Consider the following 64,441-nt stretch of genomic DNA (forward strand, 5'->3'; position numbering starts at 1 on the left):
CTATTCCTTTCTTCTCCTCACAGAGATGGGAGGAAAGGCCGTGTCAAACGGCCTTTAGGGACCCTGTAGGAGGCCACAGCACTGGCCGTGTGCAAGTTAGCCAGTTTATTTTAGCAGTTGTTATTAATTATCACTCGGGGCACTGACCAGTTTGGTTGAGATGTGGTACTATCATTCAAGCTGGTTTTGAGAATGCGGGGAAAGGCATGTTCTTGCTTCGTGGTATAGTGGTATATTGCATGTATAGTGCAAAGCGTTTATAGGAGTAACAAAAAACATGATGAATTTTCATTTCTTTTCATCTTGCCTGATGGCATAAAACAATCTTCTGCGCTTGCTTAAACTGCCTATGCTACATGGAGTAGAAAGGGTCTGATAGTCACGGTATAGCGTCGTACGAACGCCGAACGATTTTCGCCCTCATATGGCCAGAGTTATTCGCGGGAACTTAAATTCGCGATTTAGGAGGTGTGCGCGAAAAACGCGAAAAACAATTCCGCGCGAAAAAAAAAAACGCTTCTACATATTCCAAGTATATTTTTATTTTGGAGGAAATAAGGGTGCCCCGTAGGAGGCGGGGAGCGTGATGCCCATATCTGCTGCTGTTGTGGTGTTTTTGGCCATTGTGGTCGGTATAGTTTAGGGGTGTTAGAGGGGTGCGCGGATAACCCCTGCTTGTAGCTGTCTCCAGTACCTCACACAAGAGCGGCTCCATTTCACGTACTTTTGGTTTTATTTTCGCGCCCTACTCAGTTCTTTTTCTATGCAAGCTATTCTGCTGCTCTGAATGGAATGCTTCTTCGGCAATATTCTATTCAATACGCTGTGCAAGTGCGTCTCTGCGCACTATAATCATGTTACAGCGGCGGTTGTTAACAGGAAGGTTCCAGGAGATCGCCATGTCCGTGTGCCAAAATCCTTCTCGCCTCTGCCCATCGAGAGAGGAGGAAAACGGAGTGACAGGTGCGTGCGCGCAGGTGTGGAAAGGGAAAGCGACGCTACAGAGCGACATCTGCTTGCAGGGCAGGGAAATCAATAGGGTGCACACATTAGGTGGTTTTAACATTTCGGAACCGTTCCACGAAAAAGAAAAAGAAAGATAAATGTCAGATATGATACAAGTTATGGTGGCATCAAATCAACGACAACGACAGAGCTGTTTATATGAGCTCGCCTGTCGCTATACGTACAGGCGACGCCACCTTTAACCGTAGCGCGGGAGCGCGTGGCCTGCTTAGGGAGCCTCCATGGGTTGCTGCGGCTGGAGCTATGGTTGCCACCTTTCGTAGTGAAAAATACCGGCTGAGGGAGAGGAGGTAAAATATAGGGAAAGGATGAAATGTTCGCGGGAAAGGGACGTGGGTGAGGGGTGGAGAGTATACAGAGAGAGAGAAAGAAAGAACGAGAGTACTCGCTCAAGACAACAAAGATAATATAATGAATAACCAAGAAAACGACTTGTGACTACGGAGTTGGGTCTGTGCTCCAGATTTAGTGGAATGTTGAATGGAAAACCCCGTAAAAGACCATACGAAAGGTGTTGAGCCACAAATACCGGCAAAAGGCTGCCGGTATCATCTTCTTACCGGGAACCGGCAGAGCGAGCAAATAACCGGCCGTGCCGGTACAATACCGGCCTGGTGACAACCCTAGCTGGAGCACATGGAGGCTCCCTGGGCCTGCTTGCATGCCAGCGCCGCCTTGTGTCGATGATGGGGTCGTGCTGGGGTGGAGACTCTGGGGCCCTGGTGCGCAAGCGCCCCCTCTCGACGGGGGCATGGCAAGCGCGCACGGATCACCTGCTCCGTTAGCTATCTGCAGACACTTGAGCGATAAGAAAATCGGTATACGAGGAGAAATATCAGTGTTTCTTTGGCGTATTTGCATCCACACAAACACGTTACCAAATCTTTCCTCAGCGCCATGAAACAAACAAAGAAACAAGATTATCTGATAACACATATCATAGTGAACAGAACGCTCCGAGCAAACATATGGTTGAGCCTACAGTGTTTGCATATGTCTCAAACTTATTTCAGGATATTGTGCCCCTCAAGCTCGCCCTTCCGCAAACCGGCATTTAGATAATGCGCGGTAGATAACGCACACGCGCGGTTATTGTGCCTGTTTTGCGAGGGCGTAAGGTGATACCATACAGCAGGTGATCCATTCGTGCCATGCCGATTACCCTGAGCTCAACCGACCGAGAGGAGGCGCTCGTGTACCATGGTCTTAGAGCCTCCACCCCAGCATCGGCGCAAGGCGGCGCTGGCATACAAGCCGGCCACGCGCTACGGTTAAGGGTGGCAACGCCTGTACATGGTTCGTAGTCCGTAGCATGACCATCTTCCGTAGGTGTGCCTTATAGGACGGCCCATAATGCCGCTGTTCACCTCCGCATGATTAGAGAAAGCGTTACTTATGAAAACTTAGCGCTATCACCACAAGTGGCGCTGACGTCGGTAAACACGAGCGCCCCCTGGCCGAGCCGAACAGACCTGTACCATCTCAGTTGCTGCTGCGGGCGACGAGAGGTCTGTACGTGCGCGCGCGCTGCACAACTTTTCACATCCCACGACATGTGAACCGGTAACTGCCGCTGCACTTTCTCGCTGAGGCACGTGACGCCAACGTCACAGCAAACGTGACTCTCCGACATCACCAATCTGCGTCGCGCGCCATTTTCTCGTTTCTTCGCTTCATCTCCCGCCAAGGGGGGGAAGGGTTTTCGACGATGCGACGTACGGGACAGATATCTTCACGAAATTGTGTCGCTATATAAAAGCTTTCTAATCCAAGACCAGCAACGTGATGTCAGCCACTGCAAAGGAATCGGGTGCTTGGCGTACCTTGTTTACGGAACTGTTATCGGAAGGACGTTCTCATCTGCTAAATCTCGTAATGCTTCAAAACACCCTAGTGAACAGGGGCCGCGATAGTTAAACAAACCAGGGCGTGCAGTGTGACGTAACGTCAACTGTGAATTGGACGCCGATAGATTGTACCCTCATGCATGGTGGAGGCCAATACGGCATTAAGGAACGAGATAGATGATATGCAGGCTAGCTGGTTGTACGTACACAACCAGCTGGACAAGGAAAAGACTTACGAAGGGACGTTGTTGTCCTATGTACGTCTTTTCCTTGCTTCGGAGTTCCCTTCCAGTAATTAAAAACAAAGAAAAACTGTACTCTTTGGTGCGCTGCCAAACGCGTACAAAATGCGATAGCATGGCAGAGGACGAAGGGCGGTCCCTGCGCTGTGACCTATGACACTGATTTGCTTGCAGCGCCACCGCAAACCCGACCATAGGTCGACCTGGGCCTCGTCCAGACGACGTGGGCAACATCATGTGAGATGCTCGTTGCAGCCACACTGAGCGATCAGTGGCATGGCCGAATGGGTAAAAGCGCCTATTTATTACTATTATTTATTACGCCTATTTATTATGGCCGAATGGGTAAAAGCACCTACTCTTTGGTGGTAGCCAGGGCCGTGCGGAAGATTTGGTTTGAATCTATACCACCGGCTGTACCGTGTACGGTATTCCCTGGATTTTGTGGCTGACTTCCCAGGCGAATGAAGGCATATAGTTCCCCCTGAAGTCAGCCCAGGACGCACACGAAACCACTCTCTTCCCACTCCTTCCTGCTGTCCTCTCTACATCTGTTCATGTCTGTACGGTTGTTCGCTAACACGGCGCTAAAGGCTGGGTTAAGGCGCAGATATAGTCCGACGTAACTGTGCTGCGCGTACGCGCGCTGCACAGTTGCGCTACGCCGGGGGAAATCACACCCTCTATAGTCTAGTGGCTAGCGCGGCCGGCGGCATTCAACGCGCTAGGACGTCGTCCGCGCAGAATAGAACATGTTCTATTTTTCGCCGACCGCGCTCGCGCAGTCAGGTCAGCGCAGTCGCAGTCGCGCTGCTGCAGTCACAGCGACTTTGCGCATGCGCAACGGTCGCAGGCCACTGCTAACGCGCGTCTGACTATAAACGCATATTTCCCGGATCGCTTTGCTTGGCGTGTCTGACTTCGGCTGTCGCTGACTGCGACGCCAAAAATGTTGGACTATATCTGCGCCTTAAGAGTCCGACGGAGCGGGGCGTAACGACGCGCGGCGCAGCGCAGCGCATCGCGAGCCGCCGCCGGTGAGTTCATAGTTCGACGACTCTCGGCGAAGCGCGGCGCGGCCTCAACGCGCGACTACGCCAGCCGCCGTCGGGGGAGTAGAACAATGCTCTGCATCTGGCGGTGGCCGGCGAGCTCCGCACGGCGTGGGCTCCGGTGGACTCGGATTTCCCAACATGGCGTCGCCCATTGCGCTGTCGATCGAAACTGGAAAGGAACATCCGTGCCTATATAATAAACGAAGAGCCCAGAAGGGCCACGGGCATTTTTAAAAGTCCGCTCACTTTCCGGGGTGCAGCTTAAGCACCGATCAGCTTTATTCGCAGAGAAATTGTTTTATATATCGAGTTCATTTTCAGAACTTTTCCACACCATTTGCATTCCGCGTTGTCGGAATCATATCGGCATTTGTTAGAGCCCGATAAGCATACGTCGATATTTTTCATCGGCATTTACATTATGCCCAGCCGTGTTGACACTAAATAACATCCCATCGCCATCACAGCCCATCACATCATAATCCATCATATGGACATCAACATCACAGTTCATTACATCATAACCCATCATTCATCATCCACATGGGTTGTTGACTACGACCAAAATGAAGCAGCGAAGACGGTGTTCAACACGAAAGGCGTATAATCCTGTGCCCGAGAGCTTGGGTGTGGTCAGACGAAGCAACAATGACCAAGTATATCACTCGCAAACTGGATGGCAAAAGAAATGCTCCGTAATTATTTATTATGCCGGCTAAATTATGTCGCTCTCAAACATATCCTACGTTAGTATTGCTTTACGAAAAAAAAAAAAAAAAAAGAGAAAGTCAGAAAAAGTCACGTCCCTCATTGTTACTACTTGTTCTGTTGTGTTAAAAACTTCCAGGATAAACTTCCATGATAAAATTCCAAGCAACGTTATATTGGTACTGCTTTTACGTAATCGTTTAAAAGGAAGCGAACGATACCGTATCACTCAAGAATCAAATGACGAGTGTGCTCGAGATTATAATTTATCGCAACAACGCCTCGGAACAATTAAACTTTAATTGATCTGCAACAGCACGCAAGAAGTCCTTCATGTCCACTGCATGACAGTTTCTTTGCAAGGCCTGTGTCTTTCATCATTAACCCGGACCATTTCGGTACTGGTGGGGTCGCTGGTAATGCAGCATCGCTTCCATCTCGTGTCTCATATTCTTTGGAGTGCCCCACTTAAACTCACTCATGAGCCGAGTATGAGTAAGCTAAACGGAGAGCTGAGCATGAATGAGCAAAGAGAGAGCTGAGATGAGTGGGTGACGAAAGATTCGGATAGTTGGACGAGGGTCACCGCACTGCCATCCTGACCATCATAATAGCCCATCAAGTCTTGATATCCTGAACGATTACAACGGCAGCATAAGACCATGGAGCCAGAGTTGTACACGTTACTCGAAAAAAGTAATTGATTACAATTACTGTTACTACTGCGCGAAAAGTAATTCTTTACCGTTACAAATTACTTCATCAAAAATGTAATACGTTACCGATTGAAAATGTAACGCGTTACTTTTCCAGTTACTTTTAAATTGTGGGACATAGCAAAGCCAACACGCCTGCAGTAAATGCAACCATGCAGCTCTGGTTGCAAATTCTAATATGAAACGCCAACACACATGATAAGTGAAATTCGCAAATACATTTGAAAGCAACATACAAAACCCATACACGCGTTTATTACAGATTTATATGCACATTTAAAACAACATCGAAACATCCGCTTAGTTTTGTTACTGTTGTTCAGTTCAGCCCGCACAATTTATCAATACAGTCACCTACTTTACTGTTGCTCCAGTAGGTCGCGGTTGTAAGGTATTATCATATTACTGTGGTGTGCATGGAACACGTGTGGACTAGAGACGGCTGTCACAGTGACCTCTGCGTCATTGCTTCAGTCGAACTCGTCGTGGAACAAAAGAACAGATTGGCTTGCTGGGAAGTGTTGCCATTGTTGACAGAAGGTTAAAAAATAATCGATTACTCAGTAATTGATTACCGAAAATTGTAATCAAATTACTTGGAAAATTACTTGCTCACAAAATTAATTGATTACGTTAAAAAATTACTGGAAAAAGTAATTGATTACTGTAACGCAATTACTAGTAACGCGTTAGGTAAAACTCTGCCATGGACAAAGGGCAGACTCATGACCAAAAGGACTTGCAGCTGCTTCACGGAGGAATTTGGCATTCCCGGCGAATATGTCCCAACTACTGATCTGGCAACACTGACTCATGAGCATATTCACCCATGTTCAGTTTAGTGAATGAGCTGGGCAGCGAATGAGTGAGCATGAGTGAGCTCTGTTTGAACCGCGCGACTTTTGTCGTCCGCCGCCAGGGACTTGGTCTGCTTTCTCATCGAAGCATCGATCTTTTCATGAGTTGTTCGTCCATCTGCATTTGTAATGTCAGTCTGTTGTTGCGAGCCCTTCTGCAGCCAGCGTGGCATGAGAGACGCCGAAGGGAACAAGGCGTGTGCACAAACTGTTTGGCGGCTAAAGTTCACATGATACATAACTTTCCAAATAACTATCGTCAGAAGTGTTCTGTTGCCATTCTAAATGGGCGAACTATAAATACCTCGCAGGCGAAAGCATATAACATATAGTAGGATATAGTAGGAAGCATCGGCGAAAGCATGCAACACAGTAAGGTCCCACATTCAAAATACACGACTGGTCTTGAAATGAACATAAGAAACACAATACAGCATGCAAAACTATGATGTACCGTATCTGAAAGTCGACAAAGCAACGTGGATGGAAGTTGAATCCGTGTATGACACGCCAGACGTGCCAGATAACTCATATGCTTACAAAAAGGGTCCACACGTCTTTGGGAAAACCCATCTGGTATGTTCGTCAAGTCTCTCGACCACTGATTTCTCGTTCGCCATCGCGCGCTCGCTTACCATACACATAACCACATGTACGGCGTGCCCAAGATATGGCCGAATGCCGTCTGCTAGAAGGTGGCCAGACTGACTTTTGAAAAGGTTCTAGTGCCGACCCTTCTGTTCCGCATGTATATTGTACAAGCCACACGCTGATGCTTTCAGTGAAGCGGCGTTCGACGAAAGGACTACCGAAGGAATGGCGTTCGATGAAACGACGTTCGACGAAACGGAATTCGATTAAATGGGCGGACACCCGCTAGTTCTCCGATTGATTTGGCCTAGAAAGAATGACCGTGGTCAGCGTGACTGTTGACCGCATGCAGAGGTCAAGGGCTGAGGAGCCTCGACGCACTGAGTCATAGAATGAGATAACCTTGAGCGAAGCTCTTGTTAAGACAAAGATTTCCCTTTTCTGTTGTACAATGGTTGTCGCCCAGTTCACTTTCACCCAAATGAAGTGTTGGCGGGAGTAGCGGATAAACTATATCGCGTCACTTTCTATGACGGTCATGGTATCGCGTTACTTTAAAAACGTGTATCGATGTCTATACTTGGCAACTTTTCGTATCGGTGTCCCGTTATGTTATTTTGGTAACGGGCACAACAGTGGATTTAGTCGTAAGTCTCGTATCCTTCTTGCAGTTGCCTCGTGAGTTCATAAACAATTATAAAGCCATATTACATTGGGAATTCATTGGCTACACGATGTCTGAAGGCAGGCGTCCCACACTGGAAGGATTAAGAGGGCATACCAGCTCTCCGTCCCAATGCATTTCCTACGGAACGTATTTAATGCTTTCTTTCGGTAACCACCGCGCAGATTTTAACGCGGGTGGTTTCACTATAAAGAGGAAGACGAGATGAATCGGATAACATTGATACATTTCTGATACATGTCGTATGTATTTTACGGCGACGTCACGAATGTGAAAAAATATACAATTTTTCTCTTCCCTCTTTGAACAGGTTTTTATTAAACTTCCGTAACCATTTCGAAAAAAAAAAAAAAACTTCCCATTTACTTTATCTCGAAATATTTCAGGAATCGATAGACACCAAATTTATATGTCTACCACTTTTCGTTTTTATAAAAAAGCATGAAATATGAGTATACATACACACCGACTGAAAGCACGCGTTTTGGAGTAGCCAGTTCTGACTGGGTCGGGACTAACCTCTCCATATTTTTCTTTCTTTTCCAATCCAATCCATGTCAGTCTGTGGCTTCGTGCCACAGGCTAACAATTGGGAATTGTTCGTTAGGGCCTTTTGGGGACGACTAAGTGATGATGATTGCCTAAAAGGCCCATGACGGTACAAATTTCTGAAGCATTGTTCAGCCATTTTTCTAAACCATTGCCAGTTCAAGGCTCAAGGTGCAGCGCGTTAAAGGCAGACTGCCGAGAGACTGCCCATATAGCTGTTGGCTACTGGTTACGAACAAGGATATCGGCTAATTTACGAGTATCAAGGATAATGAAACTTGGAGGACGTAGACTAACTATATTTTTAACTACCTCGGCGTTTTGTGCGCGTTGCTATATACATGGTGTCCAGCCTATAACAACTGCTGGATAGTCTTCGGAGAACCGTGCTTTAGTCGCCTTTTATTTAGTTTTTATTCTTTACTTTTTTCTTAATTATTCGAGCATTTTTATTGCCTCATATCATTAGATTGTCGGCTCGTTTTATACTGACTTTAGACCGGAGGTGTAAATTCAAAATTTGTGGAGCGTGCACGTTTTCACAAATGAAATTGCGCCGGAGTGAAAAAAAAAAAAAAAGAACTTTGTTAAGAAATATTTTATGCGAATGCTTTTCTTACACTGCTTTACAAGATGACAGCAGCTTTTGGTCGTATCTCTTTAATGATTCCTTTAAGGCAAATGACGGTACAGTTCCCTGTGAAGTCGGCCCAGGACGCACTATCTCCCCTGCGATAGCCGTGACGCTGCCCGCTTGAGTGCACTCTTAAAAAAAAGGGGTGTACTTTAACTCCTTTCTCTTGTCACATATAAAGAAACCTCAAACCTCAAAAAACCTCAAACCTCAAACCCGAAAGAGGACACACAACCCGAAACAAGAAAACGGCACCAAACCAGTTGAATTATCACCCCCCTCTCTCTCTCTGTCTCTCTCTCTCTCTCTCTCTCACACACACACACACACACGCAAACAAGAGCTCAGAGCATGCTTGTGTAGCATGTAGAAGCTCAGAGCTTTTACATATCGTACCAGCTAGATGCATGTGAGCACGTAGAAGCTCAAAGCTTCTACACTCTAAGGGGAAAAAAAGGAGTAAAATGGGGAGTAATTGCAGCTTCTAGTCCCCTAGACTGCAATTACTCCCCATTTTGGTCCCCTAACCCTGGCATTTAATCCCCAGGACTACAAATTGTCACTGAACTGAACACAAATGGTCTTCCGAATGCAACAGTCTATGTAAATATGTACTCTTGGACAATTTGATGGCACAAGGCTGTATTACTCAGCCAACTTAGCAATTTCTCCCCCCCCCCCCCCCCAACAGGGTAAGAAACAGTTAGCGCTTCTTTCTTCGCAAATTGTGCCCTATGGATGTCGTAAGATTTTATATCGCTCGACATATCACTGCTGACTGTTTGATTCAAAGTATTTTCGTGCATGCACACGAATTTGGTCTCCGCGACTCTTAGAATAGAGTGTGAAATGCGCACACTCCAGTCTGTGACATTCATTTACTCCCGAAAGGGACTACTTTTTTGTGGCAATGCATTTACTCCCCAAAAGGAGTAAAATTACTCTCTTTTTTTCTTAGAGTGTGCGTGTCGTACCAGCACGGCCAAACATGAACGTTACCCAAGGATGTAGTTGACCGCATTACAGGGATGCTTCGCGAAAGACAGCTGCACGGTGGCCAGCCTTCCTTGTTGCAGGGTTTGGTAAGCCGCGATGCAAGCATGGCTTTTCGTGTTCAGTTCTACTGGAAGCCACAAATACGGATGCATAATGTAAAACCCCGAGACTGGGGAACACGAAGTCTCAAACACAGCTATATGCATCATTTTCACCAGCTCGCTTGCTTCCTAGCCATTTTTTCATTGACAAATACGGAGTTTTTCGATTGAATCAGAATGGACCTCTCCCTGTTTGTAAACAAATGACGTCATAGTGTTCGACAGCGCCACCAATTTGGTAGAATTGAACTACGCTCGAAGCTAGAGGCGAACAGGGTCGCGTCCGAAAGCCACAGTCTCGAGGGGGTTACGATGGTCCCTGAAATGGACGTGACCTTCGGTCCTACTTTTCTCTCAATAAGAGGCAGCGAACAAGTGTCCATTCGTCGAACCCAGCTCTCCCCTTCCGATTTGTTTCTGTTTCAGTCTGTGTACCAACGTCATGATGACGTTTCCCTGGTTGAGGAATTTTTTTTCGCATAAATTTGAAAACCCGGAACCCTAACTATAATTTAAGGAAAGTACCAGAATGTCATTGTTTTAACAGGTGCGATTTTGTAAAAAAGAAAGTCTGTCTTCAAATTTGTTGATACTTTGCGTAAGCGCACTTCAATAATCCCTCTTTCATAATATACGGTATAAAAAAATGTTTGAGCTGTTGTGGTGCGTTGTTTCTTCGTGTTTGCCCATGCTCAAGCCTGTCTACCATGAAATAAAAACTTTGTTTATTTCATTCCTACCGGTGATGGTGGCAAATGTGCATTGCAGCATCTATTCACAAACCACCTAGACCGAAACGGAATGTTGCAAAGACCTGTAGTGCTTCTCTTTATGCACCTAATAGTATGTGTTTTTCCTGCGTAAATAATAATAATAAAAATTAAAAAAAAAAGACCGGCAGCCATTTGTCGATTAGACTTGAAACTACCCTAAATTTATGTATTTTGTGACTTCCAGTTTTGCCTGTTGAGGCAGAAAAGAAGAGTTAGCACAAGGACTATTCAGAAGACGAAACCTGCTGAGGATTAAACGTCTCAAACTTTTTTTAATGAGCGACGGAGTCTTCATCATGTACCTGATGAAGCGCAGTCTCTCTCCACCAAAGCTTGTGGCACGTTTTTGTGACATTTACCGTCGCATAATTTTTGAAATTTATGGACAACATTGTAAAATTTATTGCGAGGGATAATTTTTCTCAATTAGCATTTATGTACGTGAACGAAACTTCTTAGTTTTGCGTCGCCCGTGGCTTCGGGACAACCTCGTACTTTGATTTCATCAGCCGGTCAAGTTATTCATTTCATCCAGGGCCAGATGCATGATTTTTCCGAAGGGATGTCCGGCTGCATGCCGCATACACTAGCTAAAGCAAGATAAATAAATTTGTTATAACTTCCGCGTCTCGTATTGAAACATCGTTTTTGGGAGAATACGATGTAAACCAGTACATTTCAATTACACAAATTACGGAGTATTGCGAAGAGACAATAATTAGGCATTACTCGTTTGTTTTGGCTACAAGAAAAAAAAAAATCTCAGCAAACGGACGCTTCTTTACGAAACCGAAACCGAAACGTTCTGGCGCATTGAAAACAAATTATTGTATGGTTCTCGTGAAGGACAGCAAAAAGTCATATGAAGCTGCATCCAGTAACACATCGACGATCATCCGAGATAAAATCATATCGTATTAACCTCTGTTGTGTTCGACGATGGTTGAAACATTAGAAGTTGAAAAGCCGCCAAAACCGATTTCTTCCGCATCGCCTTTTCGTTCTCTCCGCAGTTCCGTGTGCGGTGTTCCGGAGGTTTCTTCCTTCTGTAGCGGGTGGAAAAATATTACCTTTTTCATTTCATGTATCTACGGCAGAGCACACTGAAAGAAATTTTGAGCCACGAACAGAAACTGCGTGCCAGATTGTCCTTTTGCCTTGCTCATGAACAGCCGTTACCTTGCCGTTTTGGCTTTTTTTGCGTCATGGTAGTATCAGCTGGTAGAGGGAAGGCTCTTCTCTGTTATATTTTCTCAGTATTGTGGCGAACGAGGTGATCACATCAGCTTACCAGCTGGAACGTGTGAGACATCCACTGAGATAATCTTTGCAGAACTCCTCGCAAACTCCATCGATGAAACGGCGAAGGTATGACAGATTTTTGAACCGTTTCTCCCATGTTTGTGTACATACCGCAAATCATTCGGGAGTGTGATTTCGTTGGCTGTCGTATGAGTTGGAAAAGTTCGCATGCAGGGGCAGCGAAATATAATGAACTTTCGTCGGCAGTCGGGCGGAAAAAGTTAGAATTCGAGGTCGTCGCAACGGTTTCAGAGATGATACACCCAGACAGATAGGGCATCAGGTTGCATCTGTGGCTTGTACACAACTTTGTTTACGCATGTGTATGTACTAACCAATCAAAGTGTCACGATCTAAGGCCATGGCTAAATGCGACCTGCGTCGAGTTTCAACGCCGCTTTCAGACGGATGCGGCAAAGCAGGTCACACGGGTCGTGTCGCTGTATTAATGAGGCGGACGACACCAGGCAACAATACATACCGGATCTAACATGTGCAGCTCATAATTTCTCGCTCGCGTTCGCTCATTAACCATTTTGTTACATCGATCATTCGATTATTTCAACTGGCTCCTCGGATGACCCGCCTGGAATTTCTGCGGAAACCTGCACCTATCATAGCAGACGATGCATCTTTTCTTGCAGGTGATATGAGGTGGAAGCCGTTGTGAGCACTGGATACAACCTGTAGCTCGTATGTAACTTTATCTCTCTGTGTGTTGTGTTTTTGCTGTTAATTCGTTTTTGGAACAGATTTTTTTGTAATAATGTGTCTTTCTTTGAAACTTGCAGCTAGCTTTGGAATGACATCTGTGAGCCACTGGCAAATAGACGATATTGACGATGCTTTGGCTGCTGATTTCGATGGCAGCCTTTCTGGCTTGGGCATGGAACTGGGAACAGCCTCTTTTAACATGAGGTATGGGCAGTGCAGTTCATTGTTAGTTACTTACAGTGTATAAATGCTGCGTACATCACCCTTCTAGTGATGCTCTTCTGGCTCTCCCGAGCTTGTCGTCAGTCAAACAAGAAATGCCCAGAGACAATGGCTACAGTTTGTCTGATACACTGCGCATCATATCCAACAGGTTTGTTGCGGGAAGGTTTCATATTTGGATTTTTTTGAATTCTGAGTCAAATATGGAATTGTATTCAAATCGGGTGATGTCCTTTCCGAACCAAATATACTAGAATAATTCCGAAGCTGCACTTGTAAGTCCAGAAACATTAGAAGAGAGTATGTGCTGCTTTCAAAAGCCTGCTCGTGCCGCCCTATCTTATACACATTAGGGAGCAAAAAGACCTGACGCGGGAAATGTACTCTTACAAGTTCTCGTTGGACGTGGAAACTAGTTTTGGGAATTGTATGCCAATGCCTCATGCTCGCTCATGAGCGCGCTCGCTCACGCCCAATTCAGCCGACTTACTGAGCGAGCAAATGAATGAATGAGTAAGCGAGCCGAGAGCTTAGCGGACGGTGAGTGAGTGTGAACGAGCGAGCTGAGAACTGGGCTAGGGATGAGTGAAACTTGAAACAGCACAAATGATGACACAGCGTTGAGTGGGTGAGCGAGTCAAGAGCTGAATGGCCGGTGAGTGAGCGAGCCAAGGACTGGGCGGGCGGTTAGTGAACTTCGGTGAGCGAGGGTCAAAACTGCAGAGATCTGGCTGTGTTGCACGCAAAGCTTGGACATCCCTTCTTGTAAATTAAAGTGTGCTCTACACTGCAGCCTGGTTTTAACACTACCGTTCTACCAGGGCTGGCATCTACAGGGAGGGCGACTTCCCAACCTCAGCCCATCGAGAAAGACACCCCCCAGCAAGAAAGTTCCCACTTTAGCAAGATTTCCTCTGAGGCTTTGGATGTGTGCCCAATCACCCTTCTTCTTCTTTTTTTTTTTTTAAATAGAGCCCAGGAAATTGCAGACACCTGCAACATCTGCTATACCACTATAGGATTCTAAAACTCCAAAGCTATTGCCTCTGTCTTCACGAACACATAACCGCATGTGATGCGAAGCAACAATGTTGCCAGCCAGAAGTTAGATGGTTTTTCCGGAGCACCCTTTTACACCGTAGCTTCTCGATATTGAAGATCGCTTTTGCTTCCATGTCGTAGAGGAAACGTGCATGGTTAATATACAACACGAGCTGCATAAACCTTGTTGATGCAAATGTAGGAATTGAGTGCTGGTGTTAAGTTTACCCAGAGTTGTATTTAAAATTTTTGCTTTTATTCTTCCAAAATGGAGGACACCGTGTGTCCTGGTCCAACAAATCATATTACCGCATATCTTTCTGTAGAGAGAGTAAATTGTAAGATCTGTAATGCTTGCACAAAACTGATCCTTGTTGTTTTGCTTCATAGGCAGTCGGTTCAAATTTTTGCAGTGCGTCTCTTCATCAATGTGCTGCAGATAATTATTTCATGCTCCGATTATTGCTTTCTTATCCCTCGTCATCTATGTGGAGTCCTGGTCATTTTAACCCCTACTTTTGACAAAGTCCTGCAGCACACCTGCATTACTGTGGGCGTGTCCCTGAAATTGATTACATCATGATTTGTTTTGATACCTGCGATCTGCAGTCTATCTTTAGATAGAATAGTAGATCTTAGTAGTAGTAGATCTTTGATCTACAATCGCAGCCATTTGTATCAGTGCAAAAATGAAATTGTGTTAGTAGACTTTACGTGTGGAGTTTGGTTCCCGTTCCCACCACTCCCATCGACGACATGAAAACATAAATTGGCGTCTTATCCGCAGTGAAAGCGGCAGCACGTTGCTGAACAGTGAGAATTCACGTTCCCTGGTTCACGGTAAGAAGAACCGTCTGCCGCACAGTGGAGATGACGATGTCAGTGGTGCCATCAAGCGCTTTTGTGTCAGCACAGGGCGGGAGCCCCATGACACTAGTCCCAGGTAAGCTCGCAATGCCTCTCATACTCCTGTTACACTGGCCATCTTCAATGATGATTGAACCCAATGTCCATTGAGCATGTGCATAGCGCAACCAAGCCTGTAACGCGTCAGCATCTCAAAGAGCATTAGATCCAGTGCTCTGACAGGTTGACACACTACGTACTTGGTAACGCTATGTCCACGTTCAGTGGTCATTGGGTTCGATGATCATTGAGGGACGCCTGTGTGACAGGGATGTTACAGTGTACAAGAGAACTCTGCTTTTAGCACTGCAATACTGCGGTTTGTGCTTGAGCTGTCGTACTACTACAAAGCCACAGGGCTAGTAGTGTTACTGTGCTTTTTAACTTTTATTGTACTCACATGAACAACGTCAAAACGGAAAAATTACAACAAGTGCTCAAAATATTTCTCCTTTGGCCCCAATACATTTACAGACCCGCTTTCTTAAATCGATGACGACGACGCTCGCGCATTGTTCCACCGTCATTTCGTCCCAGGCACGCATCAACGCTCTTTTCACGTTGTTGTATCGTCTTCCCGAGATCTTGTCCTCCAATACTGAGTAGTCCAGTGGATTGAGATCTGGCAAGTTTGGAGGCCAGACGTCCTTGCCCCAAAAGCCGGGAAGCAGTTCCTCCCAGATGGTGATTGCCGATCTTTCAGAGCGCGCCGGTGCCCAGTCTTGCTGAAGGGTGAATGCGTCTTGGCCAAAGTGCTACATTGCCCATTGCTCCAGTACATCACGGAGAATGCGCTACTGGTATCCAGCGGCGTTGATTTCGGCAAGACCAATGAACCAACCAGAAGTTGATTTTGATGAAGACCAACGGCACGTTCCCAGTTGCGCAAATGCCTGCCCAAACCATTACCGAAGCCGGAAAATGACAGCGTCAGTCTTTGCGTTGTCCCTTCTTGAGCAGTTGGAAGCGATTCTGGTGGATGTGATGTGGCTCGGCTGTGAAAAATCTTCTCATGAGCGAGCGAGCGAGCATGAGCGAGCAGCCGAAGCATTCGACGTGATTTCTCCAGCCGTTTCACCTTCATTGCATCACTGAGGAAGCGGAGGCGAGCTATCTTGTAACTTTGACGGTTTAGCTTCCTCTTGACAATGCTATCTTTGCCGATCTTAAGCACTTTCAGGGTGTCTACCAACCTGGGAAACCTGGAAAACAGGGAATTGTCAGGGAATTTTGATGTGACTGGAAAAGTCAGGGGATTGTCAGGGAATTTGGCCAAAAAGCAGGTGAAGTCAGGGAAAATCGCGGACAAGTACCCTGATGATGCACGGCGGATTCGCGAGTGCCAACCGGTGGTTGAGCGGCGATGCCGCGGCAACGTTACCGTGAGTAGCAGTTTGCCAGTACGACAAGTTCTGAGGCCAGAAAAGTAGAATAGCCTCACTAATACTTAATAAATGGTCTTTTTTATGAGGGATCTGTGTCAAAACGTAGGAGCAGGAACCAAGTTTCCTTTTAAATTTGTCAGGGAATTCGCTTGAAATGATCAGGGAAAACCTGGAAAAGTCGGGGAATCTGAAGGCTGCAGTTTGGTAGACACCCTGACTTTGGCCATTTTTCGCATCAAGCACTCTGGGTTGTGCCGAGCGCGACAGCGGACCTTCTGCACGTTCTTAGGCGGTGGTGGTCGGACAACCTCTTCGAGGACGGTCCTTGTTCGCACCTGTCGCCTTGAAACGTTTCACGGCATCATAGACAGTTGTTCTTTGTTGAAACCCGTCGTTCGAACGATGTTGGCTGTCTTCATTTCTGCCTCGTGTATCTCCATGATAGCAAAGCGTTCGTTCTCTAGCTGCATATTTTTGCTCGTTCACCCTTAACTTGCCACTCCAGGTATAACGAGGTTGAGGAGGTATGATGTCACGTCACCGATAACGTTATAACGAGAACTCGTTTTGGTTCGCCGGTCAGTGGGGGTCAGCGCCTTGTCCCTTTGCCGCCGTAAACCAGTCTTGCCAGTTCTCCCGGAGAATTGGGGATAGAAGGAGCAGCGGAATCATTACCGAGCTAGGAGAAAGGCTTTTTCAGAACCCCGAACAGCTCACTGGCAGACATCATTTCTCTAGGCCAATCAGCGAGCGTTCTCCTTGTAGCGTCAGCGCAAGGTTCCAGGCAGATCACAGGCTGGTACTGCTCTTCACCACCGTTGCGCACGGTCGCTTTCTGAGACGTATTTTAAATTCAATTTCTGAGATAATTACTATGACTCTGTGGTGTGAATTACTTCGCATGGTGCATCTTACTGGCCTACTTTACAGTTTCATAGGAAGAAAACCGGGTGTTAAAAATTACTTCTGTGCTATTTTAAGACCCGGATTTTTCTACAGACCTTGAAAACCCTTGATTTCGCATCTCTTTCTTGTTCTCACGAAGCTGCTTGCGCAAATTACCCTTGTGCGAATCACAGGAGTTAGCACTCTTTGCAGTAGGAATCAGCAACAAGAAATGAACAGCACCCTCTATTTTATTCATACATTTCTGTACTATGATCTCTAAAATTCGGTTATTGTCGGTCACATCTGTAAACTGATATTGTGCAGTGTCTATGTATTCTCTCATGTGATACCTGTAACTCATAACTATTACTGCAAAACATTGAAGCCCTGGCCATAAACTGTCCCTATATCCCAGACAAAATGATGTCTGAACTTCATAAGATCATTGAAAAGTCCTTGAATTGTTGTTAAAAAAATTCAGTGGGAACCATGAGGTCACGGGGAGTCTCTGATCGACTCTTGTAAAGTCGCTTCTGGGTCAGCGTCAAGCGTGTTCGTACAGCCAGGAGTGTTACACACGATTAGAACTGGCACTGGTAAGTGAGAGTCAGAGTATTTACCAAGGACTTTTCACTTAGTATATTTTGGTGTGAACGCGACGCAGACTGGATCAGAGCCAATCGCCAGCGCTGCGCTCCCATTGGTGTGTCCGGTTTACATCATCGTGGTGTTAGCTGCGGAGGGTTATTTACGCTTTCATTTAATATGTAAGCTCTTTTCGGAAGAAAAACTTAGCCAAGTGGACCGTGAAGCGGTGCCAAACATTACCGTATCGGCAGCGGCGAAGCGTAGGTCCCCAGCGCCCGGGGCGAAACGAGTATCGCACCCCCAAACACACGGCCAGATTTCTGTGTTCTAGAGTCATGATCCAGCAGCGAAACACATCATGAAAAGCACGAAGGTTCACGTCGGAGCTCACGTTTTCAACCAAAGAATTTGTTCTAACTGTCATCTTCGCTTCCAATTGAGTGCGCAGCTCATTTCTGTAGCTTGTGTTCGAGCGAGCAGGGACGTGTACATCATTATGGGAAATAATACTTAAGCCAGCTCCTTGAATGCCCGCACATTGCTCTCGCTCTTACTGTCCATTATAGCCTTAGTTGCTCATGCGCCAGTAAAACCTCAATCCAATCCAATCCAATCCAATGCTGTTACTGTCAATGTATGAGGACCATAGCTCACACCGGACGTGCCCGGTCTGCCGGGTCAAGTATGACAGCACGGAAATAAGGTTGGTGTTGGTTGTCAGACAGCCGAACAAGAATGCGTCAGGTACTGTAGCTCCTCCATCCAGTAGAAAGCGTTTGATGGATTTTGCGTTTGAGTTGCTTCACTTTGAGAATATACGCTGCTGTCTCAACGCGCACAGTCTACTGCCGAAGCACACATGACGCAATTTTACACCAGCGTAGTATATCGAACTTTGCTTCAATCGCCTCCATCTTTTGGGGCGCCCGTCAGATCGTTCCAAAAGCGCCCAATGTTAAAAAAATTTAGGTTTTTTAAAGTGATAAACAGTATCACTGTTTCTATTTCGAATTTTGTTTTCTCTCTGTCTGTAATTTGAGCCCCCAAAAAATCTTCTACCCAGGGCGACCACCCCTACGGCCCCCCAACGCTACGTCACTGGATATCGGTCTCATAAACATGTTTCTTCCGGGTGTGATAGTTAATGAAGCAATGATGAGGACGGTGCCCGGAAGAAGAACGGTCTCTATTCGGAATATCCGAGGCTCCTCCCTTTGTAGGGAGTACTAACTCTATCAGAGGAGTACTAACTCTATCCAGGCTTTCATTTTTCGGAGACGTCTAAAGCATCTGGTTTCCTTAAATATTGCTCACAGGTCATCGGATCTTTGGAAAAGGGGTTCTGCCTCCTTTACTCCTCCACCAGATGGCTCTGTAGAATGTTTACGAATCGGCAGACACCTGTATTACTAAGAATGTGTCGACAACGGATCACTTTCACTGGACTGTGTGCACTTCACGCCAGGGTTGTTTGGATTTAATCCACACGGATTTTATCCGGTGGATTTTTAAAAATTTTATCCACACAATTTAATCTGGATTTTTTTAGAGATTTTGTCCAGATGCGGCGTGAAAGACAATCTTAATACGACGTCACACGGGAAAACTCCCTCTTTACTGTTTGAAACTTTATTGTAGTGTTGACTGTTAACAAAGCCCAGGTTAATTACATAAACTTCTAACTTTTTGTTAACTTTATAACTTTTTAACTCTACTTTTTGAGCTTTTCACATTTAACTCTTTCCCGTTTTCTTTTACTTCTGCCCATTCAGGGAGAGGCTTTCTTCTGCTTCCTGAAGGCATGTTAACTGAACCTAGGCATGTAGCGTCTACCCGTTCACCCACGCGTGCATGGGACCCTCCACCTTTCGGAAAACAATGGAAACTCATTCAATGTTACTGGGACAGGCAGTTTCATAAACGGAAACTATGACAGGTTACCCGAAATCAAGAAGAACAGCAAAACACATTTGTTTTTACTCTGTGTCACATTTCTAGGCTGGTCTATATTCTCCAAAAATATCCAAAAACATCCGGGTTTTATCCAAAAAAGGCCATTGGAGAGGATCTTTTTAAAAATATCCAAATTTTTTTCAACCCTACGTCACGCCCTCAGATGCCCTTCCTTCTCATGTGTACTCTAGTCCACAAACCAACTATTTTGTTTAGCGTCTGCATTTTGGGTTTGTTGTTGATGACAATGGCATTATGGCATTTACATGGAGCTCCAAAGTTTTTTTGCAGAACTCGATATTTAACAGATCGGCACTCTACGGAAAAACCGTAGAAAATGCTGCGTGTTTGAAATGACGGAACAAAATGTGTCTACTTCCACGACACGAGCAATCTGGAAGGCTCTGGATAACTTGTATCTCGGACAGACGAGATAAGAGCTGCCGCCTGCCTTGACTGATAAGAGGGGGGGAGGCTTGTTGTGCAAAAAAGCCGCCAAAGATGGGAACCATGAGCCACGTGCCGCGCTTGTCAGCTGGGGAAGGCAACGCACTTCTCTGCTGCCTGGGCAACCTGACCGGCCCACACGTGTACAGTTGCTGTTTTTCTCCCTCTTCTATTTAACCGATTCATATTACTGGGGCTATCAGTCTGACATGATACTAACACAGGCAGGTCATATCATTTCTCAGTCGGCGTGACAGTTGCAAAGGGTCAAAACGTCGACACTGTTTTTTTTTTTTTTCTTTTTCTTTGTTTACAAAAATAGTTGCTTCTGCTGACTGACGAATATACTTTTGTTGTGGCTGTCCTGTTTGTGCTGTTCCGTGCATTCAGCTGTTCAGTATCTTGTATTCATCTGAAATATTAAAAGTATTTTCCCCCCCGACATTGCCCGAGACCTCTACCCTGTTTTACGGCTCCTGAAGCGAAACACCGATTTTCGTGCCCTGCCCCCATTTAAGAAAAAAGCACAAAACCTGAAAACACAAGGATCTAGGTACGATTGACTGCATAAGTATCTTCCAAAATGTTGATATATTGATATATTTGATATATATTGATAAATGTTGATATATTTTGTAACTTAAAAAAAAAAAAAGCCTATAGTAGTAGCCTTCATTATATAACCCTTCTTCCTGCACTATCTATATACTGTTCTATGCTGTTATACCTTTTCAAGTGGCTTTCAGTATGCTTTTCGAATGCTCGATGTTATCAGGGAAAGAACCTGTCAACATGCTTCCGTGTAAACATAACAGATAACATTTGTGGTGGCACTGACCTGAAGAAATTGGTTCATAATGATTTAACATTATGTACCTCAAACATAAGGACAACATTTTTTTAGGTCAGCGGATTTTGTATCCGTTCAGTAAGTGATATTTGCCAGTAAGATTAGTCCCCACTTTGATATCTTTAAGAAAGGGCTGTGGAAGCACTAAATAAGCTGATGCTTTGATAATTCTAGACGTATCTTTGGTGCTGAAAAATGTAACACCCACAAGCTGTGAAACAACAAATATTGTGCTTCAACTTGGCTTATGTTTCGACTGCTGTCCTGTCATTGCTGATCCGCCGTAGTATTGTCACAAGCATGCGCTTTGTGGCAATATTTTTTTTGTATACGTGCCAGAGTTCACCAAGGCCAGTAATCCGTGCTCAGAATATACGAAGAATAGGAGCTGAAGGTAGCAGGCACGATGCCTGTTTTCATTTCTTCTGTGCATTCAGTAACAGTCACATGTAGTTTTCAGGATACTTTTACACTTTTACAAAATTAAATTTTTAGACTGCGGGACGTTAATTCAACTTTGTGGCGTTAACCTAGCCATCTCAATTTTTTGCTTTGTGACCTCTGAATGTTTGTGCACAGCGTGGAATTCTCTAGAGATTATTTCTGACAAATTTCTGTATGCTCTGACATACACTGTCTGTCAACAGGAGAGCATCCATATTTCCATATATTCGTAGTATCGAGCGAGAACGAGAAGGAAACGAAATTACCTCCAGCCTGCAAAGCCAAACGCTTACAATCTTAACCAGCATTTTTCAGTCTAGCTTTTATCTGTGAGATGAGCGGTACGAGATTTTCTGTTTTTGTGCAAAACTAATCACGACAACATTGATTCTGCTGAATTTCTTTCTGGTGTCTGCTTCCATGTGCCACGTCGACCTACGCACACTTCTTTACCGTTTTACCCCATCTCATTACTCCAAGGCGAGTCCTTTATACCGCATTCAGCGTAACTTTAATGTGACCTTCTTCGAGGGTACCCGGATATTTTTCTGCCCTTGAATGGTGTTTTTTTGGACGATATTTACTTCGGGAAGTCTTTCATCAAGATAAAATAGCCAAAGCTTCTCAAAACACATTTGTGTCTTGTAGAGATGCGAAGCCCCAGAAAGAAAACGGAAATTTTGGGAGAAAAACCAGTTTTCGTTTTGTTTATTTTTTTTTCTTCTCATTTCCATAAAAATTACCCAAAATTTCCAGGCGACACAATTAAAAAATTTAAATTTTCATGCCTGCGATGCGTTCCAGCCTGCGAACAGTGCCTTGGGTGCCACATGAAAAACACTTGTGCTGAAAGCAGACTTCTACTTCCGATTCGCTTTGCTCGTGTCTTCCGGCGACGTCATCGGGTTCGTCCGAGGTGGGTGTGATCGCCATCGTCCCAGCTGACCACGCCGTATCCGAAAGCGTCTCGAACCATGTCTACGGACGTGTCTGCGCGCTACAGGATTTCAGCAGCTCATTGCGAATTTTATTAGGAAATTGCCGTATTCGATGGGCAGTCCGATATGGCTTTGTAATTCCAGCTCTATCTGAAAGTGAAAAAACGAGAGCCTCGGATCTTTCGCCGATGTCCTCTTCAGTGGTCGGAAGTACAAGTCATGTCACTGATAAGGCAGATAAAAGCAGATGGCAACGGATAACACATGATAGCTGCTGGGTTATACCAACATCGAAAATCAACAGCAAACATGTTCAAGATCACGCGACCAAAGCAAAATGCCGGCGACGTTGATCGGCACGTTGCTGCCCGAATTTGTCGTGCTGAGTACGGAGTAGATGGCAAGACCCTATTAAAATAAGTTTCCAAATGTTTTTCGATGTTTCTGAAGAAAACATTTTGGAGATAAACATTTTAGGCGGCCGCGATTCTGCACGCACCGCCAGCTCAACTATATTTTTGGTTCGGACACCACCTTCAATGGGTGTAAGAGGGACTTATGTGACTATCTTGAAAAATTACTTGTCGATGCAGGTTTCACATTTTTATAACTTTTTGTCTCTCATGTTGTAACGTTATAACGTTAAAGTTCAGTGCACCACCCAAAAGGAACACTTTTGCATTTGTGGGTACATTCAAATAAATAGAATAGTCTCTGATGTTATGCACTGCAGCTTCAGCATAGCTTACTTCCATGGAATTTGTCACAGTTGCGATTTTTCAGCGTTATGCAGTGTGTGTGTTCCGCAGAAGTTCCCTCAATAGGCTAGTGGTAAAAGTGCTTGCTGTGTTCACTACGTATGCTCTTTCATGTGGTACCCTGGTGTGAGTGGTTACTGAATGGGTACCCTCATTAACGTCAGCCATTGCAGGCACAGTTCGTCAGCTCCCGACCTCCGGCTAGCAGTGTACCAGCCAGGAGGGGGGCTTCCTGGAACTTCGCCCTCGTCGAGCAGTTCCTTGCCCCTGCATGTACTGCCTGCTTCGCCTGCGTCGCCCCCTGTGGGAGCTACCGGAGGGTTCCAGTACGTTCTGGGTGCAGCAACATCAATTGCAACAAAGTTGCATGAGGAGACCATGACCTACCTCAACCAAGGTTAATAATAATGATAATAATCTTGGTTTCATTTTATCCGCATAGAAATGAGGGAGTTAAGTGCAAAACGCCTCACGAGGTGCCTGGACTTCTACAGTGTACAGGTGTCCCAACCAGTGATGGCCAGTAGTTAACTACATGTAGCTAAACTAGTAGTTAAACTACCTGATTGTAGTTATAAAGTAGTTATCAACTACTAGTTAAACTACTATTTTGAGTAGTTAACTACAGCAGTTAGATTAATGCAGGCGCCAACTACTTCAGATTTTGCCGCAAGCTTAACGGCACGATTGTGCTTCCGCCTTTTACTTTGAGCTGCATGTTTGATGAGAATGCAGGTTGCAGTTTGTTTATGACATTTTATGCTCTGTGCATGCATACAAGATCTCCCTTTCGTCACTGTTTGTGATTCATATTTAGGTGTCTAAGAACACTATAGAATGGGATTGGTGTTGATAGACAACGTTAAGTAGTTAGAGATGTAGTTAAATTACACTGCAGTAGTTAAAGAACTACCTCCCCTGAGTAGTAGTTGAACTACTAGTTAAACTACTGTAGAAGTAGTTAGTGGCCATCACTGGTCGCAACTAACCTGCAGCAAGATTTCGAAAATAGGGGCAGACACATTGTCACATGTGAATTTTTTGTATTTTGCAAGCTTTCCTTTTAGGCTGGAAAAAAAGCAACACAAAGCATGCCTCGTTGGAAGCACCTCGGTCTGGTGTTTCTCAGGATGCTCTACTTTCCAATTGACACCCCGGCCCTTATCAATTAGGCACAATGATAGAAATACCGGCGACTACTGTACATGACTGCTTACGACGTTCAGTTCGGTTGATTTCATTTGTGTAGAGTGCTCCATGTTTTTAAAATCTCTGCACGTTAATTGAAACTCGCTGTATCTGCCTACAAGCATTCCAACAAGCTGTACATTAAAACATACGCAGCTAACTAATGCAAACAATTTGAAGATGTGAGGACAGCTATGTGCAATAAATGGAGAGGCGGGATTTCTTAGTTGTTTTTATTATGATTACTTATTTATTGCGGAAAGATTTGTTACGCACGCATCAAAGATGTACGGAAATTATGGAATTACGGAGTCTTGGTGATTGAGCACCATACGTTCGAATATCCTTTTCATTTTTATATCGTTCTGTTGCAGCCTCACATATGTTTTCTTGCGTTCTGCGTCACCTGTGCTGTTTTATGATTTCACTAACCTTGCACATCTTAAATGGTAGTATGTCCTACGTCTAGTTTGATGCCAGCCTTCCGAGACATCACCCTGAAAATCGTGTACATACGATTTTTTTTATTTTTTTTTGTGCATTTGCTTCCCTGTAGGTTAAATTTCTACACCGCAGATGTCTCTAAGCATGACATGTAGGTTTGTTAGGAATAGAGAAAAGATGTCGTGCATGTCGTGTATGTGCAAGCTGAAACAAAACAACAACAACAACAACAAAAAAACAAAGAGAAAACAACTTTCTTTCAGGCCAGTCCTACGAAATCAAGCTCAAGAAGCTCGGAGACCTCACAGAAATGCGGGGGAAGATGCTCAAGGTATGTTGTCAAGATTGTCAAAGAATGCTTGAGAAAGCGTTGGATATCTTAATCTTATGATGAGTGTATCTAGTTTTCCTTTCTTTTGTAGTCCCCTTTGTGGGTCCGACACTTTTAATGACAGACCCACGTTTAGCGTGGGATAACATTCGAACTGGTAATTAACAGATCTCGTAGCCTGGGGTTTAGCCTCACCTGCGTTTCACGAACTTGCTCGCTGTCGGCCAGGTCACCCGAGCATTAAACATGGGGGGCGCTGTTGTAGCAGAGCCAGCTGGCTCACTACTGGGCATAGTGCTTCAGAGGCATGATAAAGTAAATGAAAAAGTGCTCGCAATAATGCATCTAGCATGTTTCTTAAACTTAGTCCCAAAGAAGATAAAAAGAACAGTGTCACAGAATGTTGTATGAGAAATATTCATTACACACCTTGGTCGGTGGTGATCTTTATTCTGGCAATGTTTTATGACTTGGTACTTGAGTTATTGCACCTGATACCTGAGAAAGTATGCTCAAAGCAGAGTATGAAAGATTAGCTTCAAAATATTTCTCAAGTAGTGCACTAGTGTCGGCATGTGATAAACCTCACTCCATTGATATCACACAGTTTTTCACATCACTGTCCCTGTTTGCCTCTGTTAAAACCAGAATACACTTGCAATAAACCACATTGTCTTCCAGAGCATCATCCGAGTTGGCTTTCAGGAGAGACGGCTGCAGTACATGGAGAAAGAACAGATCATCCTCTGGACTCGGCAGCGGATGGGGGAACGCATTTTGGAGACCGGTTAGTCCATACGTGTAGTTCAACATGTCCTTCGGCAAAGTAATAAAAATAAACACAACACAACACACATGAAAATGTCAACTGTTGGCTACTATCCTGGAAGCCACAGTTTGTCAAAGTCTGTCCTGGATGAGACATAGCAGGCCACCGTTGTTACCGTGGGGTGTGGAATACTATTCACAAAATCGCAGTCCTGTCGCCTTGTGTCCCTCTTAGGGCTCTGCCACCTCCAAAAAAAAATTGTTGCTCATGTGTAGAAGGAACAGGAAAAGCACGCTTGTGCAGCATGACCACAGTCAGTGGTGAGGAGTTAGCAGTGAAGATGGTAAATGTTAAAAAGCAGTTGTGAAATGGTTGTTCCACTTTTTTGAGGATTCATGTTGATGATACGGGGATTTGTCTCCAGAATATACCGACCAAAGTCCTATGGCATTGTGGTCCCATAATGGATAATCCTATATGATAGTCCCATAATGATCCCATAATTAATAAAATTTCTCTTACGTGCATAAAAACTCGCCATGCATAAACAAGGAGAAAAAGCGGGGACACAACCAATCTATAGTATTTGGTTATGTCACACTCAATCCTGCCATTTCTATCATTTTCTCTTTATCTCATCATCCTATCGAAACACCGTTAAGCAATAGTTTACACTTTACAGACAGGTCCCTCACCTACCCTCTTGATCAACCAAGCCTTCTCCTACACAAAATGATAAACCTGTACTTTTATCTCAACATATTATTTCCATACGTAAACAGGGTGTCTACCAACCTGGAAAACCTGGAAAACAGGGAATAGTCAGGGAATTTTGATGTGACTGGAAAAGTCAGGGAATTTGGCTAAAAAGCAGCTGAAGTCAGGGAAAATCGCAGACAAGTGCCGTGATGATGCACGGCGAATCGCAAGTGCCGACCGGTGGTTGACAGGCGATGCCGCAGCAACGTTACTGCGAGTAGCAGTTCACCAGTATGACAAGCTCTGACACAGAAAAGTAGGGTAGCCTCACTAATACTTAATAAATGGTCTGTTTTATGTTGGATCTGGTATCAAAACGTGTGAGCAGGCATGCACCAAGCTCCCTTTTGTTTTTGTCAGGGAATTCGCTTGAAATAGTCAGTGAAAACCTGGAAAAGTCAGGGAATTTGAAGGCTGCAGTTTGGTAGACACCCTGGTAAAAAAATTTTTCCAGACGTCCCACTGTCTTACGGCGTGTACGACGTAGTCAACTGTTCTTCGAGGATCAATTGCTGCGAGCTCTTGTGGGACCCCACGAAGGAGACGGGAGTCTTTGTGAGAGTGAGTAGCGTACCGTTCCTCGTTCCTCGCCGCTTGGGAGCGTCTTGGCGGTTCGCGCATTCACGGAAAGTTTCCAACAGTAGAGTGCTAATCTGGAGGCCCGAATCTGTGCCAGGTGAACTGCATAAGCACTGAGTTCACGCCCAAGAAGCACGGAGGGGAGAAAGGAGTTCCCTTCCGCATCATCATCGAGACGTTCTCGCACGGGGACGGGCATCCGCAGAAGTTGCACGCTGCTTCCTGCCAAGTCAAGGTGTTCAAGGTACTACTGTGTGTCACCGTACTTTTGCTGCTGACGATACCTTTGGCGCTGTTGTGATCGTTGTGCATTTAAAGGGAGACTTCCCTCGATACCGAATACAGCATTTGCATTCATTTTATGCGAGTAATTAATTTGTAAATCGTGACAATACCAAACTGAAACCAAAATGCAAAGTGGTTCGCCCGGAGGAAAATACTGTGACGTCACCCCACGTTGTCGTCTGCTACGAAGCTTGCATTCTTCCATGCCGGATGACGTCTGCAGCGTTGCTTTCAGCGCCCTCTTGCTTCACAGAGGCAAAGCGCTCACTTCGTAATAATTGAATTTGAATATGTAAACTCTGCGCACTTTGGGAACGCGATATTTCGTATGTATCTTCCCGACACCTCAAGGGTTATTACTATGTCGCAATCTTTGTGGCGATTTTGTTGCGGAGTCCCACTTTGAAGTCGTTCATCGTCGTTCACTCGTTGCAGCCCAAGGGAGCGGACAGGAAGCACAAGACGGACCGGGAGAAGATGATGAAACGACCCCAATCTGAGCAGGTGAGAACGACAGACCAGCTTGCGTGGCATAATTGTTGGGACGATCGCCGGGAAGGGGTAGGTGACGTGGGTTGCAAGTTTCCGCACCCACTGTGCTGAAACAGAGGTGTTTTCCCTTGGTTTTTCGAGCAGCCTTTCCAGACTAATGTCTGCACGGTTCCCCCTGAAGTCAGCCCAGGACGCACACTAATCCCCCTGCTAATCACACTGCTTCCTGCTGTTCTTTCTCCTTTTTGTTCGCATCTGTACACCACTCGTAGCCAAAGTTGCATTGTGTAGCTAACACGGAATTAAAAAGAAAAAAAAAACTACAGTCGAACCTCTTTGCAGCGAAACACAATATAATGAAATAAACATTCCCTGTCAAGCTGCTATAGGGAACAATGCATTTTAACGCTCGCTAGAACGGAAGAGTTCCCGATACAGCATTTCCCTAATGTTCCCAAAAGTGCATTTACTCCGTTCCCTAATATACGCCTAGAGGTACAAAGGAACAAGCAAAATGTGCAAGTGCATGTGGCCACTGCGAAGCAACACGCTTCTTCGTGCTTCTTTTTTCGGTGCTTGTATTCCGTCTCCCTTCTCAACAACCCCTTTGTCAGCGAGGCGAAAGATTGTCGCCAGGGGGCAGTGTGTCGTCGGCTAGCCAGAGATGGTGCGCACCTGGAGAGAGAGGACGCTTGCGAGTACGGATGACGTGCGCCACATGCACGACGACTTGCCCAATCATATCATTCATGGCGTCCCGGGAAAAGTGTTCAGCAGAGCTCGGAATGGAATTCGAATGGAATGGCAGACACTGTCCTAGGAATGGGAGTGGAATGGTCTGGGTGCCCCGGTGGCAGTTTTGGTTTCAACGTGCTGGTTTCTGCCCTTGCACCCTTTGCACCCTTTGCACCGCACCTGCACACGGTCAAGAGTGAAATAACCTTTGTCCTTGTGCTTTTTCCGTGCTTAGTAATGTCAATCTCCGCTAGGAGATTGGACTTGGATATGGATTGGATTGGATTGGATTGGATTGGACTTGCTTTCATGGTTACCAGTCCTTTTTTTATGTTGAGGGAATTAACGGAATGGAATTGGAATGGAATGGCGGAAACTGTTCTAGGAATGGGAATGGAATGGTCCGGGTGCCCCGGCGGCAGTTCTGGTTTCAACGTGCTGGTTTCTGCCCTTGCACCCTTTGCACCCTTTGCACCGCACCTGCACACGGTCAAGAGTGAAATAACCTTTGTCCTTGTGCTTTTTCCGTGCTTAGTAATGTCAATCTCCGCTAGGAGATTGGACTTGGATATGGATATGGATTGGATTGGATTGGATTGGATTGGACTTGCTTTCATGGTTACCAGTCCTTTTTTTATGTTGAGGGAATTAACGGAATGGAATTGGAATGGAATGGCGGAAACTGTTCTAGGAATGGGAATGGAATGGTCCGGGTGCCCCGGCGGCAGTTCTGGTTTCAACGTGCTGGTTTCTGCCCTTGCACCCTTTGCACCCTTTGCACCGCACCTGCACACGGTCAAGAGTGAAATAACCTTTGTCCTTGTGCTTTTTCCGTGCTTAGTAATGTCAATCTCCGCTAGGAGATTGGACTTGGATATGGATATGGATATGGATTGGATTGGATTGGATTGGATTGGACTTGCTTTCATGGTTACCAGTCCTTTTTTTATGTTGAGGGAATTAACGGAATGGAATTGGAATGGAATGGCGGAAACTGTTCTAGGAATGGGAATGGAATGGTCCGGGTGCCCCGGCGGCAGTTCTGGTTTCAACGTGCTGGTTCCTGCCCTTAGCACCCTTTGCACCGCACCTGCACACGGTCGAGAGTGAAATAACCTTTGTCTTTGCGCTTTATCCGTGCTTGGTAATGTCAATCTCCTCTAGGAGATTGGATTGGATTGGATTGAATTGGATCGGATTGGATTGGACTTGCCTTCATGGTTACCAGTCCTTTTTTTTATGTTGAGGGAATTAACAGAATGGAATAGGGTTGCCAAACCATTCCAGGAGTGAGAACTGACCGTACCTTTTCATTCCGAGGAATTGAAAGGAATGGAATTATCGCAAATCTCCATTCCTCTGAATGGAATGGGAACGGAATGGGAGACGCCATTCCGCAACTCTGGTTCTTACTATATCCTGAGACGTAACACGTGATGTGTATTGTGCTACAGCATGGACTTGAAAAAAAAAATCCTGTGACCTTATAATTTCGGTTCTACTGTATATACATACACATTTATGTTGCCGGCCTTCAGAATTTGCAGCGTAAGTCTTGTCAAATTTAATCATTTTTGGTACTATACAACGAAATATTCTATACAATGAACGAAATCACGATCGGCGTGAATTTGGTTATATCGAGGTTTGACTAACCAATGCTACCCTGTGGAGAACATGAAGAAAGTAGAATGCAAAAACAGTCCTGCTTAGACAGATACTCATACATTGCCCAGCTGGCTAGTGATATCGTATCTTCTAATTAGTTTCTTACACTCTGTTTTTTTTTTTTTCTTGTTTTTTTTACTCCGAAGGAAGTACAGTGAACCGTCGTTAGTATGACCCCCGATAATCTGACATACGCGCTTTACGACCATACTCCTGGGGAACAATGCAGTGAAACCTCTGCCAATCTCCCCCGTTAATATGACAATTCCGCATTATGACCAAAAGTTTCAGGGACGACCATGGTCATAATAACGAGGGTTCACTGTATTAGATTACTGTAAACAGCTGCCTTGCTGTCTGTCTGTGTTTCCTGGAAGTCATCTCTGTCTTCTCCCTCTGCAGGAAAAGCACCAGCCTTCTTACGACTGCACAGTTTTCACTGAGGTGAGTAATCTTTGTCCTCGGTAATTGCCAAAAAAATTATTGTTAATGAAATTGATAATTAAAAATTATTATTAAAAATTGTCTTAAAAAATGGGCTTGGATTGAAATCCTTCAACTTTCATCGAGGTTCTAGGTCAGGGTAGTTGGCATCCGGACATACTGTGTAGAATAGAGCAACGCGTACTCAAGGTGAGCACACACACGCGCACACAGATAAGATAGGGGAACATTTCAGGTAGTAATTTGGCTCAGCCGGAACCAGTTCTCAGTCTGCTGACACATGTGCCCGGTCCCAAGTTGGCAATAAAAAATTCCTTCACTATGTCCCTTATGGTTTAATCCTCGTAGTGAGCCTTCACTTTCGTACGTTCAAAGATAGCTGTGCACCCACAACCACTTGCATGAATGGGCAGGTGTCCAGACGGAGTAGTGGCCTTTAGTGCATGGTCATGTTCCCGGAGCTTAATATTAAGGAATCCGCCAGTTTGTCCGACGTGAACACGTACATGTGTACAAGTTTCTGTGCTGCTCTATTCTACACAGAATGTCCGTCTAGTTTAGAGATGCAAAGCCCCCCCCCCAAAAAAAACGGAAATTTTTGGGGAAAAATATTTTTCTTTTTTTCCTCGTCCCCGGAAAAATTGCCCAAAATTTCCCGGCGACAAAATTCAAAAATGTAAATTTTCGTGCCTTTGATGCGTTCCAACCCGCCAGCAGTGCCTTGGGTGCCTCTAATCCGCCAACAACCACCAACTTCGAGCTCCGTCTGGCTGCTCCAAGCGATCGCCATCGCGTTCACATGATGTCGGAGTGGGTTGTTCCAATTACCTATTGCTGAGTAGACAGCAGTCTCATGGGATGCTCTGCTCTGCATTTATGCCTAGGGGGTGAACACTACTAAAGTTTCTAGCTCATTGTGTGCTGTGGCTTGGCTGGCAATGCTTCGACTCAGCAGTAACCGCATTTGTTTCCATTTCCTCCAATTCTTCGGAAAAAAAAAAACCAAGAAACGTTTTTTTGTTTTTTCGAGTGATTCAAAATTTCCGGATATTTCGCATCTCTATTCTACGGGTTTTCCCGCCGATTTTAATCCGAGTGCCAGCTAAATTAATCCATGTGTCATGCAAACCTTATGGTGCATGGATTAATTTAGCTGGCACTTGGATTAAAATATCCAGGAAAACCTCTAGTTTACACTTATGGTAAAGACATTCCCGCACCTTTCTTTCAGTGCACCGCGGAAGTGGCATTTGGTCCGGCAATCTCGCCTCCGCCCGTGGTGACTGCAGTGTCCGGGCCTTCCGCTTCCTCGACGGGGTCGCAGCAGTCGCTGAGCAGCACCACGTCCACCACGACGGTGGTCGCCGCAACTACGGGGCATCGTTTGTCCACCGGCACTCCGCCCCCTCTGCCTCCGCCCCTGCCGTCGGTGAGTGGCGGGCGCCCCTCCAGCTACTCCCCCCAGACCAACGACAGCACTTACGGGGCAGTGTCCATTCACGAACAGTAAGTAGAGCTTGCTATGCGAAGCGATGACTTTGTAATGGGCAGCCCTTTAAAGGGGCAGTGAAAAGTGTTTGCAAGAGGTATGCAACTTGTTGCACAAAATCCCAGGACTGAAAAAAATTACGTGTAACCCCCAACATTCTACGATTCATCTTGTTGCTCTTGTAAAAGCTGTGTTTCACTGTAACCTGATGCGTGTCCTTCATTAGTTATCTCGTATACAACTTGTTCGCAGGAACCCTGGCACCCCAGGCAGCTCAACCAGCGATGTGCTGGAAGTATCGGACGCCTCACTTTCTTCACCGGTGAGCTTTGCATGTCGCTTTTTAAAAAGTTTTTATTTACAGTAATTTGTTAATGTGACGCAATGCCACTCGCGCTGCTTTTTTGGCAACCTCCTGTTTAATGCGCCTCTATAACTCCAATAAAGACGAACTGAATTGTAAACTGTTCCACAAGTCTGTTCATTATGGTGTGATGGAATGTATGTAGACACTAGATATGTACAAAAAGACAACAAAAAAAAAGGCACCCACTTGGGCACTTCTCTCTTTATCGAAGCAAACTGCATTACGACTCTATATTCAAAAGCAGACACTGCTATGGAAAAATTTTATCACTGGCTATCGCTGAACAAACCTGCAGCTAACGTTCAAAACTCATCCTACATTATATTTCATACTCCTCAGAGTCACATAGACGTGAGTAACCATGACCTCTTCTTTGGCAACCACACCCTTAATCGTGTGCAGAGCTAAAAATTTCTCGGCATGATATTTCACGAAAACCTGACATGGCGGGATCACATTCAGTTTATTCATGATAAAATTGCTTCCAGACTGTACATCTTGGCACGTCTTTGGAACTTGGTTCCTATTAGCATCCTGACTGCAGTATACTTAGAGCCTGAAGTTTTCGGGAAATATTTTTTTCTAAATTCGGGGGGTAAAAATCGGGTAAATAAACATGTGCACTAAATTCATGCGAATTCGGGCGAAAAAACTTCCAGTATGCTAAATTCGGGGAGAAATTGGGCTCAGTTACTCAAAACTGGCTGTACAGGTTTGGTACAAACGGTGATGTAACTGCATTTTTCTGCCAAACAAGTAAGTTAGTGCATTTTTACCGACATCCAGACATGCATTTTTACAGACATTTTACAGTGAGGGCAATTTGCCGGGTAAAAATCGGGTTTCACCCTAAAGAGGCAACCTTCAATTCGGGGTGCAAATTCGGGGAACAATTGGGTAAAACCCTAAAACTTCAGGCTCTAAGTATACTACGCTCTAGTATTCTCTCACTGTTCTCACATCTCATACTCTATTGAGGTTTATGGTCTGACATACCGTACCATCATTAATCTACTTCAAATAGCGCAAAAACAGGCGCCTCGAATAATACTGTCACATATCCCTCAAGACTCCATCACTTACGCATTTTGCCTCTTAAGCATATCCCAGATATCTATACCCTCATTAATTACAAGACTGTCATTTTCATGCACTCGTTTTATCACAATCCTGCCAATACACTTTCACTTCGCCAACACAGCACAAACTGACGACTCAGGAGCGTGCCTGCAATCCTTGCTCCAACACCAAGAACAAACTACAGTCTTCACTCTCTTATTTACTTTGGTTCAAATACTCGGAATAGGTTGCCTCTCGATGTTAGAACTGTTACTCGCTGTTGCACATTTAAACTAAGAGCAAAACAATACAGTTTCAATGAGTAGTGGCACCAATACATTGAGCGGTCATCCAAGTGAGTCCTGATTCTTACTTGTTGCCTTTTGTGTGAGCTTTCCCTCTTTCCTTTTGGTGTTCCTTATAAAGCTTAAGTAGTACCTTTGTTCATGGTGATGTGCTATGGTTGTCGGCTGTGTAGTTGGTGCTGCCAAACAGGACAAATTACAAATTTCATTGATTTATTGTGTACACAGTCAACCCTCGTTTTATGAACCTCGATATTCGAATAATGAATGGAATTTCTGGGAACCAACTAGGAGTTGCCCAGCGTTTTTGCCCTCAATTTACGAACGGATCGTTCCAAGGCCAACAAAAACCTTCAAAGGGATTATTCGTGGTCTTACGAATGATGCCTGAACAGACAAAACGTTTTCTAGGTATTGCACCCTCGGTTCTTAACCCCTCGAAATCCGAACGACAAACGGGTTTTTGCAGAAGTGTTCCTGACCCCCATTCATGAACAAGGTGTCCGCTGCCACCCGGAGATTAATAAACGTAGGTTAAAAACCCCAGAGGAAATCCGAGACCAGTTGGGTGCGAACGTGCTGACATCTCCTCTTTCCAAGATTGACACAGCGGAGGGCATGGTCCAAAGCAAAATTACACTATTTAGTATTGCATAATAAACAGAGTGTGAATGCGCTAACATCTGTGCTTTGTGATATTGATACAGCAGAAGGCATGGTCGAAAGCAAAATTACACAATATATTGCATTATAAACACAATACAAAACCAACTCGGAAATACTATTCCATTTGCTCGATAGTACTCACTTAAAGGAATTTTCGATCCCTCGATTTATGAACGATCTTGGGTGAGCCGATGAACCGAGGGTGTTCATAAATCGAGGGTTGACTGTATGCTGTTATACCTTCTCTTTTCACATCAGTGTGTTGTATCATTGTGCTGTGGGGTTGCCCCTTTCAGTCCCGATGTAACTGTGAAAAACTTATCATGAATCTTGAATCTGTGTGCACATACATCTGTCAATTTATGCTCCCGTTAACCCGTATCCCACCGATAACCTTTTTAAAGCAAACCTTTGCGGTCTCTTCGGGGTCCCTGCTGTCATCCGAGGCCAGTGCAACGGAGACGTCTCAGTGGCTGCACCAGAACCGTTTTGGTCCTTTTGCACAAACTTTCAACAGCTTCTCCGGCAAGTCGAATTCATAGCATGTAGAGATTTATCGTGTTAAAGAACCTGAGGTTGAGGTTTTCTTGCACGCTCATCGGCGGAAAACTTTTCACCTTATAGGTGTGGATGTTTTGCGCTTGACACGTGACGATCTCATCCAAATCTGTGGCTTAGCAGATGGGATTAGACTCTACAACGCCCTGCATTCAAGGTAAGGGAATTGTCGTATTGTTTCCGTATAGTATTCACGTTAATTTTAATTCAGTTTAATTTCTGTTTAATTTAATTCCGTTTAACTTAATTACATACTTGTAGTAGTTCTATGACATGGTTACTTTGTATTGGGTTCTACCAGAGCGCGATGGACGCTATTCAGTACTGGTACACAATAATTACCTGAATGCCTCATGTCCTTAAAGGGACTGTCATACCCGTCACGGTTGATTTGTGAAACTATAGCGCAGTTTTACTTCTCGTTCCTCACCGCGAGTAACGCCGAAAATCCTACATAAATTGATGGGGTAGTTTCTGTCCAATTTGACGCAATGCATGGCAAGAGCAGACGCCAGATATTGTATTGCTCCCATTCGTGTGCCTGGTCTACATTATCATGATCACGGGGGCTTCTGTAGCTGCAGAGGCAGTGCAGATTAGAGCCCTGTACGGATGAGATTTTTTGCATCCGCATCTGACCCGCATCCGCGCCCGACCCGCATCCGCACAGACGTTATCTGCGTCCGATCCGCATCTGCAGCATACACAACAGTTTACATCCGCATCCGATCCGCTGAGCAAAACGCACCATCCGCAAAATCCGCAAGTTTCGTAGGGCGCGTAAAGACCGCAGGAATCATACGTTGGTATAATTTCGGATGCCTCCATGCTGTCACGGAAGGACTCACGACGACAAGCAAAGGTAAACCTTTCAACAAACGCGATATGGAGAGATTTCTGCAACGTGTGGAACGCTACCTCGCCGGTGCTTGCCTGGTTCGAGATGTCAGAAAACCTCCTGTCCAATCTTGGCCGTGCATGGTCAAAGGTGAACCCGAGCATGCGCTCGCTGTCGGCGCGCAATAGAAAGAAATTGCTGGTCGAAAAATTACAGCACGCTGTATATCCGCATCCGATCCGCTACCGATCCGCTGCTTTCACATCCGCGTCCAATCCGCATCCGACCTCAAGCCATCCGCATCCGATCCGCACACCGCAGGAAGTGCTAAATTTTCATCCGAAACCGCAAGTATCCTGCGGGTATCCGCTTCCATCCGCGGATGGTGCGGGGCTCTAGTGCAGATCTGTAAAACTCGTTCATTTAATATGTCAACTGTTTCCAGCAGAGAAGTTTGGCCAACCAGACTATGAAGCGGTGCCAAACATTACTGTATCGGTCTCTTACATGTGTTTCCGGATGCGATAGTCCCTTCAACGCTCAATATTCACCTCCATTTTCAGGGCAGTTCGACCAAGGCTGACTCTGTACATTTGCCTGGCTCACGAACATGGTAAGGACCCACGTACAAGTTAAAACATTTAAAACTTACTTCGCGAATCTTTTCAAAAGAATTGTATCAGGAATTTGGACATAATTCGAGTTTTCACGTTCACGAGATTTTACCACATTCCAAGGTCCTGTTGAGCATTGATACACATGTGAGGATAAAAATGTTTTTAGTTTGAAGATGGGAGCAGTTCATGTCAGCTAATTTCAAAACGTTTCAGTGTGCACGCATCCGTGTTATATATAGTTCATCTTACAGCGTTGTAGTGTTCTAATTTGATGTGCAAACTGAAAAGTTAGTAAATTCACTCATTTTCTTATTCACTTACTTTTCCAATTAAAGTACTTTGCTCCCCAGAGAAAGGTTTTTCAAACTACATGAAGTAAATAGCCCAGGCTAAAGCGTGTGAGAACCCCAGTAATACGATCGCAAATGGTACGACGCTTTATGCGGTAGTGTACTGATCATGACATTCCCCACACAGTATGGTTTTTCAGCATTCCTGTGCAGATTGTGTCTTGGGTGCTTCACTCTTTGTTTGACATCAATAAACTATATTTGACACCATGAACAAGTACACTGGGAAAATGTTTTCTATTCGTTTTGTACCTCTCATACTCTACAGGTGGTGACAGCAGTGATAGAGGTATGTTGTACCTTGCTTGCATCAGGAATGCTACACTGTACGATGAACAGTATTTTTTCGACTGTGTACAGCTTATTGCAGCATGACAAGCAGCATGTTATTCACCTTTTAAGCTTGAAGGGCATGTTATCTTTTCTTGCAGCTCTCTTAAGGCATGCGCTCCACGTATTACAGCTGCATGAGCAAGCGAGCGTACAGTGTTAAACCCCGTCAAGTATCCATGGTTACAGTTCTGCGTACAGGTGTTACACATAGACCCCCACCCCTGTTTTCGGGATCCGTGTTTTATTTCCAGGAGCTGCAAAATAGAGTGAAATTGCACGATATCGGGTGGGAAGTTAGAAAATATGCCAGCAGGTGTGCTGAATGCAGAGTGTTTAACATTCTTCAGCGCCTGTTTTTTATTGGCTGAATTTACCCCAGGTGACAATGGTGCAAGTTGGGGGTGGGGGTGGGGTAAAAATGGGTTTGACCTGGTTTAACCCTAAAACACAATGATCTAGATGCTAGGTGTAATAGGTACATAAAAAATCAGCATTGCGAATACAAAATCTCGTCTGACTATGACGTCACATTTTATTTAGTTCAGCACACACTTCTTTCTTGTACACAGCATTGGTTTACGTTACTGGTAGGGTGTGTACGACAGGCATGACTGATACAAAAGGTACACATTAATATCTGACAGAATTTTGAGTGAATTGTTGATCAGCCATGACATTATTGGACTTGAAAGAACTGATGTTCTGAGGCTGGAACAACATAGGAATAAATGGATCATGGAATAAATCCCGTTGTATGAATGTGTGTGTGAAGTGAGCAAAAATGTAAGAGTGAAAGGAGGATGAGTGAGAGAGAGTGGCTGGTTTGTCCCTTCAGATGACGCACCCTGGAAGTCGCTGAGAAGGCGTGTTAGCTTAGCTCAATTGGTAGAGCCCTGGACCGGTAATCCAGAACATGTGGGTTCGAGTCGTACAGCCGGCTAACCTTTTCAGTGACTTTCATCTTTCATTATTAGACTCTTCTGACATCATACATGATTGTGTTCTCAACACATTACTGCAGGAAATCATTTAGGGATTTGTCGTCTGCTGTTACAGTGTTCCGGGCCGTGTACTTGGAGAACCTTACGGTGATGGATCTCCTAAGCAGGCTCGCAAGTGTCTGCAACTTGTCGCCTTTTTCGGTGCATGAAGTCTACGTCAGCGGGCCCACAGGAATTCACATCTTGGTCACAGACGAGGTGGGGATTCGGTTATCTTTAATGACTTTGGACATTGACCAAGCTTTGAATATGCAAAAGTTATGCTATAGACACTGTACTAAGTACTTATATGTGATGCCTATCGCACGCTTTCATGTGAGCGACGACTCTGACATTTGTGTCCTGTTCCACTCTCGGCTGGACGCAATAATAATGGTGCCACTTTCGTATACGAACGGGTAGTTCCCAGCTTGACGTTTTCCTAGTTGCTAAGCAGGCTGAATTTCACGCTCCCGTAGGTGTCTTTGTGGATGGAAACACCTCATGTTCTATACCCAACATCATTAAAGGTTACCCCGTATACCTTGAATATTGTTTCTCTGTTCTGTCGCTGCATTTTCTACGGAACCAACACATCGCAATTTGTCATCCATGCCTCCTTACTTGGCGTCTGATAGTTTGCCCTTATCACGATGTACTATATACAGGGTGTCCAGGCTAACGTGCACTGGTCTAAAAAAAAACAGTTCATCATAGGTGAATGAAAACAGAATATTGTGCAAAGTCGCGTGTGTTCCAGTTGCCTGCTTTTTTTTTCATGGTGGCCAATTAATTAATTCGCTAACTTTTTAATTGTTTGTCCTAGGGCCGAGATGTGAATTAGAAAGTTGTAGTGTGTGTCGAGAGAGACCAATCGCAATCGTCTCCTATATGTACCCTCGTATGCCTTATGTGGAGTTTTTTTTCCTGGCCCTGTGAAACCTGAAAGTGACCTACCTGTGAAAGTGAAAGGTACCTGAAAGTCTACCACGTGACATGTGAATCAGGCGAGGGCACCAATGCACGCAATCTCGATTTGAGAGCTCTCGAGCCAACAGAACTACTGCATTCTTTACTAGCCGAGAAGCGGCTTCCAGGTGAGCTCTGACCTGAAGGTTGCTTCTCGGCAGATAACGGATGTAGTTCTTTGTTTATTTATGTACGTCACTACCTCAAATGCTCACAAAGCATGTTAGATGAGTGTGCATGAACAACAATCGTAGCCAGCCTCTCGCATGAGAAAGAGGTACTCTATCTGCACACTCTCCAGAATCCCTCAACCCTGTCAGGAAGCCCACAAGCGAACGAGTCATGTCAGGTTGACATCACTCCGCTATTTCAAGGAGCTTAGTGACAAGGAGCACCGCATCATAGCGGACGAATTTTCAGTGGGGAATCAGACTAGACAGTTGGTCGTTACGCTGATGCAACTTTCGGTTCAGATTCCACAATGTTGTTCAGAGGAGGTCTGCTGTAGCTGAGACCGTAGCAAAGACATGACTGAGGGAGTCACCAGAGTAAACGACGACCCTTACTGATGATAGCAATGAATTGTGCTAGTATAACCAGGGTTGGCTACCGGAAACGGAAATGAGAAACAGTAATTACCGAAAGTCAACAGGAAACGAAAATGGAAACAGAAACAAAATTGTTGTAGTTTCCATTACCAGAAACCGAAACTGAACCGGATGTTTTCCTCAGTGTTGTCGCGTAATAGGAAAATTACGTATATCCGCACTATTCTTCCAGTCATCATTCATTCATTCGTTTATTTTCGGGACTTCCTTTCGTGTTGAGCCCACTGTGCAGCAAGATGGACACGAGAGTTTTTGATCACGTGTTATCTTTGCGCACGAGTGGAGACTTTTGAAACTCAAAGGCATATACTTCCGCAACCGCTTCCGCGAGGGACGTTAAATACGGGGTGCCGTGTGATGAGCTTTCATCGCACGTTAAAGAACCCTCAGGTGGGCAAAAGCAATCCACAGACCGACCGCTGTGGCGTCGCTCGTGATCTCAGTTGTCTCGCGACGTAAACACCCAATTATTATTATTATTATTAACTTCCGCAACCTAAAGAGGCGTCGTCTGCTTGCGGTGTATAAGATCCGTGACGAACTTTGCATTAAAGTCTTTAGTGTTTGTGTTTGGTGTGGCTGTCCTTTTGCATCCATTATGTAACTAGAATATCTGACATGAAAAAGCCAAAAACCAGACAGTATGAGTTCCTGATGAGAAACAGAAACCAGTACCGAAATTACCTCAGAAACGGAAACGAAATTCTTAAGAGGAAATGGAAACAGAAACCGCTCAGGGAAATCATCCAGAAACGGAAATGAAAAGCCGAGTTTTTCAGTTACCGGAAACAATAATATTTTCGGTAACCAACCCTGCATATAACATAGCCTCTGCTACAGTGTAAAATTCGACTTTCTTCATTGTTTACTTTCAGGTGGTGAGGAACATGAACGATGAGTCCATGTACATTTTGGAACTGTTAAGAGGTGAGCTCAATCCGATAGTGTGTAGTAGTAGTCATGATTCTACAAATACGTTTTGCCTTCCAAGCAGGCCAAGAAGAGGAAGGTTACAGCCTCTTGCTTAAACTCTACGTGAACAGTCGGTCGTGAGGGTCCAGTTCTTTCTCACTGTGTTCTCATCTTTCTCGAACCATTTACACCTGCGTGCAGCTGCCACCTGTTCTTTCCTCAAGACTGTACCTGATGGGCAAACCTTACACTTCTTCATTCCATCCATTCTCGTTGGCAACTGCCGCTGTTTTATCACATTCACGTGTCATACGCATAAAAAATGTGAATCGCTGCACTTATTAGACGGCACTTTGCACATACACGCTGGTAGCCAGTTGGGGAGTGCTGTTTCTTATTGGAGAACTTCAAAACCCGTTCTTTGAAAGTCTGCTACACTCTAAACACAGAGCTTCACCGCATAGCACGCTGTGCGCCAACCATTGCCACGAATGATAGGATTATCGCTTCCGATTCGAGGAGGGAAGGGGGCGTACGCCTTTTTGTGGCAATTGAGATACATGAAAATTGCCACAAAAAGGTGTACCCCCCCCCCCCCCACACACACCGATTCGAGGAGAGAAGGGGCATACGCCTTTTTATGGCAGTTTGGATACATGAAAATTGCCACAAAAAGGCGTACCCCCCACACACACCGATTCGAGGAGAGAAGGGGCATACGCCTTTTTATGGCTGTTTGGATACATGAAAATTGCCACAAAAAGGCGTACGCCCCTCTTTTCTCTTTGAATCAGGACCGATAACCTTATCATTCTGGGCAATGGTTGGGTGGAGCACAGCGTGTTATGCGATGAAGTTCTGTTTTTAGAGTGTATTCTGAAGCCAATAGTCACTTCCTCCTGTTGCATTACATAATATAATATGATAATACCAGTAATGCGATAATATATGCTCATGGGAATAATGAGCTAGCAGCGCAGTAATAAATGTTCTTTTTACGCAACTTCTTGTTCTTTTTTTCACTTTAGCCCGCTGAAACCGGTGTGGCCCGCATTACCAAAATGTACCGCGTAAATGTGTAAAACGTGCCTTTTATGGTCAGTAGGTGCAGCGAAGTAGGTATACGGGATTCCGACACTCTGTAAAATTAATATTTTTACGGCCATATGACCAGTGGCTTTTCGGCAGATGTCTAATCTTGGGCTATACATGTGTTGGTGTGATGCGATTTGTTAATGGGAGATCTCCAAGACTACGAGACTATTGATTAAAGCTGACTCGTTGCTTTTATGTGCTCTGTTTCTGTCGTATAGAGTTTTTAATATATATAGCATTTCGTGTAATGTATAGCTGCATTTTATTTAGCGTTTGCTTTGCGGGACACTTGAGTCAGACCAACAAAAGCCTGTTTGTCAGAGTGTCAGGGAAGCGTTACATTCATAACCAAGATTTGTTTTGTCCTCATTAGAAACACGATCAACCAGTCACGCTAGTTAGGTTGTTAGGATTCTCTTCAGGCTTTTGTTATTGATGCTTTCACGTGCATGTGTTGTGCAGACCACATTGTTGCCTTCACTTGTGCATTATGTTATGTATACCATGCTTACCAGGTGTCAAAATGTATGTCAAAGATGTATCTCCCACCTAAAGGAGTGTGGAAGAACTGAAAAAAGCTGCTTCCATCGGCTGCCAGTCTGCAACATGATGTCTTCTGCCCACTAGTGAGGCACACTCCTTTTTTTCTTTGTATTTTTGCAGTTTGTCTCGTTAAAAGCAAATTCTCGGCAGCCAATAAAAAGTGCTCCGATCAACTCACATGCAACATGCAAGGAGCAGCTTGTGAGGGGGGCGGACTGCTGCTGCTTATGTTCTTGTAATTTTCTCAGGAAATTCATACGTACTTCTTAAAAAGGAATTATGTTGCATCACTGTTGCTGAACGTAATATGTCATGCGATAGAAGACGCCATATATTTTGATGTGCCCTCCACGCTCTTATACAAAGATAACCTTGTTTTTAAAAAAGCAACTGAAGTGGGATTTGTCACATTTAGTATGTCTGTGTGTGTGTCTAGGAGACATGGGCTTCAGCAGCATTTTAGTCATTTCTTAGATAATAACATTGTTGCCATTGACCATGTTCATATGTGGGGTGGTTTGTTGTATAAGATATTTTGGTAGAAGGATGAACGTGTTTAGCATTTGTGCATAAGTATTGCAAGCATTGTGCAAAGTGTCTAGCATCGTTGAATGTGCATAAATGTTTATGACAGCGTGCATGCTGCAGGGGTTGCGGTATAGTACACCGAAACACTCTTCACACAAAACTTGATCATAGCATTCTTTATAAATGTAATCTCTTCTCTGCATAAATATTGTGTTTTTTGCAACCAAGATGTTTTTTTTTTTCTTTTCTGATATTCTAGGTGGAACTAATAATGTGTAGGATCTGACTTTCTTAGGTCAGGTGCCCTTCACAAATTTTGGGGTAAAAGTCGTGTGCTGTTCTGTAATCTGTGGCAGTACGTATGCATTTAAGTGTTGTCAGGTGAAAGTAAAAGGAGCCTGCGGTTTATTGCGCCGGGTCACGTTGGCAATGTGCACGCAAATGCACTTGACAACGTAACTGTGTGCCGCGCGATTGCCAGGTGTGTTGTCACACGGTATTTTTGTATTTTTAAGGCTCCCTTCTTAGGCCTAAAAAAAATGCACCGTACTTTGTTGGAAGCCCCTTGGTATACTGTACCATTGACATACGCGCACCTCTTGATTTCCATTGAAGTGGGCTAACCACTACGCTACGCTGACATCTGCTGCGCTGGCACTGCGTGGTGTAGTGGTTAGCTGACTTCACTGGAAACCGAGAGGTGCGTGATTCGATTCCTGTCGTCGTCTGGCTTTTTCGACGACTGCCATATTTCAATTTTTCACGTTCTTAACCACCTTGAGGCTTGTGTTTGTTCGTTTGTTTGTCTTGTTGTGTGTTTCTGCCTCAGAACAGTTACTTTCTAACTGGTAACCATGATGCACAACTGCTAGCAACATTAATTTGCTTTCATTCATTCAGTTAGAGTGCAGTGTAGTTTTAAAATTTTTGGTGCATGTTACCTGGGACACCCTGAATAGTGTTGGACAATGACAGTAAAAGCTGTTGTTACTGCATCAGGAGCTCATATGTTACAGGGGGTGCTACAAACTAATATAAAATATGGAGCTCTGGAGTTGTAAAGACCAGGATTTTAGCTGGGGAAAGATTGTGTTTGACCCAAATTATATAAATATTTATGGGAGGGATGGATGGGTTGGAGCCAGGGTTTTACCAGAGCTGCGCTTTTTGCCATATCGAAGGGATTTTTGGAGCCAGAACATATTTCAATTTGGCAGTTTAGCCAAACTTTGTGACTCTTTCACTGTTTCAAGCTTGGACCTTTATGGCACTACCGTGACAGAACAACGGCATGCCCGTCAGACACAATTCTATTCGCACCAGCACACGTGTTCATGCCCAGCCCAATAGCCTCCTCTTTATCCACCGCAAAAGTACTTTCAAGTCAATCAATTTATATATACTCCCAAAAAAACCCGTGGAGGGTGTGGACACTAAACAAGGGAGTGTGAACGGGGATTCAGAAGTTTACGATTAGTTTAGATGGCATAGCCCGTTCCCAATTGTCACGCCGACTGTGATGACAATGCACAAACACATGGACAAAGAAATGTGCCTTTTTTTTTCTTCTCTCGCATGGAATGGATCTGGGGTTCTCTGAATGTAATGTATCCTGATATGATGGGCCAGAAGTTTTCACCAATCTGAAGCGACGCACATGAGCGACAGCCTAGACATTGACAGGGTGTGTCCGCCAAATTGCAGCTTTCAAATTCCCCGACTTTTCCAGGTTCTCATCGACTCTTTCAGGCGAATGCTTTGACGAAAACAAAAGGGAACTTCGTGCCCGCTCCTACATTTTGATAAAGATCTCTCATAAGTGAGGCTTCCCTATCTTTCTGCCTCAAAGCCTGTTGTATTGGTAAACCAATGGCAACGTTATGGCAACGTTGTGGCAACGTTATGGCAACGTTGCTGCAGCATCGCCGCTCAACCATCATCGAACAGCACTCGCGAATCACAGCGCATTGGCACGGCACTTGTTTGCGATTTTTTCCTCAGACTTCAGCTGCTGTCTGGCGAAATATCCTGACAGTGCCCAGTTTTCCAGGTTGGTAGACACCCTGATACGTCGATGTGCAACAAGAAGTGACGTCATGACAGGAGTGGGTTGCATCCTCGGGAGGGGCTGCACCGTGGGACTGTGTCGCTATGCCGTCGTTTGAGATGGAAGTACACTGTGAAATATGGAATAATCTGTTCACATCTTTTTCCTGTGCTTAATTATGAAAATGGGATAACATACTAAACTGCATGCGAGTGCTGGAAGCTGTGTTAACAGTATAGAGACTACAGATTTTTTTTCGCCTCTTTATTTTCACTTATGAGTTATGGTTTCACAACCCCAAATCACTTTATCTCTTCTGCAGCTTTAACTGGTGTCTTACAAATGACAATTTAACAATGTAATATATGAATTTGTATTTGTTACATTTTTGAAAAAAACATGAAACAGTGTCACATGTGCATCTTTTGCCTTTGTTTTTTCTTTATGCAAGCTTTTACGCAAGAGACAGAAAACGTCTAGCAGTGTTGAAAAAAAAAAAAAAATTGGAATACGTATCTGTGTTTTTGCAGATCTGCTGATGTACCAAACAGAACTGATGTATAAGTCAAACACAGAAAAGTCATTCATTGCAGTACCACATTTTTCATGAATGCAGTGTTATTTCTTCACTTTGGGGAACAGTTCATTTGCAGTACATATTTGTATAAATGCAAAATGAGGGCTTGCAAGCTTTCTTGTTCGATTGTTTCTTCCATTAGCGCTAGATCATAGCTCTGTACTGCTCCATCCTATTTGAAACGTGTTTTCAAATCGTCACCTCTTAGTGTTATATTTTTAGAAAGATGTTTTTTGTTGCATTGAACGTCACTACGAACTGGAGTAACGTCATCCCATTCGAGACTTGTAAATAATAAATGCCATTATTTTCCCACTACACTTTCTGCTTCTTATTCCACACGAACTGCCCTCCACAAATTTAGTATGCCTCCACCTGCAAGCCTCACCGGCAGAGCTACGTTGTCTTTTATTTGTTGAACACCCGGACTGACGATCGCATTGATTATGGCAGCGACTCTCATCAGTCAGATGTGAACAGATAAGATAAATGGGAGGACATCAGCAAGATGTATGGCAGATAAATGGCCGGAATGCAACACTAGAATGCATTTCGTGCAGTTCTGTCGAAAAATGGGATGCCGAGAAACGTAGCTTTTCGGTATTGAGTGTGACCACATCTAAAGCAGGTGTCTGCGCATCTCTTAACAACTTCGTCCAATGCTCTCTGAACTGAGACGTCGACAATCTGACATAACCAACGATGCTGCCACCGAATGGAAAGTGACATCGGGCTACATGAGACACGCTGGACAAGCAAATGGCCGTCTAGGCACAACACCTTTTGGGGGGGGGGGGGGGGGGGGGAGCTTGCTATTTCAGCTTTAGACACACGACATAACATACTGTAATAATGACCCCCCCCCCCACAATTGTTTGCGACCCCCCCTCCCCTGGGCGAATATAGTGTAGTGATTTTAATGAGTCTGTTGGAAAATCTGTCTGGAATATTGCATATTTGCAACGTCTAAGCATTTCCTAGCTACTACAGTCAAACCTTGCTTACATGAGACTCGTGAATCCGACATCCTATAGCTTTATGACCATATTGCTTGGGGAAACATTCCCCCATTCCCTCCTCACGTAAATCGTCCTTATTAACCTGTAAGCTCACTTATCAGACAATGACGAGTTTTTTACACGAACAAGGGTCAACACATGTATTCTACCCTCGATATGAGGCAGCATGTTGCACGGGGGGGGGGGGGGCGCATTGTACGTCAGGGGCCGACTTCACAGGGAGCCTTGCCGAAATTTTTCCTAAAGCGCCTGAGCGAAACCCAGGGAAAACACAAAGACAGCACAGCTGGCGCACGGATTCGAAGATTCAAACTTCGCTACGCGAGCTGTCGCGGTCATCAGGCGCCGTAACCATGGAAACTTAAAAGAAAGAGAAATGAGCCAGTCCCATAGGTATAGAGTAGGTCGTGGCCAGTCCTCAAGATAGGACAGCAGCCAATCCAGCCATCCAGCGGCTAAGCCTCAGCCACGGCCTAAGCCAAACAGGGCCCATGGGGCTGTTTGCCGGAACTTTCGGATGTGAAGGCAAGAAATTCTTATTTCAATCCTTTATTAGAGGAAGTTAAACGCGCGTGTTTTGCCCCAGAACAACACAGGCTTCAGGGACAGGTACCATGTAGTCGAGGGAGGCTGCTTCCTGCAAATGAATGACAATGTTTGCGACGCAGAGCAGAGCAGTGGTGCTGTGGATTGTGGAAGCATGATAAATGATGAAGCATGATGTGGAAGCACGACCTGCTCTATGCCAGTGGTCGTGTGTGAAGGCGTCAATAGCATGACGAAGGAATGCAAGAGGACGGACAGCGTCCCCTAGCAACGGGGACATTCAAGACAAACATGCCAATAGGTAATGGTAACAAGAACTCCGGCTTTCATTAAACCACAGCCAATGACAAACATGTTTTTCTAGACGCTTGCAACATGTTCCTGAGCTTGAGGGAAGTACAATAGACAAAACATAATTTACTTTCACTTTGAAAATACTTCTCTGTGCGTGACACAGAGGTTGAGCGTAAGATTTTCTTTCGTCTCGGCAGTGGGCGTCTGTGATATTTGGGGTATCCACGTCCCTCTTGGGAAGCGGTAGCACCTCGGGTTGAACTGGTAAGGGCCCCTTGTGACTGTTACAGGCATTTATCTCGCCATGAATGTGCCTTCTGTGCGTTGATTCTTTGCTGGTGATTTTGTCGATTGTGCTCCATCCTGGTGACCTTCCTCGCAGTTTCCCCTACATAGCACGTGTCGCATTGTTGACGTTCCAGTTTGTATACAACCTCTGCTTTGTACATGTAGGGCACAGAGTCCTTGGGATGGCACAGAATGTTACGTAATGTTTGATGGGGCTTGAAAGTGGTGACAATGCCAAGTGGCTTTAAAAGCCTTCGTACAGACTCTGATAGGCCACGTACATAAGGAATGCATACAATATATATTGTCAGGGGCAGGTCGGTTTGAGACGGAACACATTTTAGAGACTGTCTGTGATGAAGCGCTCGGGGGTAATGACACTTGGATAGAATGTTAGTGGCTAAAAACTTCAGATTTCTTAGCTTGATACGTGCTAGGTATGTGTGTATGCATGCATGTAAAGTGTGTTCTGGGATTTATCGCTCACCAAGTATGATATGCAGAAAAATGCTTTTTCCTTAATGCACTGATGTGTAGTACAGTGCATGCATCATATAATGAACCACATTCTGCAGCAAATGGCCTCTCAAATGAGGTAATTAATCAAAGACCCTAGTCTGCACTAATAAATTCCCAACATTCACTGTCGATGGCTACAGGCCTCATCCAGAGGGCTTTGGTGGTGTCCATGTCGCCTGTTTCCTTTGCCTTCATCGCCTATTGGATTAATACTTCACGAGTCAAATTCTTCTCTGGCATCTTTCTTCCATCCTCATTCCTCCGTCTCTGGCAAAATTTAAAGCCTTAGCCCACTTCAGCAATGCTGCTTATCGTTCAGAGAGCTCTTGTCAGTGTCTTGCCAAATGCAAAACTACCGTGCACTTTCTAAAAAGCATCAAGAGGCAGTGTGTATTATCTACTGTTGCAAGTTAAACATCTGAGCTTTTCCCGAAACAGAAGTTGCCAAGTTAATGTCACGGAACCACAAGCCTCGTGCCTTCCTCTAGTTGTACACGAAGAGTGGCACCATACACAAAGCTTGTGAAGTGTGCCCTGGAGGCATGGGACACTGTTGCACTGTCTGTGATCCTCACCTCCTTTGAAATGGTCACCCTTGTTTAAAAGGAATGGAAGGCAGCATAATAGAACAAGTGAAAAACAAACACAGTGGCAACAAGACCACAGTTTACTAAGACACCAACCCACTCAAATCGGAGCTTCTCTTGACTAAATATTGTGCCCGACAGCAGACGCACATGCTTTCTAGTCTGAATAGTACGGTGATGTATAACACAGCAATTCACTGCCAGTGGCTTGGCAGGAATTACTCTGCAATTAGCATAGTGTTAAAGCAGTTAAGCGAGATATTTGCCTGTAAACAAAGGTTTTTATTGGAGCAGGCAAACTACACGCTACTAGTATAGACATAAAATGATGTAAGATAGATTTAATAATGCATCGTTTATACCATACGTTTAATACACGCTTTAAACTTACACAAGAAATGAACATGTTATACGCAATCTCAAATTATTGCAAAATAATAAATAAAACCAAATGTAGGAACAGAAATGAATCGTGCAATGTAACACACGAGGTTATATACTATCACAGGTATGTAATAGTTTAATACTTACTTCAAACATGCACAACAGAGAAAGAACACTATCTGATGCAAAACCAAATTACTGCAAAATGACACTACCAATAAAAGCACAAACAATTTAATTTGATATCATTACCGCAACACTAATACACATTTCAAACCTGGAAAGAATGCACCGCCTACCCAAAACAATTTTTTTTAATGACAAAATGAGAGATGAATATAAGCAAAAGCACACAGGGTACAAACAAGTTTTCATTTTATAGCCCGTCGATACACACTTACACAAAACACAATTACAGTCATGCCTCGTTAATATGGACACTTTCACCCCCGACCAAAATCATCCATAGTCCATATTATCGAATACCAAGGAAATAAAAACGATGGTTTGTTGAAAAAAAAATTCCCTAATTAGTGCCTTCCACGTATATACCTGGTTGCACATCCATTTAAGCTTCGCAAAACATTGGCAACCCGTAGATCCTGCTGCTTTTCACCATTGTCCTCAATGAATTGAAGAGCTGTTTGTAGTCCTACTTGGGCCATAGCAGAGGAGACCGTTGACTTGGCGTTGCTAAAGTCGTCAACTTCACAGCCTGAACAAACCGAAGACGTGAAGTCTGGATGCGAGAGAATCTGCCCCAATGCCTCCAGAAGTGCTTCATCGGCGAGTCTTCTTCCAGCTCTTCCTCTTCGTTGATAGCGAGGAACTGTTCACTGCTTGAGGCTTTGCTGCTCCAGCTTCTTGTAGGCACGACTGAAGTCTTACGAGAGGAAGATTGTCCATGGTGTTGTCATTTTGGTCACCGTCCTCAGGTGGTAGGATACCAACGTGTTGCAAGCAGTAATGGTTTTAGGGCCTGCAGCATCCCATGCAATTCTCACCACCCCTACACACCATCGAATGCTGACAGTCCGGTTCATTATTTTCACTGCATTGAAGGTAACTCCTCACAAAAGCTCTGCAGCGCGCTTCGGTTGCTCGAATAACGTTAACATCCAGGGGTTGGATTGTGGCTGTCACGTTTGGTAAGAGACAGAACAGCCCGAAATGGTGCCAAAATTGGAGAACTCTTCCACTGAGACAGAATGGCAATCAGCGCTGTCTGCCACAGCAATAACTTTCAGACCGTGGATGCTCAGTGTGTGACCGGAACTGCTGAAGAAACCACCTTAAGATGCTCGAAGTCATCCAGACATTCTTGTTGGCTTCGTAAGTGCAGTAAAATGAAGGATCGAGCATCTTTCCAAAGCACCTAGGTCGCTTGATTTTTTTTGCTTCTTTTTCTGTAACGATAAGCTTTACCTTGTCGGTCTTGCACGCGTTGCAAGTCAGTTCAACGGTAACTTTGCACAGTTTCTTTCCAGCGGCATGTCCGGAAGCAAGTGTGGAAGAGGGTCTTCAAGCTTGTAAAAAACTAGTTTCGTTGAAATTGTAATGTCGTCTGGTGCGTAACTGGCAAGCACTGAAGGAGACAACATAGCCCCCCTTGTGCAACGGAACGTCCTATTTTCAAAGGTTCCCGCGTAGAATTTGGGAAGAGGCTGGTGCTTCACACTGTATGTAATATACTGTACTGTATGTATAACTGTGCATAATAATGTGATGGACTACACGTCTTTTGTACCTTTCGGACAATGAATGGTCCTGCAAAGAGTCTTCATACTAACGAGACGAAAATGCATGGAAAGATTTTGTCCTCACAAAAATAGTCCACAACTGAAGTTGTCCACATTAATGAGGCAAGACTGTATTACAAAATGACAATAACAAAACCTAAAGTACAAGTTCACAATGTATATATAAAAACTAAAATTATTATTGCTACAACACTATCAGCAAAACGATTCCAGCGACAATTCAAGGAAATGAATCATTTTAAAAGGTAACGAATGGAATCAAATAAACACCAATCAGTTGAATTTACATTCCACGGCATGGCAGGCATAATGACATACGTAACTACAGTTTCAAAGCAAATATGCTGTAACTACAGTGCTTGGTCCACCTGGCACACTACATTCAACTGATGTTAGTAGTTAGTAGAAAGTGTACGCACACCCAGTCAAGAATGCATTCGCACACGGCATCGGTGTCGGTTCACGGGACGGTTCGGACGGCGAAACGATTGCGGCGCGACGGATCATCCGCGCAGCATTCACCATGCAACATTCACATTCAGCATGCAAGTCAAGTGTAATCTGCATCAAGATGGACCAAGACGTAGCCAGAGCCAATGTGAACGGATGATTATAGAAAAAGAGAAATTTTGATGCAAAAAGTGCACTATGCCAACAATGCCGTCATTGGGAGATACATAAGAACATCCTTGGAAACTTCTAGGCAGAATGATACCGACATACAAGAGCGACGACAACAATACTGCTGGTCAGTTTGTGTCAAATGGTCTAGTCCATTCCACATCACTCACAAGAACTGCTCGATACAAGCACGTCAAGAACGTCAGTACTGTCTTTCAAGTGTGCCGATGGGGAGAGACACGCACTTTATGACACACACTGCTTTTCGGGTGAAGGATGCTCCCACGTGCTGGTGTTTGTTGCTGAAGGGGATACCCCGTGTCTACAGGCTTCCAATAGCGATTTGCTGTGATCTGTAGAGTTGAGTCAGGCTTGGTAGCTGTACAAACTGCTGCAGAGCTAAATTTAAAACAGTAATCAGCTTACTCTGCGCACGTTTCTGGAAGTCTGCTTTCCAGTTACATGTTGCAATGCTCGAGCAATATCTAAATTCTTACTTACTTTTCGCACTATTCTCCGGTAGAAAGTGACATTTAGCACCATGAAGCAAGCAGGTGATGTCCGTCAACATAAGTCCTGAATGACGATGATTATCCCAGGAATGTCCCAGAGGCCTGGTTGTGGAGCATAAGCCGTGGCCTCACTCAAGAACGGACGGTGTCCTTCTGCACGAGTCCTGATCGAAGATGGAATGTCCCAAAGGCGGATGTGCTGGGGGAGCTTCTCAACCTTCATGACCTTACTCCGCATGTGTGCCAATGGAAGTGACTAGCTGATGCATTGAGGTGTGGCCGTAGTGGTGTGTACGTTGCAGCTGTCTACGGACCGCTACAGCACCAACATCTTGGAGATCCCGGGAGTCCAGAGTTACACGCGTGGCTCAACCACAGATGGCTGGACCTGAAAGAAGAACGAAAAGCCAAACAGCAATGGCCACACGAGAGCAACCAAACATCTGCGTCAGGCAGCTTCTTCAGACACCAACATGAAACTGAAAAGTCAGAACAGCACAAGTGATGCGCCACATGAAACGTGTGGAAGGCAAGACAGCAAGGTTGGAATTGCAGGCCTGCTTAACCTCTGGTATTACCCTAATTATACACTTAAACACCTACAAGGAAGAGCAAAAACAAATATCACCACTTTTGAAGAATGTGTCGACACAGTGCTGTGCTCTGTATGAACCACAGGTTACGAAATCATCTTTGCAGCAGGATGTTCCAAGCCAGTGTGATGTCCGTTCCTGAAATGCAAAAGAAGAAAAAAACTAGACAAGAACAGTCAAGCAAGCAATTCTAAAACCAGGCCCAGGTTTGTCATTCTGCTTCGTGTCTTGTGCAAAGCCTCCGCCTCCAGGTTCAAGGTGCAGCCTGACAATACTGCTTGGTTCAAAGAAGCCATGTCCTCATAATTGCAGGTCGAGTTTCGTACGGAGGCTACGAGCGACGATGAGTGCAGAATGTCGTGTATGCTCCACAGTGTAGCCTTTCGCCTGGTAACTCGGGTCACAACTTGCTGTGGAATTTTGTACGGCCAGGTGTAATGGAGCGATAGCTTTGTAAGATGTCTCGAAGAATGGGGCTCCACAAAAACAGCAAGATTCCCTGGGGGTGAACAACACACTTTGCTGACGAAGATTCGAGCACAAACATTGATCACCCTGTGAAGACAGAGGCAAGTGGGGAGTTGTAGAGCTTCTTCGACCCTTTGCACGCGTACTGTGGTAGCCACCAGTCTTATTGTCCAGTCTGTTTTCTAGCAGCAACCATTGGCATAGCCCATTCTAGCACCTTCACAAACTCTGGTACTCCTTGCTCAACGGGCCTGTTCTGCCTTTTCATGGCTTCCTGCAGTGCAAACAGTACTTGCGATATTTCAAGAACTTCGGTTCCGCTTCCGTCATCAAGACTATGTGCAATGGTCCACCCTTGTGTCCTTCCAGATTGTCAGAAAACGGATGTGGAAAATCCACAGAGTCTTGACATTGTGGGTTTCTTCAACGGCGATTCCCAAACTTTTGAGAACCAGTCACTAGAGCTCCAGAACTGCGAATGACTGTGGTTTAATACGTGTGCCTTCTCATGGAAACCCGGTGTGACCGCTATTTTTCCACAGACTGCCAACCCATGACCTGTCTAGATCTGGAAAGCAATGTTGTCCGTATCCAGGAATGGAGGGCCCTGTGGCACAACCGCTTGAAGGTGCTCTCGTCAATCAATCAATGAAAGAGCTGCACCGGAATTTACCTCCACCTTCAGTAGTACCCCGTTTAAGTGTACAGCGACTTCAAACTTAGGATGCTGTTTCCTAGTCTCTGAAAATACTGTACAGGTACCTGGACTCTGCTTCTCCCACTTGGTTCCTCTTATTATTCCGTTCTTGTGTTTATTTTTCTCTGAGTAACACACTTTTTCTGTGCGAGTTCTCTCTGTGTGCCCCATTTTGTGTACAGAACTCAAACATCCTCGATGTGTGGACATGCTGCTTCATGCGGACCCAAACACCAGAAACACTTCTGTTTTGTAGCCTCCTTTGTTCCCGTGCCTGCGAAGTTGCCAGCGTCTAGTTATGTCACTTACCAAATCTGACTATATTGCTCTCCTGCTGTTTTCCGTCTCCAACGCAATTGCGTATGCTTGTTCAAAAGTGTTCCCCGTCTGCCAGCAATCACTGCTGCAGCGAGGGGTTGCAAATTCCACAAACGAACCTATCCGTCAACATTCCGCTTCACGGTAACCTTGAATTAATGTCAGTTACCTCGGCTGTTGCATGTGTTGTACCAGGTAATTTTCTGCATTACTACTGTACACGTGGTCGTAGTTTGGCTTGGCCCCGGTGGAATTGAGTGAGTTGTGACTGGCGTTCCCGTTGCTGGAGTCGTGGTTGGGGTTGATGTGGCAGTTACAGCATCAGTCCCCTACCCAAAGTTCCTACTTTGTGTCGGAGTCTTTAATTTGAGGCAGTATGCTCTTCCACACCTTCACTTGTCAACTGGTCCCGTTGAAATTTGCAGCAGATTACGAGCACTGATGGCGAAACGTCAAATTTTCGTTCCAGTATTGCAAGCACCTCCTCGTACGGTACCTCTGCCTGTGTTTGTGGTGCTACCAAGCCCATGAGGATCTCAAACGTAGTCTCACCACACATGAAAAGCAGAACTGCTCGTTTCTTCGCAGATTCAGCGATATCGTTCACCTCTAAGTAGAACTCGAGGTGCTGAAACCAGTGAAAGTTGGTGCCAGGCACGAATTCCTTCGTGCTTCCCCAGAGGCATGACCAATCCATTCCTCGTCATCAAAGTTACGATGTCGGATGTGTAGCCCTGAAGAGCACAAACGACATTTCCTGGATACTCTTCGATTTTATTGTGCATGGTTATATTCGCAATGCATTCCTGCAACATGAACCATCCAGATCTCTCGAGTCTCGACAATGTACGGTATCATCCATCTCGGTCCACACCCAGTCTGCCTGAAGCCAACACATGGCCTACTTAAATACATGGTTCAGGTTCAGGCTCGCGTAATCCCTTTCGAAATGGGGCAGGTACCTTGAGGTACCACAGGCGAAGAGTAAAACCCACAGAAGAATGGCTGCAGACCACGTTAGGTTAGTTTCGTGGTCGCTAGGTGGCCTCCCGTACGTTGTTCTCGCTGTAGGTTGATGTTGATCATGCTGGTTCGCCCGGTTCGTTGGCTGGGTCGTTGCTCGGATCCTCTATGTTTGCTGTGTCGACAGAGTAGGCTACACAGTGTTCTTGCAGCTCTAGTAGCTTTCGTTCATCTCTTCATTGATTCTCTTTCCCATGCCACCAGGTGTCGCTTTGCTGCTCACAGCATTGTGGGGCGAGTCACCTGTGTAGAAACCTAACAATTCTGGTAGTGATTCCGGTTCTCGTGGCTTCGAGGCTCGTGCACGAGAATAGGATGTGATCGAGATCTATCTATCCAGATTTACAGAGGAGGCCATCTGCAATATCAGTGTTAGAGCCTGTTCATGCCTCGAAAAGGCCACCTCTGTTGTCTCCTCGGTAGAATTTTTCCGGTGCGCGTTGATCTTTGTACACTTTGTAGATATTCGCACTTTGCTTCTTCCGAATTGCTGTTCGCCATCGCTCTCCCTCAGTTTGTTACATTTCCTTCGCTGCAATTTTGTTCCGCTCTGATTCGTTCTTCACCTTTTCTCTTGTAGAGCCTCTGCTGTAGATCTGGTCGATATGATGTATTCTTTTCACCCAACTCATAGCAAATATGGCGGAAGATGGCCTTATGTAGCTGTTTTCAGGGCTGTAGATCAGTCGTCCGAGGTATGTGGTGCGAGATCGCGCATCTCTGAATGAGAAAGTGGACTGAGCCATTTCCCCTTTAATAGCGGGATTGGGGGGGGTGCAAAGTTTCCTCGTAATATCCATTTACAGATTTCTCATTGTTCCTGGTAGAGGCGGTCAATGGTACTTCTTTGGTAGCATATCGCATTGTTTGCGTATACTGTGACAGACATAGCCGTGGATTTCCATAACAGCAGCCCTACTGTGTCGGGGTTGCAAGAATGTCGTCCTAGATGCCAAGCCATACCTTTCTTTTTGACATACCTTCAGTATCGGCTTGCGTTCGTGTGGTTATACCCAGGTATATGTAGGTCTCAGTGGGTTGAACTATCTCATTCTGGATGTTGAATTTACAGTCTTCATTTCGTTGGCCCAAATTTCGTCCATTTTGCTTTGTCAATGTTGAATTTCATGTCTGCAGTTCCTTGTGTGCTGCAAATGTTTAGGAGGTACTGGAGGTCTTCGGGGGTTTCGGCTAATAGTAGTACGTATATCATCAGCAAAAGCCAAGGTTGTAATGATCGTTTGTTCTTTCGTTCCATCGGTTCTTTTTGTGGTGAGACACTCCTCTTTCACTCATTAATTTTCTCCAGCAAGTCGATCAAAATATCAAGTAATATTGGTGACATGGAGCATTCTTGGTGGAGGATGATCTCTTGCTTGGTTCCTGTATGGTCCCAAGTAATGTGTACTGTAGGTTTCTTTTTGTAAGCTTTCTATTAGCGAAGCAGGATCTTCTGGTAGGTTCATTGTTCACATTTTTGATGTTAGGAGATGAAGTATGGCATTGTAGGCTTTTTGTAGGCTTAAGTGAGCTAAGTGTAACACCTTTTCTTGTAGTTGGTAATCTCTATTATTTGGGTTAGGATAAAGATGTCATCCGATGCCCTTCTGTGCCGTCGGAATCGGTTTTGTGTTCCGGACAGCTTTGTTGTCAATCTCCTCTTGTAGACATCCTGTTATGATACCTGAAAATAATTTCGATAAAAATGAATTTCGATCAGTTTCTGGTTTTCCGTTCCCTTTGAATAATAGTTTGATGTTGGCTTCTTTCCACGCGGAGGAAGTCATCACTTCGTTGAAGCATCTTCTCAACATGTCCGCTGACGTTGGTTTGAGCACCTTTAGGAATTCGTTAGGCATGCCATCTGGCCCGGTTTCCTTTCCGTTGAGCAGTCTTCTAATTCCTCCGTCCATCTCAGCTACACCTATTTCTCTCTTTACTGGTATGGTCATTTCGGGTTGGGTTCCTGGTCCGCCGTGTTTTGCTGTTCCTTGAAGTATGTCAGATGCTGTTCTATCTCATGTTTCATGGAGAGTTTGTGGCTGTATGAGGCAACCTTGTCCTGGCACTCTGAGATGTATTTCCAGAGTTTAGCTCCTGCTTTCTTGCTACCATCCCGTAACTCTGTTTCGATATCGTTGTGGAACGGTCGGATTTTTTCCGCCGCCATTTAATTTACTTTGTTTTCTGTATGCATCATCTATGTAGTCTTGCTTCTACACCGCGTTTCAGCATTGCCTGTTGAGTCCTTGCCACTCATTTGCCACTTTCAGTTCGGAATGAAACCATGGCTTGTGTTTCCTCCTCGTACGTTTTTCAGAGGTCTTCTCCACTGTCTCTGCCGCAGTGTTTTCCAATAACGTATAAAATTCTTCGTATGTGTCGGCTTGACTGCTTAAGAAGTTCTCTAGAGCTTGGTTGTGGGTTTTCCAGCGCGGGTCTGTTCTCTTCTCTTTCGTTCGGCTATATGCCAGTGGGCTGGTCATTGTTAGGGATGTTATAGTAGTTAGCCTCACCCTGTTGCGGTAATTGTCACAACTGTACAAACAGTCGTCAACGTCCATGCTCAGGCCATACCCTCTGTTCGAAAAGAGGCTGCTGCTTACCATAACGTAATCGATTGTAGAGGTCAGGCTTCCCCTGTACCCTACGGCTGTCCATAGCAGAGGTTTTCTAAGTTGAGGCTAGCAACATGCTCTTTGGTTAAGGCACGCAGTGCTTGTGTTGTCTCTTTCCCGTCCAATTAATCATGGCAATTAAAATCGCCCATGAGTATAACGTTTCTGGTCGAGTTGTGTTTGTTCTATTTCGAGGATGTTATGCTGGAGGCATTGGTATATGTCATCATTCCATCTCTTTTCATTTCCCGTCTCCATACAAGCTTCTGGAAAGGGGGCTCCTGTTTGGAACTCTACCCACAGGTGTTCATGGCATTGTTTCGTGATAACCCTCGCTCCTGCTTGGTGCATAAAACCTACTCCACCTCCTTTCACAAGCCTTGCTGTCTGCTGTTCCCAATCCAGGACCAATAATTAAGTGCGGTGTCTCGATTTCGTAGATGCATTTCAGTTAGTGCATATACGACTGTTTTCTGTTGAAACATTTAGCTGTAATTCTTCCCAGTTCCTAGGGTTACCTCCTTTCAAATTTAGAGTTGCTACGTTTATCTCTTCTATGCTTTTTAGTCTCCCATTGTTGCGGTTGCATTTCTTCGCTGGTGCCGTTTCGGTGTTGGTTACCATCTAGTGGCGTTGCATGGGCTCCGACTCCCACCGATATTCCATTATGGGACATAGTAGTCCTCTCTGTGGACTCTGGTTCCCAGCGGTAATTCCGTTGTGGGACATGGTAGTCCTCTCTGTGGGATGCATATGTCAGGTGACAAGGCCCTAGTACTGTCTAACTTCTGCACATCTGAGGGTGTCGGCTAGTCTCGTATTGCCTCTGCACGTACGGCCTGGCCTCTTGTGTAAAAAAGGCTGTATCCAGTGGGCAAGGTGTTCTGCCACCATCTTGGCACCTTCGGGTGAAATATGAACATCCACTAAACCGAAGGATCGTGCATTGCGAAGGATGTGGTAATTGTTCATGAACACAATTTGTGGGTTGATTTTCGACGCTTTCACTAGTTGGAGGTTGAGCATCCTTATCCTCCGCTGTATCTCCTCCCCTCTTTCTTTAACGTACGGGATCGAGCAAATGCCTAGTCTTCCGTGCTTCATCACAGTTTGAGTTTGATTTGGGATTTTCTGGTGCAAAGATAACACCGTAGTTTATATGCAGTTGTGCTTGTATAGCAGGCATATCGACGAAGATTAATTGCCTTGCCATGGAATGCATGCTACTTTGCGATGTCTTTCTGTATCTTGTGTCTGTGTTCGCATGCTTTGTACAACATGCTACTTTGATTGCTGGTTACTTTTCTGAAGAGTGTCGTAAGAGTATGGTCAAAGTGCTCGACCTGCACAATTTCAGTGAAGTTTTGAGGTCAGTTCTGAGTAATTGATACCAGCAACAGTAATTGTTAACAGTAACAGATAAAGCAGGTCGATTTGAGCCTACACAGAACGGTCGATCATCATGGTTGGAATTTTTATGTACTTCAAGGTACGGCAATGCATCCTTTCCTTGGCTTGCAGCAGCATCATATGTATTGGCCCATCTTTTAACACATGCCAGACACGTACATCCTTTTGTAATCAGCTGTAGGGCCATCCTGCACATGGAGAAGGCGTACGGTTACAATCTCCGTAGTATGTTAGCTGCTGCCACAGTTTACATGCAGCCGTGCTTGCCATGAAATGCATGCTACTCTGCGATGTCTTTCTGTATCTTGTGTCTGTGTTCGCATGCTTTGTACAACATGCTACTTTGATTGCTGGTTACTTTTCTGAAGAGTGTCGTAAGAGTATGGTCAAAGTGCTCCTCCTGCACAATGTCAGTGAAGTTTTGAGGTCAGTTCTGAGTAATTGATACCAGCAACAGTAATTGGCAATTTCCTCAAGTTGGATGACATCCATGTGCTAACAGCCAGACTTGTATGCTATGTTAGTCTCAACTATGGAGTCGATCAGTGATGTTTGATAGGAGCCAACCAGCGGTAAGGAATGGCGTCATGATATGAGCGAACTGATAGGTATGGTCTCAACTTCCCAAGCCTGGAAAGACAGTTTCCAGAATAGACCTCTATCCGAGAAACGTCATCGTGACGTTGGTAGACAGACAGAAATGGAAACAAATCTGAAGGGGAGGGGTGGTTTCCATGAATGGGCACTTGTTCGCTGCCTCCTATTGAAAGAAATGTAGGACCAAACGTTGTGTCCCTTTCAGGAACCATCGTAATCTCCCAAAGACCGTGGCTTTTGGGCGTGAGCTTGTTTCACCCCCTGGCTTCCAGCGTAGTTCGACTCTACCAAACTGGTGGTGCTGTGGAACACTATGATGTCATTTGTTTACAAACAGGGAGAGGCCGACCGGTTAATTGTGCTCAGGTTGCAGGTGGGACTTACTTTGGTAGGGATTTACGGATTTGCAGGGGAGCGGCAGCAGAATACCCTACACAACAGGGGCAGTGCAAGGCATAATCACTGGCATCTCCCAGTATGCGTGCTGGGCTGGCACATATGCAGCATCAGGGCAAAAGACCAGAAACCACAGAGACTAGTAAGGGAGCATGTTTTGCAATGAGGTCGTTGACAGCCAAATGGCGAAAAAATGGTGATGAACTGGTGGTAGAACGTTGGCAGCAATAGTGCAAGCAAGTGGTTGAGACAGGCGGAACTGAAGAAGACTGATCGTGTACTCCACTGACCACCTCGTCGCTATTGTCGTTTTGTGGTGGTCGAAACAGATGCATTTGCCATGATTATACCAGCACTGCGTGTAGACCACGTAGACGTCGATGCATATTTCTGTTCATTTCAGTCAATGTCCTGGGACAGCGTATACTCGAAACAGACATCAACTCTTCGAATGACTGTTGTTGCAGCGTTTCCCAGATAAATGGGCCGTCCTTGCAAGGTTCCTCAGTTTTTTTTTTTTTGGCATTGCTTGGGGCGAAGACTGTCTGACTGCCAAAATTGCACATTTTAGTATTCAGTTGCCAACGAGCAACTTTGAAGCAGATCTTTTCGTTGACAATTAAGGGGCATGGATTAAGAGTGGTCGTAGATACCAACTCTTCAAATGACTGTTGTTGCAGCGTTTCCCAGATAAATGGGCCGTCCTTGCAAGGTTCCTCAGTTTTTTTTTTTTTTTTGCATTGCTTGGGGCGAAGACAGTTTTACTGTCTGACTGCCAAAATTGCACATTTTAGTATTCAGTTGCCAACGAGCAACTTTGAAGCAGATCTTTTCGTTGACAATTAAGGGGCATGGATTAAGAGTGGTCGTAGATACCAACTCTTCAAATGACTGTTGTTGCAGCGTTTCCCAGATAAATGGGCCGTCCTTGCAAGGTTCCTCAGTTTTTTTTTTTTTTTTGCATTGCTTGGGGCGAAGACAGTTTTACTGTCTGACTGCCAAAATTGCACATTTTAGTATTCAGTTGCCAACGAGCAACTTTGAAGCAGATCTTTTCGTTGACAATTAAGGGGCATGGATTAAGAGTGGTCGTAGATACCAACTCTTCAAATGACTGTTGTTGCAGCGTTTCCCAGATAAATGGGCCGTCCTTGCAAGGTTCCTCAGTTTTTTTTTTTTTGGCATTGCTTGGGGCGAAGACTGTCTGACTGCCAAAATTGCACATTTTAGTATTCAGTTGCCAACGAGCAACTTTGAAGCAGATCTTTTCGTTGACAATTAAGGGGCATGGATTAAGAGTGGTCGTAGATACCAACTCTTCAAATGACTGTTGTTGCAGCGTTTCCCAGATAAATGGGCCGTCCTTGCAAGGTTCCTCAGTTTTTTTTTTTTTTTTGCATTGTTTGGGGCGAAGACAGTTTTACTGTCTGACTGCCAAAATTGCACATTTTAGTATTCAGTTGCCAACGAGCAACTTTGAAGCAGATCTTTTCGTTGACAATTAAGGGGCATGGATTAAGAGTGGTCGTAGATACCAACTCTTCAAATGACTGTTGTTGCAGCGTTTCCCAGATAAATGGGCCGTCCTTGCAAGGTTCCTCAGTTTTTTTTTTTTTTTTGCATTGCTTGGGGCGAAGACAGTTTTACTGTCTGACTGCCAAAATTGCACATTTTAGTATTCAGTTGCCAACGAGCAACTTTGAAGCAGATCTTTTCGTTGACAATTAAGGGGCATGGATTAAGAGTGGTCGTAGATACCAACTCTTCAAATGACTGTTGTTGCAGCGTTTCCCAGATAAATGGGCCGTCCTTGCAAGGTTCCTCAGTTTTTTTTTTTTTTTTGCATTGCTTGGGGCGAAGACAGTTTTACTGTCTGACTGCCAAAATTGCACATTTTAGTATTCAGTTGCCAACGAGCAACTTTGAAGCAGATCTTTTCGTTGACAATTAAGGGGCATGGATTAAGAGTGGTCGTAGATATCAGCTCTTCAAATGACTGTTGTTGCAGCGTTTCCCAGATAAATGGGCCGTCCTTGCAAGGTTCCTCAGTTTTTTTTTTTTTTTTTGCATTGCTTGGGGCGAAGACAGTTTTACTGTCTGACTGCCAAAATTGCACATTTTAGTATTCAGTTGCCAACGAGCAACTTTGAAGCAGATCTTTTCGTTGACAATTAAGGGGCATGGATTAAGAGTGGTCGTAGATATCAGCTCTTCAAATGACTGTTGTTGCAGCGTTTCCCAGATAAATGGGCCGTCCTTGCAAGGTTCCTCAGTTTTTTTTTTTTTTTTTGCATTGCTTGGGGCGAAGACAGTTTTACTGTCTGACTGCCAAAATTGCACATTTTAGTATTCAGTTGCCAACGAGCAACTTTGAAGCAGATCTTTTCGTTGACAATTAAGGGGCATGGATTAAGAGTGGTCGTAGATATCAGCTCTTCAAATGACTGTTGTTGCAGCGTTTCCCAGATAAATGGGCCGTCCTTGCAAGGTTCCTCAGTTTTTTTTTTTTTTTTTGCATTGCTTGGGGCGAAGACAGTTTTACTGTCTGACTGCCAAAATCGCACATTTTAGTATTCAGTTGCCAACGAGCAACTTTGAAGCAGATCTTTTCGTTGACAATTAAGGGGCACGGATTAAGAGTGTGGTCATAGATGTCCTGACCCTCTTCTATTTCTGTTGTCACACGGTGCTTGATTGACATTAGACAGTGAATGTAGTGCACTGTCGAAGACAGGATAGGTCACCTCTTCAGAAAAATTTTGAATTCATCCTGGCTGGTCAATGTGGTCTTGCATGCTATGAAAGGAAGTCCAGCTGCAGCTAGAAAGGAGCATATCATTCATCAGTCCGCTCAGTTGATGAACACTGCCTTCTCACTGTTGCAATCTGTCCACAGGCAGAAAGACTTTTCAATATGAAGTCTAGGGTTGCCACATTTCGTAGTGAAAAATACCGGCTGAGGGAGAGGAGGTGGAATAGAGGGAAAGGAGGAATGGCTTGCGGGAAAGGGAAGTGGGTGAGGGGTGGAAAAGCACACAAAGAAAACGAGAGAGAGAGATCTCAAGATAATACTATGAAACATATGTTCCTGTGTGTAATAATAATAATAATAATAATAATAAATAACTAAGGAAAGAACTGGTGACTGCGGAGTTGGGTCTATGCTCCAGATTTATTCAAGCTGTAGTGGAATGTGTAAAGGAAGACCCCGCAAAAGCCCATATGAAAGGTCTTGAGCCACAAATGATACCGGCAAAAGGCTGCCGGTATCACCTTCCTACCGGCAGAGCGAGCAAATAACCGGCCGTGCCGGTATAATACCGGCCTGGTGGCAACCCTAATGAAGTCCCATGAAAAGCAGTCTATGGTGTCATTGACCCTGGTGAGAGGGTACTGACCTTTTTTTTTTGCCGCATCATTCAGTTTCAGGCTGTCTATGCAGATACAAGCTGCAAATCTTGTCGGCTAGGACGACAAGTGTTGAGCGTAGCGTCAATGACTTACGAATAATTCTTTTGCCACGCATATCGATCTGGTGACGTTGAACTACCTGTGTTGTTCAGCACAAGGAACACTGAAACACTTCCAGCATGTGGGAGACTGCACCATGGTTGTAATGCTGTGCTTCACAAAATTGCAGCAGCCCAAAGGTTTGCCAGTGACATAGATGTCCCCATTTCTCGTATAGGGTAATGAGAGAATTTCTTGGCATTCTAGAGCTTTGTCTTCTGGTAACAAGCATCGCTCAATAGCAGTCAGCTGTTGTGCACTTTCAGCAGAGGAGACTGGTTACTACGGTGCAGAGCTCGAAAATGAAGCAGAGTACCTTGACATACTACGTTGGTACTGCAGGTCCCGCAAATTGTGTGCAAGAGCTCAGACACTGCGTCAAAGTTGTAGATGGCACCAGCACCAAATAGTGTCTCCGTTAATCCCTAGCGGAACCGGTCAATCCCTTTTTGCCTCAACATAATCCGCCTTGCTGCAAGACTGGTCTGTAGAATGTCCCACAAGCAATGGAAACTTCTGCAAATATTGCA

The 64,441-nt window shown here is 44.8% G+C and overlaps 1 protein-coding gene across 1 annotated transcript; it reads left to right on the forward strand.

Moving 5' to 3' along the window:
- Nucleotides 1-12,751: 12,751 nt before the first annotated feature.
- LOC135375195 (transcription factor CP2-like) lies at nt 12,752-41,269 on the forward strand. Its single transcript, XM_064607912.1, has 19 exons — nt 12,752-12,775; nt 12,874-13,000; nt 13,068-13,169; nt 14,847-15,002; nt 23,381-23,613; nt 25,112-25,179; nt 25,861-25,966; nt 27,162-27,268; nt 27,384-27,530; nt 28,007-28,075; nt 30,869-30,910; nt 32,142-32,416; nt 32,652-32,721; nt 35,201-35,321; nt 35,421-35,511; nt 36,756-36,805; nt 38,549-38,691; nt 40,925-40,976; nt 41,044-41,269. The coding sequence occupies exons 2-19, from the start codon at nt 12,885-12,887 to the stop codon at nt 41,100-41,102; spliced, it is 2,007 nt and encodes a 668-aa protein (XP_064463982.1). The 5' UTR covers nt 12,752-12,775; nt 12,874-12,884; the 3' UTR covers nt 41,103-41,269.
- The last annotated feature ends 23,172 nt before the right edge of the window (nt 41,270-64,441 follow it).

The sequence above is a fragment of the Ornithodoros turicata genome, unplaced genomic scaffold (assembly GCF_037126465.1).
Source record: "Ornithodoros turicata isolate Travis unplaced genomic scaffold, ASM3712646v1 ctg00000838.1, whole genome shotgun sequence".
In the NCBI taxonomy this organism is placed as follows: domain Eukaryota; kingdom Metazoa; phylum Arthropoda; class Arachnida; order Ixodida; family Argasidae; genus Ornithodoros; species Ornithodoros turicata.

Excerpts from the sequence above, each read along its gene's own strand:
- LOC135375195 (XM_064607912.1), top strand. The coding sequence starts at position 12,885 with ATGACATCTGTGAGCCACTGGCAAATAGACGATATTGACGATGCTTTG. Across the intron at positions 28,076-30,868 it reads AACGACCCCAATCTGAGCAG|GAAAAGCACCAGCCTTCTTA; the intron begins GTGAGAACGACA and ends CTCCCTCTGCAG. Across the intron at positions 32,722-35,200 it reads ACGCCTCACTTTCTTCACCG|CAAACCTTTGCGGTCTCTTC; the intron begins GTGAGCTTTGCA and ends ACCTTTTTAAAG.